Genomic DNA, 72,089 nt, shown 5'->3' on the forward strand with positions numbered 1-72,089 from the left:
CCTAAGTGCTGAGATGTCGTGAAAGAAAAGCGCCTTGAACCCTTCATAGTTATTTTTATTAACAAAAAAAAAATTGAGAGAGAGAAAGAAAAGTACCACCATGAAAGCAGGGACTAGCCTGTGAGCCCTGAGAAAGGCCAGATAATGAAACCTGGCACCTTCCTTTTACCTTTGTTGGGAAGAACAACGCTTCCCGGACATGCTGGGGGTGCTTGGAGAGCCGGGTTGGCTCATTCTTCCTGCCTCTGCACCTTCAGCCATGACCCCTGCCCCCTTCCCCACGCCTGGGTGCCCTCTGCCACCTACCCAAACTTCCGGAATCAGGTGCAATGACCTCTTCATGTGAGGACTGCTGTGGCCAGACACCCCAAGTGCTCGTTCCCTCCTCCCCAAAGCTCCTCATTTGGTGCTCAGCATTTGGTGACCTAATCTTTTGACATATTGACCCCAGCCACCCATCCAAAACTCACAGAGCAAGGATCCTGTCCAGGTCTGTTCCGTGTCCCTCAACTGAGTACAGCAGCCACCAGCTAAATGTAACTTGATGAGGACAATGACAGTGGTTTCTTCTTTCTTGGAAAGTGAGGCAATGAGGCTACAAATAACAATATTCTGGTGAAAAATTGACCCCCTCAACGTCCATTCATAAAGGAAGAACATTATCATCGAGCCCAGGGATGCCTCTGGGGCTACTCGAAACAGTGAAGCTGACCTACGAATGCTCACATGAATGGAGTTCACGGTATTTCATGGGGGGAAGGTTTAGTATGGCAGAGAGAGCACAGGAAAATGTGGGCAGCTTCTCCCCAAACCAGGAACCGGGGCACCTCCACAGACTCTGAATGTAGAGAAAGAAGGAGGGCGGAGGGATTTTCACTTTTTATTGTACACACTTGGGTATTCTTTATGTTTCACATTGTCAAGGTATTACTTTTGTAACTTAAGACAATTATTACTCCATGTGGTTCAGCCAGAGCTGAACCCTTCCCAGGTGGGGACTCCAAGGCATGTCTTTACTCAAAGAAGAAAGAAGTGTCAAAAGATGGCTGCCACTGCTCCATGACTCAAGGAAGGACAGCAGGGGGCGGGTCACCAGGGGCTGCCAGCATGCTTTCTGACCATAGTAAAAGCTTTGCCTGAAATCCTCAGGGAAAATAGATGCTTATGTCTCATTCACCAGAACAGGTCACGTGGTCACCTCAGCTGCAAGGGAGTCTGGGAAGATAGAGGCGGGGCTGCCAGGCAAAGCTTAGACCAAGAATGAATTTCATCTCAGGGGAGCAAGCCTTCCTCTAGCCCAACCAGCCTCCCCTCCATTTACTTTTCCTCTTGTTTTGAGTCGGTTGTGCCTTTTCTCTTCCTCTGAAACAAGGGGTTTCATGACAAAGGCCAAAGTTCATAGCTAATGCCTGGCCCTGCTCATGGAAACTTCCTCTCCAGCTACACCCTGCAAACAGGTTTCTGTTTATATGATTCAGCCATATTTCTTTTATTTTTTTTAATTCCCCACAAACACTTCAAACTTCTGCATTTCATTCTTGCAGAATTCTTTCCGCAAGGAAAGAGCCTGCCTGCCTGAGAATGTAGGCAACAGGGAAGAAACCAGAAGCCAAAGCTGGGGAAACTTGGAAGTCCTTTTGCCTTAGTAAAGCCCCCGAGATGGCCGTGCCTATGTCAGCGATCCCAGATGTTCGCTGAGGTCACCATTGGCCTTGGGAGCTCAGTCACATCACCAACTCTTCATCTGTGGTCTACTGAGTGTTCTCCCCAAGATTTCTGGGAGTCCTCCGGGGGTCCCTGCTCTCTTGACCATCTGAAACTCTTGTTCTCACTCATTCCTCCGTGTCTTGTGTCTTCCCTCATCTCCACACTGGAAATGAAACTGTGCCCTTTTCCTTAATCTTAATTAAGAATAGTTAATAAGATGGGTGCCTGGGTGGCTCCGTTGGTTAAGGGACTGACTCTTGGTTTTGGCTCAGATCATGATCTCTCGGTTTGTGGGTTCGAGCTCCACATAAGGCTCCATGCATAAAGATATTCTCTCTCTCTCTCATGTTTACTATTTTTGAGAGAGAGGGAGTGAGAACAGATATTTATTATCTGTCTCCTGGCCCTTGGTTTTCCCTCACAAGTGCCAGAGTGCATTCCGTGTTTGGGGATCAAGGGTAAAAGAACATGGTTCCTGAAACAAGAAGTAACCAATTGGATTGTGCAGGAGAAATCAAAGCCCATAAATGCTAATCTGAATCTCAGGGTCATGAGTTCAAGCGCCACGTTGGGCTCTGTGCTGGGCATGAAGCCTACTCAAAAAATAAATAAACAAACAAACAAATAAATCAATCAATAAAAAGAATGATCTCTGGCAGGTGGTAGGTGTCAACAAACTGATGTGGAAAGAATGTACAGTGTAGGAGAAGCCAGACACCATCTGACATCCGGCTGGCGGCTCCGTAGCTTTGCACAAAGGAAGCTGGGACCATGACCATGGGCCTCTAGCAATGGGGCCTGGCCTGAAAGGTCGAGAACCTCACCCTCAGGAGTGTCCAAGAATCCCTCCTTCCACTTCCCTGTGGGATCACAGGCATGGAGAAGGCCCTGGGAGGGAGGTCTGTGGGACGTCCAACCGTGAGCCTCTGAAGAACATTCTGGTGAGAAACCAGCCAAATGGGGTCTGTGAGGCAACCCCGAAGAGGTCGAAGGCCATTTTATCTAAGCTTTGCTTTCACAAAAAAAACCTTAAATTTAGACTATTTGATATTATATCCAAGTAAGGTTACACCTACAAAAGCCTTTTTCCTTAAAGGTATTAATCTGTGTGGTGGAAACACTTCTAAGATCCCTCAGTTGGCCACAGTGCTATTCTGTCTTGTCATCACTGTTTAATATTCTAGAAGGTTCTCTCACTTCTGGAGGAAGGGGCCGTGGACAGAGATCATAGGGGCCTAGGGGGACACTATCTTCTTTGGAGGTCTCTTCCCTCTGCTGAATGGAACATCCACTTCAGGGGACCCTTGGGCCTCAGTGCTGTGTCCCTGGGGCCTGATCTGGAGACCCTCTGAAAGCCGAGAGAGAACTAATTGCAAATAAAGTCAGGCCAAAGTCTCCTTTTTGGAGGAAGGCCATCCCCAAACCACTCTTCCTTCAAAAGCCACTAGGGCTGCCCTGGAGGTGAGGATGGGGTCCAGAATGCCCTCCGGGACCTGAGCTCCTGCCCCGCAGCTGTGCGGGAGCTGGAATGCCTCTTCCCTGGGCGACGGCTGCCCCCATCAGGGCAAAGATGGCAACCAGGCCTTTTCCTTTGCAGGGGAAGAGGAGGGGAGGAAGTCTGGGTGGGGAAGTTGAGCGTAGCCTACCAGGATGTGTGGGCCCCAGAGAGTCCCACCGCATTTATGAGGAAAGGCCCCAGCCAGACTGCTGTGTGAGGGGCAGCCTATGGTGGGAGGTGAGCCTTAGGGGGGCCCTGCACGGGGCTGGGGGGGACAGGGAAGGGGCCGATATGCTATGTGAGAAGCGCTATGGTTTTGGTATGTGCTGTTCATCATTTTGTTTTGTTAGCAAACACTTCAAGCTTTTACATAGTAAACAGACTGTTACAATGACCCCTCACATACCCATCAACCCAGGTCCAACAGGGCTGTGTTCTCCGTCACCTGCTGACTGCCTCATCCCCCTTCCAGATGTGCAGTGAGTTGCACGCATCATAGCTTTTCACTGATACATATTTCAGTGTCTTTCTCTGAAGGAAAAGGAGACTTTTAGAATAGAACCTTAATGCTATTAACATACCTTTTAAAAAATGAACATTATTTCCTCAATATTATCAAATATCTTTTTTTAATCAAGAAAAGATCAGAATGTAAAAAAAAAGGGGAGGGCCTGGGTGGCTTAACTCTTGATTTCAGCTCAGGTCATGATCTCGCACTTTGTGAGTTCTAACCCCATATTAGGCTCTGTGCCTGCATGGGGCCTGCTTGGGATTCTCTCTCTCTGCCCCCATCCCACTTGTGCACTCTCTATCTCTCTCTCAACAAGACATAAACATTAAAAAAAAAAAAAGATCAGAATGTGACCTTATTTAGAGACAGGGTCTGTATAGAGGTGATCCAGTTAAAATGAGGTCCTTAAGGTGGGTCCTGATCCAATTTGACTGGTGTCCTTATGAGAAGAGGGAACTCTGTCACAGAGACAGATCAGCATGGGAAAATATTACAGAAAGAGATTCAGGGAGAACGTCATGTGAAAACTGGAGTTATGTAGTCATGAGCCAAGGAATGTCAGGGGCTATAGGATCTGGATAAGGCAAGGAAGGACCATGCCCTATTGCCATCAGGAGGAGTGTGGCCCTGCTGATACCTTCATCTTAGACTTTTGGCCTCCGGAAATGTGAGACAGTGAATTCCTGTCATTAAGCCACCTAGTTTGCACTACTTTGTTAAGGCAGCCCTAGAAAATGAATCTTGTCAGGGTTCAACTTTCCAATGATCTCACAAATGTTACCATTTTTTTTTTTTAGTTTGTCGAAATCAAGATCCAAACAAGGATCACCAGTTGTGACCAGCTGAGAGGTCTCTGAAGACTTATCTCTTAAGAGGAGTTGACGATTCATTTGTCAAAGAAACCCGTGTTGTTTCTCCTGTGGCGTTCACCACGGTGTGGATTTTGCTGTTTGCATCTCCGTGGTGTCATCTAGACCTCACTTCTCATGGGGAGCACATCCATTGATCAGCAGCAGCTGCATTAGCTGGGTGCTTGTTGGAAATGAGGAGGATCCCAGACCCCCCCCTCCCCGCCAAGCCATGCTAGACCAGAACTTCATTTTCACAAGCTCCCTATGATTTATGCACACTCTGGGACCTTGGAAGCACACAAGTCACACTCTTCTCTCTGCCACACTTCCTAAAATTGGTTATTGGAGCTGGACATTTGATTAGAATCAGGTTCAATTTTTTTTCACCAAGACTCTCATAGGTGGTGGTTTTTCTTCCATCAGGAGGCATATCGTGCTTGGCTGTCTTTCTGTTATAACATTAGCAGAAGTTGACCATTGACACTTAAATCCATTCATTCATTAGGGTTGCAAAATGGTGGCATTCTGTTTCCATCATTCCTCTTCACTCATTAGTAGGAATGCATCCATAAGGGAAAAATTCCTCTCCCCTACTATTTGATTACCCAGGGTATGGAGATACAAGACAGGAAGGATAAATGTTCAGCTCTTTCCCTCTTGCATGCCATTTTGCAAAATGATGCGTAGATTCCCAATGGGCGACTGGGAGTTTTGTTACTTTGGTTCTGTGTTTAGCATCGAGCTCATGGATATAAGCATAAGTGTTTGCAATCCATTACCATTCTTTTTTAAAATTTTTTTAATGTTTTTATTTATTTTTGATACAGAGAGAGACAGAGCATGAGAGGGGGAGGGGCAGAGAGAGAAGGAGACACAGAACCGGAAGCAGGCTCCAGGCTCTGAGCTAGCCATCAGCACAGAACCTGACGCGGGGCTTGAACCCACGAACGTGAGATCTGACCTGAGCCGAAGCCGGAGACTTAACCGACTGAGCCACCCAGGCGCCCCAATCCATTACCATTCTTATTCTTATGATATTCACTCAGTTGTCCCATGTTTGGCTAGTGGGAATCATTTCACGTGGCTCCTGAGTCTTTTGAACAGAACCCTCATAGTCTTGGATAACATACCAATCTCATGTGACCAGACGTTCCAAACTCATCTGGTGCATCTCCTGCCCTAGAACTGGAATCAGCTATTTCTCCACCGACCTCTAGTTTCATTCAGTGAAGAGAGGTAGTCAGAGACCATAATTTGAAGGAAGAGGTGCTCACTGCTATGGGGTGGCCTTTCATTGAATAAAACACATTTAATATTTTAACGTAAAATACGTGAGTTCATACTTACAACCAAATTCAATACCAGGGGATTTTTTAGTTTCAGATAAGTATCTCCTTTCTCTTAAGCAGCAATCCAGGTTCATAGTGACACCAGGTATGACAGAGTTAGAGTACCCCGTATTTGCTCAGCCTTGCCCCCATGGCATGATCAGTGATGCCACCTGAAAGGATCTCCAGTCAGGGCAGTGCCGCAAGTGCTCCAGGAAAAAGCTCTGGAGTCTGGCTGGGAAGGGATGGCCACAGGATGACACCATTGGGTGAACTGGGACAAAGTGACATGAGACCTTGAGGGTCACAAAGAGGACAATAGAAGGGGAGGGCCATCTCAGGACTGCACAGAATGGGAGGCTTGGGTAGGAGACTACAGAGGGAGAAGAAAGGCCCAAGGGGTGAGACATCACCAGCCTCTGAAGGGGGCTGAGGGTGAGGCCCTTCATACTCGATTACCACCAGCACATAAAAATTTAAAGAAATGCCGGGGCACCGGGGTGGCTCAGTCGGTTAAGCATCCGACTTTGGCTCAGGTCACGATCTCGCAGTTCATGAGTTTGAGCCCCTCACTGGGTCTGTGCTGATTTGATTATCACCAAAGTCCACAGTTTACACGAGGGTTCATTCTATAGGTGGCGACAAAAGTACGAGGATATGTACCCACCATTACAGCATCGCACAGTAGTGTCATCGTCCCAAAATCTCCTAAGCCTCACATACTGATCTTTCCCTTCCCACAACCTTGGCTGCCACTGGTCTTTTGATTTCTCATTAGTTTTGCCTTTTCCGGATTGTCATACAGTTGAAATTATACAGTACGTAGGCTTTTCTGATTGGCTTCTTTCACTTCATAATGTGCGTCTAAGTTTCCTCCATGTCTTTTCAGGGCCTGCTGGCTCATGTCTTCTCAGCACTGGATAATATCCCATTGTCTGGATGAGACACTGCGTCTCCATTCACCTGCTGGGCCAACTTGGTTGCTTCCGAGTTTTGGCAGCCATGAATAAAGCTGCTATAAACATCTGTGTGTAGGTTTTTGGTAGGCATAAATTTTCAGCTCCTTTGGGTCAATACCAGGAAGCATGACTGTTGGGTCATATGGGAAGTATATGTTTAGCTTGTGAAAGACTGTCACACAGTCTTCAAAAGTGGCTGCATCGCTTTGCCTTCCCACCAGCAAGGGAGGAAAGTTATATTGCTCTACGTGTTTGCCAACACTTGGTGTTTTCAGTATTCTGGATGTGGGCCATTCTGAGAACTGTGGAGTAGAATCTCATTTTAGGGGCACCTGGGTAGCTCAATCAGTTAAGCATCCATCTCACACAATTTTGAATTCAAGTCCCACGTGCTTGTAGCACAGAGCCTGTTTGGGATTCTCTCTCTCCGTCTCTGTCTCTATCAAAATAAATAAATAAATTTTTTAAAAAAAGAATCTCAGTTTAATTTGCATTACCCTGATGACATAGGATGTCGAAGTTCTTCTCATATGCTGATTTGCCATCTGTACACCTTCTCTGGTACACAGAGAGTGGGGTCTTTTGCTCATTTTTTAATTGGATGGGTTTTTTTTTCATATCTTATTTATTTTTGAGAGAGAAAGAGAGATGCATGAGCAGGTGAGCAGCAGAGAGAGCAAGAGAGGGAGGTGCAGAATTGGAAGCAGGCTCCAGGCTCTGAGCTGTCAGCACAGAGCCCAACGTGGGGCTCGAACCAACCAACCGCAAGATCATGACCTGAGCCGAAGTCGGATGCTCAGCCGACTAAGCCACCAGGCACCCATGGGTGCTTTGTTTTCTTACTGTTGAGTCTTAAGAGTTCTTTGTGTGTTTTAGATAATAACCCTTTATCAGGTATGTCTTTTGCACATCTTTCCGCGGTTCGTCTTTTCATCCTCTTTCTATCGGCGTGTTTTAAGGAGAATGTTGAAGTCCTGAGTTGGAGACCTACCCACATGCAACAGCAGTGAGACCCCCCGTGGTCCCTGCTCAGAGAAGAAGGGCCCATGAAGGAAAGAACCAGACCTCACAAGGAGCGAGGAGGAGGAGGCTCGTGGTTGGCAGTGTCTGTGGGAGGCTCCTCTCCGGGAGGAGAGGAGGACGTAGATGAACCCTGGAGGGGAGCTGCGCATGAGGAGAGTCAGGGCCCCCTCTGAGAAATACTGAGGAAGAGGACGTTCAGAGGGTGTGGGAAGTGAGGAGACACTTGGAGGCAGCCCGTGCACAGGCAGGGAGGCCTGGTGGGAAACAGAGTTCAAGTGAAGCTATTGTCCCCAAAACTGGAGTGACAGCCCTGGGACCTCCTGGACACAGGTCCACGTGGACTTTCTTGTGCCAGGCGGACGGACCCTGGAGTCAGCCAGCCAGCAGGGCCGGGTGCAGAGACGGCACAGCCCCAACGCTGTCACCAGGGGTCCTTCTTGAGCCACCCCGAAAGCTTGTCCTCTGCCCTAGGCAGCCCATTCCTCCCACAGACACCAACCACCCCAGCCCTGCCTCACACTTTCAACAGTCAGATCCCAAAAGGGCCAGTAACCAAATTTAAACATCAGGCTTTGCTATCGTCACCTGGACATCCTGGAAAACCGAGACTTCCTAAAGCCCACAGTCCAAATCCCAACCCTTCCAGGGCCCCGCATCATCGGGGAGTTGCATTCCAGAGAGAACCTTCACTTACATATTCCCTGACTTGACAAAACGGGCTGCTTTAAGGCCATGTCCCTGACACTGCTGGCATTTGATTTCTTTTTTCAAAACCCACACCACCAAAAATAATCAAAGAGGTAAACATGACACGAGGCTGGAGCCCAGTTGGTCTCTTCAAGCCTGAGTTGTTGCCAAGTTCACACAGATTCATCAACTGTCAGAGCAGAACGACAGCTCTATCTCCACGGCTCCAAGAAGAACATAGGCTGTCACCATGCCCCTAATCCTAAGATCTCAAATCAAAAACCTTAGCCAAAGTTTCTCTGCCCCCGCCTACCTGGAAATAACCCCAATCAGGAACATACATGCTAATAGTCTGGCTCAGGATGACCTTTTCGAGTCACTAACGCCAGGAGGTCCCCGCAGGATCTCAGATTTGGTACCACTCAACGGGTAGGAGGGCATGAGGCAGGGAGACTGGCAAAAGTAAAAGGCAGAAAGGAAGTAAGATTGATATTGAACAGCCTACTGAATCACCAACCTGCAAATGTCACGGGTAGGAAATGCCCCGACACACACATCCCCGTGATGCCTAGGCACAGTGGCTCCCTGGGCCTCAAGGACACTTGACCTCTGGCGGTCACATATCTTCCAAAGAGCACCCGGGAACCCCTGCCCCCAAGTGCTTTTCCCATGCCTGTCACTGTACCGGACCTTTGCCTGTGAGAGCTCCTCATCTCCTACATTATACACAGAAAACGGCCAGAATCGGCCTGCATGGACATAAATAAGAGATGTGTAATAAGTTATAGCACACCCATTGCAATAGTGCAGAACCCATTTACTTTATTCAGCCATTAAAAAAAAAAGAAGAAGAAGAAGAAGAAGAAGGGATAAGGGGAAAACAGAGGTTCCCTTGGGGAGTCTGGAAAAACAAAGAGGCCTTGTGCTTTCCATTGTGTCTTCATCTGTTTGACCTTTTTAGCCAAACATGTATTAGTGTTTTAATAATAGTAATGGTAATGCTGTGGTTGAGGCAAAGGGAAGGTGCATGGACGTTACAGGGGCCTAAGCCAGGCCTGGTCCCACTGTCCCAGCAGTGTGACGGCGGCAAATCCACTCCACCGTGGGCCACACGCACAGACCTCCAGGGCTGCCAGAAGGCTCCAATAAGGAGCCCGGCACTGGGAAGTCTGCCACCTTTGAGAGCCTGTCCTTGAAACCTGCACGTGTAAGGGCACCGGGAGGAAGGACCACGCATCCTTACCAGTGTGACCACAGATTTCCATTTTTAAAAATGCACGTGCATCTTGCGGCTTCACAAACTTAGCCTTGATTGGAAGAGAGGCTCTGAGGGTCCAGGGCGCAGCCAAGAGGGCATCAAGGAGACGAGCCTCGGAAAGACACCAAGAGGACGACAATCTAGGCTTCGCCAGCCCTGCGGGCCGCACAGCGACCCCCAAGGAGGCAACAAAGGAGCCAAGGCGGTGCCCTCTCTCAGTGGCCCAGGGAGCCAGGACTGAGAAGCAGGCCTCGAGTCAGGGAGGCCTGATCCAGAGGAACCACCAAGGCTGGGGTGGAAATTTTGGGGTCTCCCAGCTTGAGCCCCAGCCACGCCTTCGCCCAGCGGCTTCTGCTCTCGGAGCCTCACCCCTCCTCACCTGTCAAATGGTGTCTGCACCAAGACCTTGGCAGCAGACAGGGGAGTCAATGACACGCAGGGCCAAATATTCTAACTCCTTCAGGCTGTGTGACCTTGGGCAAGGCCCTTAACCCACCTGTGCTTCTGTTTCCTCATCTCCCAGCTGGGGCCCAGGATGATTAAATGGAGATGATATAGATGAAAGGGGCTTGCATTTGCTATTATTATTATCAGTCCCTTTGGTTAAAGACTGTTATCTCCTGTCCACTCGCTGCCACCTGCACCCATGGACCGACGTCCCAAAGGATTCTATATGTAGGGGTGGTCACAGGGCAGCGTGCACCCTGTGAGTGCTGGCCATTGCCGCACAGAGGCAAGGCAGTGCTGTTTCAGCCTCCGGGGGAGCCAGTGATCTAACCACGCTGTGCTCTGTCAGGCCTAAGCCTTCAAGTGCACCTGAGTCAGCATATAAATACTGAAGGATCACACATTTTTAAAAATCCCAAATTTCGGGGGGTGCCTGGTTGGCTCAGTCGGTCAAGCGTCCAACTTCGGCTCAGGTCATGACCTGACGGTTCATGAGTTTGAGCTCCATGTCCAGCCACGCGTGTCTGTGTCTCCATCAAAAATTGGAAAATGGAAAGTAAATCAAAGAGCCATGGGTTTTACTTTATGGAAGTGAAGACAATCTGTACGGAGTCAAGCTGCCTGTTTAACACTCATGGGCACAACCAACTGGGCCACAACCACCTCTGAAGGTTGTCAGGGTTGTGCACTGCTCATTTCCAGGGGGCCTCACTGGGTCATAATCTGTGTGAATGGCACCTCCTGTGGTCACAGCCTGCACAGCCTGACATGGCCCTCCGCCCCTCTTCAATGGGGCCTTCAAACACTGTCTTCCTGTGTGTGTTGTACTCCCCCTCTCCATCCTCCCTCACGAGAAAGCCCAAGGGCAGGGCCTTCTGGGGCTGTGTCAGTCTCTCCCAGGCTTTTGCACTTCCTGAAAGTGCTTTTGATAATGCAGTGGAATGATGTCCACCAGCGATAATGATGCCTGGGCCCTCAGCACTTCCCATAAGCCTCTGAAAAGTGATCTAAGATACATCTTCTGATCTGTGAAACCCCCATATTCAGCCTCCACGAATGGGAACTCCTTGTTCAAGATTGGGTCTCACACCATAGTTACCACAAACCATTAAAAAACAAAAACAGAAGTATCCTTTTGCCCTGTGCATCTATTTCTGGAAATGTAGCCTCAGAAAGTCAGAAAACAAAAGCAACAGAGAAAAGGAGGGAAAGAGGGAAAGAGGAGGAGAGGAAAAGCTATACCCATGAAAATGCCTAGATGGAACATGCCCAGATGATCAGGGAGGGCATGTAGTTTCGTGGGGAAAGAGCTGGTTTGTTCCTTTTGTTTTCGTTATTTTGAAAACTTTCTGCAATGTTATATTAGTTTCAGGGGCACCGGGGCACCTGGGTGGCTCAATCGGTTAGGTATCTGACTTGGACTCAGGTAATGATCTCACCATTCCCAAGTTCAAGCTCCACATTGGGCTCTGTGCTGACAGCTCAGAGCCTGGAGCCTTCTTCCAATTCTGTGTCTCCCTCTCTCTCTGCCCCTCCCCTGCTTGTGCTCTGTCTCTCTCTCTCAAAAATAAACATTTAAAAAAATTCTAATTTTTAAAAGGTACTATAGTAGTATTTATTTAGTAAGGTTGTTGCAAAGACCAAATGAGTTAATAAATGTAAAACTGTGTAGAACAGTACCTAGCTCTTAGCAAGTCCTTCTAAGTTGCTATTAGTAGTGATAACAGTGGGTTGTGCTATCACTTCTTACCCATCAGCCAATCCCAAACCTCCACCACTCTCTAGTATCACCTTGCCCATCATTCACACTCAAATGTATCCCAAACCCAACTCTGCCCTGAACTACCTGCAGCTCCAGGTGACAGGCAGAGGAGGAAAGATTGGGAGCCAAAGGCCACCCCCACCCAGCCACCCTGCAGCACGCTGCCTCCTGCTGGACCCCGTGGCCCTCTCCACTCCCTCCAGCGCCACCTCCTCAGCTCCCCTATGCTCTGCCTTTGATGAGCCCTCTGTCCTCAGAGCCTCCTCTTCCTCATCCTGTCCTCAACTTTATGACCTTCGCCGCCTTTGTCAAAGGGACTGACACCGAACTCTGATCCAAACTTAAACAGAAGGAAACTTTAATTTTTAAATTTAAATTTTTAATTTATTTTTGAGAGAGAGCAAGTGTGAGTGGCTGAGAGAGATGGACAGAGGATCCAAAGCAGGCTTTGTGCTGACAGCACCGAGCCCCATATGGGGCTCAAACTCACAAACCATGAGATCGTGATCTGAGGCAAAATCGAACACTTAATCGACTGAACCACCCGGGTGCCGGAATTCATTTTCTTTTTTATGCAGATGGATTTCAAAGTAAATCACAGATCTCACATCCTCGCACCCTTGCGTGCTCCACGACATGTCTTGAAAGAATACCATCTTTTTGTACACAGTCGAAATACATTATCACTAGCAAAACAATATTTCATTGATTTGGAATCTTTAACAAGTTTCAGGAAAACTAAATGTGGTCCATGACCCTCTGCTGGGTCTGTCTGGAGGTAGAACCATCAACAATGGACATTATTGGGTCAACTAGCAGGATAAGATCACAGCTAGTAAATTAAAGAAAAGCACAGCCCTGAAACTAATACTTGTGTTGTGTTCTTGTAAATTCACATGGAAGTCTCTAAGGAATCATATGCATACAACATATTCTCCAGGGGTTCCCAGAAATGTGTATTATAATGTAAAATATACATAATACTGCATGCTTACATACTCATGGAGAGGGAGGAAGAGAGAAAGAAGGGGGAAGGGGAAAATGATAAAGCAAAATGCAAACAATGGAGTCGCTGGGATAAATGGTATACACTTTTTACACTACTCTTAACTCCTAACTTTTTTCGAAGTTTGAATATATTCTCTTCTTTAATATTCATTTATTTTTTTACAAAAAGAGCATGAGTGGGGAGGGGCAGAGAGAAGGAGACAGAGGATCCCAAGCAGGCTCAATGTTGTCTGCACAGAGCCCAACGTGGGGCTCAAACTCACAAACCACAAGATCCCAACCTGAGCTGAAGTCAGACGCTCAACCAATGGGGCCACCCGGGTGCCCCTGAATTTATTCCTAAAGGAAAGGTTGCAACACAAAAATAAGAGAACAGGCAGATGACAATAACCAATATTTACATCTCCGAAACTAAAGGTAAGAAGCCATGTGGCACGTACCCTCTGTTGCTGCTTACAGAATAGGAACGGCCGTGGATGTGAGCAGGCATGGTCACTTAGGGAAGCGCTCAGAAGGGCAGCAGTCAGGGGTGGGAAGGTCATCCCCATTTAAAGGACAAGGAAAAAGAAATGGGTGTGAGGACTCAGGTAGCCATCAGGGACTTGCTAGAGGACAGGAATCCTGGGTTTGCTGGGACCATCCTGACTCCAAATGTCCCCTCCATCATTGTTAGTGCCCTCAGTCATGGCCAGCTGGGAGTCCCAAGGTGGGGCTTGCAAACCATGTAGCCAGAGTTTGGGCATGTGGCCAGACGGCCCCTGCCAGCCCTGTCCTCCCCTCTGCCCTGAAAAGGAAGAACAGGACTAGTCTTCTGGACTCAGAACCTACAGCCCCTTTCTCATGGGCTGGGCCGCCACCGGGCTTGGTTTCAAGACCTTTGCAGCAACCCCTCCTCCCGGCTCCCAGTGCTCAGGCCTAGCCTAGCCAATGCTGCCTGGGGCCATCTTGGCGCGCAGATGGTGCAAATCCCGGACCCTTGTGGGAAAGATTTCCTGTGTCAGCCAAGTCAAGGCCCCACTATCACATCCCACCCAAGGCTGGGGAGGGTGGTGCTCCTCACTCGTGGTCAGCAGGAAGCCTGCAGGGGAGGAAACGTGATTGGCTTCTCCAATCCCTGCCCGGCTCGGGCCCTCCAAGAAGAGGGCTTCCTAGAGGAAGGGCCAAGACATTTCAGAGGATTTTAGGGACCGGGAAGCAGAGTGGGGATCCCCTGCCCTGCCAACTTACACCGCTCCCATCAGCTGAGGCCAGAATAAGAGAGAAGTGTCCGCTCACGGGCCTACTCTGGGCAGCCGATAGTACTTCCGGGCGCTGTGACGGGAAGGCTTCTGAGGCCCACACAAGCTTGAAGGAAAGAGTGCGTCAGGGACACATTGGCCGTATCTACATGGTGTGGACCGGGAGACTGGCAGGGTACTGACTGTCTAGTTGTCATCCCGGAGGGAGGGTCTTTCCTTTCTCAAAACTGTAGGGCGAGCCTCCACTAGAGTGAAGTGGGAGAGGTTATTAGCCAACGACTACTACCAGCGATAACTACTACTACCATTACTCTGCTCGTAGCTGACAATTATCGAGCACCTACTATTAGCCAGGCATTTCACAGATGCTGTCTTTGGAACATTCTGAAAAGTGTGGGGACAGTTAGGAAGGGCTGGAGTCTCCCTGACCTCTGACACTCGGGACCCGAAGGGTGGGTATCACAACCCCATTTTATAGCTGAAGCTCACCAAGGACTCACCAAGGTCCCCTGCTAGTAGGCGATATGTAGGTCCAAGACTGGACCCCAAACCCAGGGGATCTTGAGCACCCCTTCCACGTCCCCCCATCCACCCTTCCCATCCCAGGGCCTGGCCTCCTGCTGCTATTCCTGAACTGCCCCCCGCCCCCCGCCGCTAGTGCCCTGTAGACATGTGGGGCCTCTGCCTGCAGAGCTGTAGGTGCTGCCCGGAGGGGTGGCAAGGTGGGCCGGGGCTCGCCACCCCCACGGGCAGAGGACAGGGGCCTCCCTGCATCCGTTATTCACCCCCAGCCCAGGCTCTGCCCACCACACAGCAGTGATAGATAGTTTGTGAAATACCCCGAGCTTGCGGTTGACCAGAATTCTGAAATAATTCCATTGAGACCGGAATTCATGCAATGTTCTGTATCCTGATGTGGTAAAGAAGGCAGCCCGCAGGGGGGCGAGGGGATGTGAAGGCCCGAGGATGGTGAGGCGGCCTCCAGGCCCTGCAGCAGGGGCTCCTGCTAACCCCCCCTCACCCACGGGCTCCGGAAGGCCCATCTGACAGGAGCGGAACCCTGATAAGCACCACCTGACCGGGAGGCCCCAGGCAGAGAGATTAATGCACAAATTGTCAACAACCTCCCCACGACGCACCCCCCCACACAGAGGGAGCGAGGGCAGGTGGGGGGGGGGCACTGGGAAAGGAAGGACAGAGAGGCCTCAACCAGAGATAGGCAGTAGGGCAGCTCAGCCTGCCCCGTCCCTCGGCTTCGGCCTCACTCCCCAGCCCTGGGCACCCTGAGCTGGCTGAGGCTGAGACGGGAGGCCCAGAGAGCATCATGGCGGCCCTGGGGCCTGAGCAGGCCCTTGCCATGCAGGGAGATGCGTGGATGCCTGCAGAGGACCTCCCCCTTGGCCTGGAAGCTTCCCATAGTGGTGATTCTCAAGCACCCATGCCCACAACTCAGGCCTCAGGCGCCGGTGAGGGGCGGGGGGCTCCACCTGGCCCTGCCGGCCTCCTTGGCCAATGGGCTAGATAGATGGGGAGGTGGGCTTTTCTTTGGCCAGCCTCCTCATCATGCTGTAGGGTGCCCCTCTACTCCTGCAGCCAGACACTGAGATTATGAGACCCCGGCTTTTTAAGGAGAGAAGAGAGACAAAGCGAAACCTCTTCTCCGAAGACATGACGGAACGAGCCAATCAGACGCAGCCAAGTGAAGGCCCGTTGGCATATGGCGTTTGCTGGGTGACTGGGTTTCCATCTTCAAGGCCAGTCTTTCAAGTTGTATTTCCGGCTCTGTTTTAGAAGCTCTGAGCCACATGTGTCCCCATGTGCCCAGGCCCCAGCCCTCCCCTTCATTCCCTCCCTTACTCTTCCCTGCAGCAACCCTGAATTATGCTGGTTATTTATGATTCTCACTTTGTGTGACAGAGAGTTAGCCACGCGGCACGGCTGCCCCACACCATGTGGACCTGTGCTGGCCGGTGGGCCACAAGCCGGGGATCTTAGCCCACACCCATTCCTTGCCCTGGAACGCCTCCCTCGTGTGTCTGAATCCCTCCGTGGGCGAGGTGCAGTGGGGTCCACCTGTCCAGGGCCCCTGGTGTCCACAGCAGGACAGGCTGAATGCACTACCTGGGCTGTACCCTCTATGTGCCAAGGAGATCGCCACCCTCCAGAACAGGAAGGACCCAGACTGTAAACCCCGGTGCTATCCTGAGGGACACTGACCTGAAGAGTGGCTCCTGGGGAACCTGGGGACCATGGACAGGCATGGCCCTGGGCCAGGCAGGAGGTGCTCACACGTGTGTGGATGGAAGTGGGAGGTGGGAGCACAGTCGGTTGTGTGGACTGGGCACACAGGATCAGTCGCCACCCCAGCCCAGAGCCACCAGGTGGGAGCACGGGCCCCCACGGCCCGTCATCTGACTTCTTTCCAGAGACGTAAAAAAGTCAGATTTTTAGAGGCACCTGGGTGGCTCAGTCAGTGAAGCATCTGACTTCGGCTCAGGTCATGATCTCACAGTTTGTGGGTTTGAGCCTCACATCAGGCTCTGTTCCAACAGCTCAGAGTCTGGAGCCTGTTTCTGATTCTGTTGTCTCCCTCTCTCTCTGCCCCTTCCCTGCTGGTGCTCTGACTCTCTCTCAAAAATCAAAACTTTTTAAAATTAAAAAAAATGTTTTTTAAGTCAGATGTTTAGTATACATAGCCTGGCTTTTAGATGCTGAAAACCAATGCACTGCTTTGTAGTGATAATCCCCTTCTGCAGGACACGACGATACAAGTGCCGCCAGCCGTGCAAACTCTGGCCAGCAGCACGGGGACTCAGCAGGTCCCACACGGCATATGGCTGGTGTTGTGAGACCACAAGGCCAGCCTGGGCAACATCTTCTGGGTGTGTTTTCTGGGCCTCGCCCAGGGCTTGCTCCGGGCAGCTGCCTACAGCAAACCCCATCCCTGGCCTCATGGAGGAAGACGTGCAGATCATTAAAGTGCAGTGAAAGAGGGCGGGCATTCCTGTGCCAGCAGAGCTTTCTGGAAACTCACAAAGAATTGCCAACAAAGTTCTCCTCTGGGAGAGTGGGCAGGAAGGGGGGGTCTACTGTTCCGATCTGCCTGGATGTTTACCACAAGCATACACTGCTTTTACAGGGTTTTTAAGATTTTATTGATTTTTAGAGAAAGAGAGGACAAGAGAGAATCCCAAGCAGGCTCCACGCCGCCAGCGCAGAGCCCGATGCGGGGCTCAATCTCACAAACTGTGAGATTGTGACCTGAGCTGAGATCAAGAGTCAGATGCTTCACCGGCACCCCTACTTTCACAATTTTAAAAACACAGGGTGCATTTCTAATGCGTCTGTCTGTAAGCCAGTTCAATGATACCATGACACAAACTAACGCAAATTACAGAACACCCAGCAAGGCGTCATTGTCTTTATCCAGGAGAGAGGAGAAGAGTGGCGTTAAGCCTTCCCAGGGGTGATGCTGGCAGCTGCATTTTAGAGAATAAACAGGAGTTTCTTCCAGGCAGACGAAGGAAACTTCCTTGCAGACCAAGGGAATCCGTGGCTGCCAGCGTTGCCGGGGATGTTTTTGTGGATGGGGGCTTGAGACAGACAGGATCTGAATGGAAGAAAGGGTTAAGGTGGTGGGCGTGGCACAAGTGAAGGGAGAAATGAACCTGGCACATGTCAGGGACCTGGAGTTGAGCTGGGCCTCTGAGAATGTCTCTGGGTCCTCACCAGACCTGGCCCACACCACCTCTCAGAGGTCTGGGAGGACCTCGGCCCATCACTGGAGTTGCAAGGGCCTGAGCAGCATAGTGTGACTAACCACCAACTAGGAGCTGGTCACCAGGTCTGATTCTTGCTGGGACCTTTCCTCCCCACAGTGGGACCTTTAGCTGTCCCTTGCTAAGCCCTGGTTTCCTTCATAAAACTCCACCTGCGGGGTAACTGTGAGGCACTGGGGGTCTGAGGGTGTTCAGTTCTCACCACTGGCCCTGACACAGAGTGGAACTCTGTGACAGTTGCCAACACCTATCCGATGCCACCTTTCCTAAGTGCCCCACCACCATCCGCTTGTTCAGTCTGCGCAAGAGCCCTAGGGGGTAGTCCCAGTGATGATCCACGTGGCAGATGGGGAGACTGAGGCAGGCAGGGGTACACACAGCCAGGCAGCTGAGATCTGAACCCTGCGGCAGCTGGCTCTGGCATCCCAGCTGTTACTCGCCATACACTTTATGCTACTGCCATGTGTCTCCATCATTCCAAAGGAGGATCTGGCCACCGTCAACGGAGGTCCTCTGTGCCAGAGTACAGGCCCCCAGCTGGCAAAAGCAAGCCAGGGCAGAATGCCTGGGCCTCTGTCAGGGCAGGGGAGGTGTCAATTTCCCAGGCGGAGGGCGCCCTCTGGTGGCAAAGGGCTCAGAGTCCCTGTAGCCTTGGAGGGTCTTTAGAGCAAAGGGTCCAACTCTAACCCGAACCTGGCTCACACTCAGCGGTCAGGGCCCTGCTGCCCGGCCTTGCAAAGGGGAAACCAAAGCCCTGAAAATGGAGCAGTAGCTTTGCCCGGGGCCACAGAACAGTTCATGGAAGAACTGCAGGAAGAAGCCAGACTTCTGTCTAATGGCTGGCCTGGGGGATGAAGAGGGACATCCACCTTTACTGACTGCCTGCTGTATTCTCTGTGCACATGGACACCCATGACCCCTATTATAAAAAGTTTTTTTAGGGGCGCCTGGGTGGCTCAGTTGGCTAAGCGTCCGGCTTCAGCTCAGGTCATGATCTCACAGTTCGTGGGTTCAAGTCCCGCGTGGGGCTCTGTGCTGACAGCTCAGAGCCTGGAGCCTGCTTCAGATTCTGTGTGTCCCTCTCTCTGACCCTCCCTGTTCATGCTGTCTCTCTCTGTCTCTCAAAAATAAATAAAAACATTAAAAATTTTTTTTTAAGTTTTTTTAATGTTTATTAATTTTTGATTGATAGAAAGAGAGAGGCAGACAGAGAGGGGGTGACAGAATCCAAAGTCAGATGCTTGACTGACGAAGCCACCCAGGTTCCCCCAACTTCTATTATAGAAAAAATTATTTGTGGCATTCACAAAAAGACTTTAGGCAGGGCGGTCACTGCACAGTAAGTGGGAGAGAGTGATAGAACTTGACCCTGAATACAACCAAAAGGGGTAATTTATGGGGCAGGGGATGTCCGTGGGTGGAAAATAACAAAGGGGAACCATCAAGCAAACAGGGTGCTCTTGCTGAAGGCGGGCCAGGTAATTGGACATTGCCGAGGGGAGGCAGGGCAGAGGGGCCTGATCAGATACATGGCGTGGAGGGTTCTAGCTAAAACTGGATGTTGCAAAAGAACACAGAGGTTCCAAAGTCAGGGTCTCGTTGAGAAGAGACTTCAGGGGAGCTTGACCAAAGTTTGGTCAACCCTGGGCTGATCCCATTCTATGGACGTCTCGAGACCCAAGGCTCAATGTCAGGCTGATTCCAAAGCCACCCTACAGGCCAGCCTCCCAGAAAACTGCCTCTTACTGGCCCCGGTCTTCCAGTGGAGGGTCCGGTGGAGGGTGGCATAAGGCAAAAGGGACTCAGTTTCTCCTCTAAAATAGGAGCTGAATCAGATGGGAGCTTGCCAGCATTCAGGCCCCACCATCACACCCGGTGCCATACACTCTGGTCGTGTGGGCTCTGTTCCCACAGGGACAGCAGACCCCACCTCACGCCCACTGTGGCCTAGTGCCCAAGCCCCTGCCAGGGTCATTTGAGCCTCCACACACCAACAATGGCTCTCAGATTTGGGAATTAATATTGCCCCATTTCATGGTCAGGGAATTCGAGGCTCAGGGCACCCGAGTCCCTTGCTCAGTCCCACAGCTCAGAAGCAGCGAAGCCAGCAATCCAACCCCAAGGGCCTTCCCTGAGGCCACTTCTCCACTCAGGTTGGTCTCATGGTCTCATTTACTTTTAATGAAAATTCGTGACCTACTGTTTCACTGGCTTAAATAAAAGATACTAAAAAAAAAAAGACTTGATTATGCAGAATATTAAGTTGGAAGCCTGGCAAGTGGATACAGCTCTGATTTTGTGGGGAGGTGATGTGTTCGGGGCTGTGAGCCTCCACGCTGCCCCACCTGGCACTTTCTCCTAGGCCCGCCCCGTGTGGGTACGTCCCGCTTCACCCAGAGAACCGGACTCTCCATTCCCTCCTTTCCAACAGTGGGCACGGCTGCTCTCTGGGGATGCAGATACCTCAGAGCAGACTGGCGCTTTGGGCCAGGGCTCCCATCTTGCCCCGGGCTGGGCACAGCCCCAGTGTGCTTTGTGGGCTGCCCCAGGTAACCTCCATTCTGTGACCAGAATTGCCCAGTGGCTGTTTGGTCTCAGAAGAGTCACTTGTTTCTGGCTTCCAGTCCCCGATGTAAATGGAAATCAATCTGCCCGATCTGCTGTAGGGACTAAACAGAACCCTGGTCCAAGTAAGCAAAATGGGGTGACACCGGTGTGGGGGAGGGCAGTGCACACTGGCGGCCATCCTTGCCAAGCCTGTGACCCACCAGTCCTCCCACCCCAGCCCCTTTGGCCAGTTGTACAACCTGCAGCCTCCTTTGGGATAGAGGGAAGATGGGGGTGTGGGCATCCATCCCTGGGAGTTGGGGGCTAGGATACAAGGGAAGATGGAGGGTGGGCGCCCATCCCTGGGGATTCGGGGGTGGGACATGGAATGTGTGGCATCCATCACTGGAGGTAGATGGTTGAAAGGTGGGGGACACACAGGGAAATAATCTAGGCTAGAACACTGTGACACACACACATGGCAACATGGGTAGCCCCCCAAAATTGAGCCAAGTGAGAGCAGTAAGAATCAGAGGATGAACAAGAGCCAAGTGGACACACCTGCCTGAAAACACACTACATGCGTGCCCAGGACACACACCCACATCTGAGGACATGTGCTCCACACAGCGGGGCTGTCTATGGGGACAGAGGACAGCAAGAGGGGTCAGGATGAAGGTGAGGACAGAGGCAGTGTGTCCCAATCTAGACAAAGAAACCCGTAGAAAAGATTAATAATAGAAGGCCCAGCACAGAATCTAACCCATCAGACCCTGGTTAGGGACCAAGGTCCTGTGCCCATGTCTGTCGATGGGAGTCCAGCGGGCAGGACAGCAGGTAACCGTGAGTCCCGATAACAGGCGGGCAGCACCCCTAGAATCACAGGACAGCCACACTGGGAGGGCCTTCAAGACCAGCTCTGCTGGGACCTGCAATTCACAAGCCCTACAAGGGCCCCCGAATCCTCCCTCTGACACGTGTACACACGTGCCCATGCACGCGCACACACACATACACAGGTCAGCCTGACAGAACACTTTCCTGGAGCTGCCTCTTCCCCTCCTGTGCCTCGAGTGTGCACAGATAACCCATCGCAAGCCTCACACTCCCAGTGGCCCTCTCTAGCTCTCCCAAATTCAAACGAGTCTCCTCTGCAGGACACAGGCTCCGTCCCTGATGACATCCCCACCCCCACACTGCTGGGGTCCCTCACCTGGGTCTTCAGGGGCCCTGCTGGTCTCCTGCCCGGCTCCCTTCTGGCTCTGAGCATCTTGCTCTAGTGACCAGGCCTCATAAGCAGGGCTCTCTGGAAGGGCTCTGGGAACCAGTGGGTAAGAGGCTGTGGCTTTGTATAGTATCCCCACAACACTCTGTAAGTGCAAAGTCCTGCCCCTACTGTAGGCCTTGTGCTCGGCACAAAACCCAGCCTGGTAGAGGAGGTGGCCGGGCCTGGGGGCTTCTGTGGCAGGCCCTTAGGGGGATGGGTCAGAGCCACTGGAGCAGGCCAAGTAAACAGGTAGATGTCCTCTGAAGAGAAGCCCACGTAAGTCAGGCCAGAGCAGTGTGGAACAGCCGTGTGAGGGGACAGTGCACATGAGAGCCCCACACAGTGGGTCTGGGGGTGCAGCAAAGCATTTCTGCTCACAAGGGTGCCCTGGAGCAGCCTGCTTGCTCAGAGGAGAGAGTCTGTGGGTGAGAAAAGACCCAGAATGCCAGGCCTGCCTATGCCAGCCCCCAGGCTGCAAATCGAGGCATCATCTGCCGACAGGGTGGCCGAGTACACAGGTGGGTGCGTAAGGCAACGAGAGAAGCGGCAGCACCAGGTGCGCGCCCTGAATGTCAGTGCTCATTATGACAGCATCTGGCACCTTCTAACGTCCGTAAGGGCAGTGACTGTGCCCACCCCCCACCTAGCACATGACATGCGCATGCTGGTCAGCCCAGCAGCGGGTGTGCGTGTCCGCATGTCCCACTGTGCATGTCGGTCTGTGAGTCTCGATGAGAACTGTGGCTCCCAGGTGCGGGATGGCCACACGCCCGAGGGTACACAGGAAAGGGAGCTGGGACCCAGCCTCCCACGCCCTGGGACCCCCATCTGTACCAGAACCAATGAGTAATGGACGCTTATAAAGGTGCTTTGTAAATAGCTAAACTCATTGGACAAAAGAGTTACATGAATCATTCTAGCATCTGTTGAAGAAAGAGACTCCATTTCGTCAGCCACCGCTCAAGAAGGGTTTCACTCGTGCCACGTCACGTGGTCCTTGCAGACCTCCAACCATACAGTCCCCACTCTCCAGATGAGCAAGGTGAGGCTCAGAGGAGAAATCAAGCCCTGGGTCCCAAGTGAGCTGCGTGCCCAGTCAAGAGCCTGGCCTGGGTAACAACCACACCCTGGGCAGGGCACCCAGGCCTTAGGGACAGGGAGCAGGGAGCCAGGAGCTAAAGAGCCGGGCCACCCTGGAGAAAAGGGGTGCCATGAAACCTAACTCAGAAGCAGGAGGTTCTGCAAGCCACCAGGGCCCAGGTAGGACGGGGCAGGATGCGGAGGGGTGAGGTGGTGGGACTTAGGGAGTTCACTCAGCCTTCCAGCCAACGCTCTGCCATGTCACCCTCCAAATCTCCTCCCAGGGATGCCTCCTGGCCCTTCCGACTAAGTCCAGTTGTCACTGCACCTGATTTTGTCCTCAAAGCCTCTGTCACTACCTGCAAACATTTTTCTACTTTCTTTTTAAAAATTCTTTTATTAATATTTATATATTTTTGAGAAAAAGAGACAGAGCCTAAGAGGAGCAGGGGCAGGAGAGGAAGACACAGAATCCGAAGCAGGCTCCAGGCTCCAAGATGTCAGCACAGAGCCCAAGGTGGGGCTCAAACCCACGAACTGCAAGATCAGGACCTGAGCCGAAGTCGGATGCTTCACCGACTGACCCCCAGGGGCCCTTTCTAGTTTCTTTCTTTAAAAGTCACACAAGGGGCTCCTGGGTGACTCCGTCAGTGAAGCATCTGACTTTGGCTCAGGTCATGATCTCGTGGATCATGAGTTTGAGGCCCACATCAGGCTGTCTGCTGTCAGCACAGAGTTACTTCCGATCCTGTATCCTCCCCCACCCCCGGCCTTCCCCCAAAAATAAATATTAAAAAATAAATAAAAAATAAAAATCACACAAGACTGTGTCCTACGTACTATGTGCCTGGTGTCTTTCAGGCACAGTGTCTGACACATAGCAAAGATATTTGTTAAGTGAATCAGAGGCATTGGTGGGATACTTCGAATCCGCTCAGAATGAGCTCCCAGTCTAGGGAGGCAAAGCAAATGGCCCAGAGATCTCCCTGGGGTCTCTCCCTTCAGCCCTAAGTCCCATCCAGTTCTCCCCATGACCTCTTTCCTTCTCTCAGCATTTAAATGGGCTCCTTTCTCATCTTCCAACAAAGCTTTCCGGATTGTATCTCCTGAATGGAAGTCAAATATGGGGGCTGGAATCTGGGCTCTTTTCCATCACCCCCCACATGCCAATCCTTCAGGCTTTGTTATTACTCCTCTAAACTATAACCCCATTCTGCCTGTTTTTCCTGGTGCCCACGACCAGTACTGTTTTGTTCTGGGTCCCCTGCATTTCATTCTGGGCCTACCACAGAAAACATGGAACCAGTGACCTGAAGGAGACTGGGAATTTAGAGGGCTGGTTTGGAGGCACCATGGAAAGATTGGTCACAGTGGGAGAGAGGCTGTGGTTCAGGTCTAGTCCTGTTTGAAGGTTCCCTCTTTCCTCCCTGTCATCTTCCAAGCCCATCCAGGCAGGTGACAGACGAGTCCCCAGGTTTCAAGCCAGGGTCCGAGAGTCCAGCTCAGCTTCAAGATGGCGCCAGGGCCAGGTCCAAGGCAGCAGGCCCGTGCAAAGGCCATGGGCCCTGGGGGTACTCCTGGGGGCGTTTCCTGTCTGGGCCCGTGGCCCCCAACTGCTGGCAGCGCGGTTTCCGGCGGGGCTGCGGCCGGGGCCTGCACTATCAGCTCGGTACCAGATGCCCGGTCAGGATACTTGTGGTGAAACTGTGAGGGTGCACTTGGTCCTTTGGGGTTTTCTCCCATGTCAGCCTCCAAGACAAATGGACGAGGGAAAGTGACATCCAGCCCTTCTTCAGCCGTGTTTTCCCCTCTCTGCGCCAGGGGCCAGGCTGTGGGCAGCTGCCCAGGGCTGGGGGCCTGCCACCCAGCCACCTATGGTAGCAGGGGGCAGCTCAAAGCCCAGACAGGGGAGGAGGCCAAGGCCAGGTCACTGGAGTCAGGAGGCTTGGCCAGGGGTGGGGGTCTGGAGGAAGTGGGGGCTAGGCCTGTGCCACGGCTTCACATTAAGGACCCCACTTCACTGCCCATCCCAGGACTTACAAGGAGGAAACTGAGGCCGTAGGGAAATCAAGAAACAGAGAGCCACAGGGCTGTCCGTGGACTACGACGAGGCTATGCCCCGGAGCCACGAATATGAGGAGGGGCTGGGGGAGAGTGGGGGATGCCTCCCCTGTCGTCCCCGGCCCTGATGCTGGGTAAGCCATGGGCCAGCTGGCCCCTAAACCCTACAGGGCAGCTGGGAGCCCCAGTCCTCAGTGCCCTTGGGCAGCACCGCGGCCCACCTTGCACGCAGACCCCAGACCCAGTTCTAGCCCAAACCAGGGTGTGCTTCCTGACCCGCACCCCTAGATGGCGCCACAGCCGGAGCATTGGCTTTGGGGAACATCGGAGCTGCCCTGCCCTTCGATTGGCTGCAGCCCTGCACATGCGCCTGTGCATGCCGCCTCACTTCCGGGCGCCCCCAGTGACGTCCACAGCTTCCCCAGAGACCCGAGGGCGCAAGTCCAGCTCCTTCCCCTGGTCTGCGAGCAGCCCGTAGCCCAGCAGAGGGCACCCGGCGGCACGAACCCTTCGTTCCTACTAAATTTTTTCCTGCTCCCCAAAGTGAGAGAAGATTGGGCCAAATGCAAAAGGGTGGGGAGGGCTGAGAAAGAAACTAGCCAAAGGGGCTGAGATGGTACCCATCCAGGGCAACCAGGTCCCCGCCCTAAGACACACCGCTGCCCCTGGGGCTTCCTTACAGAAGCAGACGCAGCGCTGGGAGGCTTAGGAGAGGGTCAGCCAGTGCAAGGCTGCTAGAGGCTGCGGGGCAAGTGTGGGGCCAGACCCACAAGAACACAACTGTGAATACCAGTCAAGTGCCGCCTCCACAGTCTCCAACCCTTGAGGCCGGAACACCCCAAAGATGCACCCAATGTAAAGAAATTAAGTGATGGATGGAAATTGACAGTTAATGTTTACCGAGCAGCTACCCCACGACTCTTGGTGTTTACTACCTCATGTGATCCATCCTATGAAGCAGATAACAAAGCACTGTTCCGTTTTACACACGAGGATAAGGATGCCTCAAAGATTCGCCCAAGGTCACGATCAGTGGCCTTAATATGCAGTCGGTTTGGGGCGCCCGACTGGCTCAGTGGGTTGAGAGTCCAACTCTTGCTTTCGGTTCAGATCATGATCTCAGGGTTCATGAACTTGAGCCTCACATCGGACTCTTGGGTTCTCTCCTTCTCTGCCCCTCCCCAGCTCACACTCTCTCTCAAAATAAAGAAACTTTACAATAAAGATAGTGAATATGTTTAAAAAAAAAAAAATGCGGTGTGTCTGCGCGCCCCATGCCTGAGCCAACCATCTCGTGCGTCTCCTTGCACTGTCCTTGGGACTACGTCCTCATCCCGCCCAAGTGGTCTCTCCTCTGTACTCCTCGTTCTCCCCCGGACATTTCCCCCCGGGCACTGACCACATCTGACTCTCCCCTGCTGACCGCTTTCAGCGGCACATGCCCCATGGCCACCCGTCACCAGGCCCTCTTGAGGCCTCTCTGAGGCACTTCGTCAACACTTGAAGGCAGCATGGCCTGGGTGTCACCCCCATTCCCACTGCTCCACCCACACAGAGCTCAAGTCCCTGAAGGCCGACTTCAGTGGCCTGCTCCCAATACTGGCTGACCTTTGCTAGCCTTCCTCTCACAGGACCACTCAGCAGCACTCGCTCCAGCTCCTCCCAAATTCACCCCTTTCCTTAGTTTCCGTGACCCCACGTTCCCACTCTCTTCCTTCACAGCCTGTGTGCAGTGAATGGGGGGCTGCTAGTGGCCACTGAGCTTCGGAGCCCTATGCTGACTTCTAGGTCTCTTCTCGGAACCCTTCCTAGGCCCCCTCACCTACTACAACCTCCACCCCACAAGGTCTACAGCCAGCTGCACGTTGAACGACCCCCCACCTTCCTCATTTCCACACCAGGCCCCTTCTTTGAACTCTAGGCCTAAATATCCAACTGCCCAGACATGTCCATTTGGAAGTCTCCGGGACACCCACCTCACCGTGTCTGAAACACAGCCCCTCCTCCTCCTCCTCCAAACTGGTCTTCAGAGACGCCCCCATTACTACATGAATGGTACAACCATCCCTCAACCCATGCTGCTGGGATGTCACACACCGTATCACATGCTGATCTGAACATCCAGCTGATAACAGAAGAGGCCCTTATCAGGCCCATCCAAGCTAGTCCAGTAACTATACGCATCAGCTATGACATGCAGACGGAGAACAAGAAGGCCTGACTGGGTGTGGGAGGCCTCTTCCTCCTGGAAGGCCTCCCCGAGACAATAACCTGAAGCTGCCACCTGAAAACGAAGCAGGAAGTACCTGAATGAAGGCAAGGCACAGACCTCAGACAGAGAGGAGGGGAGAGAAAGCACGGCACTTGTTTCACACCGTCCACCCTCATCTAAATTGCTCGGCTGCACCCACATGGGCACATGACTACCCCTTGCCCAAGGTGTTCTCCCCGACCCATGGATGGCCTCCAGCAGTTTGTTCTCGGCCAAAAGGCAAATCTAATCACGTCTCCTACAGCAGCTGGTCTTCTCTTGGTTTTAGTGTAAAGCCAGAAGCCTGGCCAGACCTATGAAGCCTGATCTCATCGGGGCTCTCCCGCCTCTGCAGCCTATGCCCTACACTTCCGGGTTCCTTCAGGTCCTCAAGCCCCAGCCCGTCCCAAGGCCTCTGCACTTGGTATGGCTCCTGACATCTATGTAACTCCTACAGAGCCCAACTCCAAAGTCACTGCCTGAGGCAAACTGCCTAGTTCCCCTCTCTGCCCAGACAGCACACAGTACTCACCTGTACTCAGAGAACCCTGTCCCTTTTCTTTGTGGGGTTTTGTCACAGTTTGTGATTATAATTTGTATTTGATCATCTGTCCTCCATAAGAACCACCCCTACCTGGTCCCTCATTGTGTCCTTAGTGCCTAGTGGAACGTGTAATGCAAAATAGATTTTAAAAAATGAAAAGTTCAAGAAGAAAGTGCTCGCCCCACCACTCTGTTCGGTGATTACACAGTCCACTTTACCTTCATGGTCTCGAGGGTCCTACCATGTAAAATACAGCCAATACTTGTCATGTAAACTTGCTCTAAAGAGCAGATCCACCATTTTCAAATGAATAAAAAGCACTTGATAAAAGTCCTAGCCTCAGAGTTAAGAAATAAGTTATGAGATTGTGACCAGAATAAACAAAATGTTCACAGTCTCTGCTTTATTTTCATTTAGCCACACACACTTTTAAAAAACAAACATATACTTACAAAATACCCAAACATCAGGAATTAGAAGGGCAAAAACCAAGGGGCTGAAGGGCTGAAAGAATATCCCAGGCTTCAGAACAAAATAAAATCAACCAACTACTGAAAATTTCTTTGTACAAAACACAAAGATATTTTGTTTTTAATGGAATTTAAAGTGTTTTTGTTTTGTTTCATTTTTTAAAAAAGGAACCCTTTAAAGACAAAAACTAAGCTGCTTCTATTGCCTGCCGCAGGGCCTGGCTTCACTTCCTTGAAGGCTTTTTGTAAAATACCGAAGCCGATGTTCAGTGGCCTTGATGATCACCATTTGCCCCCAACCTGTCATCTGAAAGCGCAGCACCCAGGCCCACCCTGATGACGATGGTCAGGGGCTACAGAGCGTCTAGGATGTGGTCGATCTTGGTGACCAGCTCCTGCCGCTTTCCAGAGATGAGCTTCTCATTCTCAATGTACGTGTCTTTCTTGAGCTTGCCGGCCACCAGCCGCTCAGCCTCCACCGCCGACTTCAGCACGAGCTCCTTGACCTGCACATCCAGCTTCTGCATCTCGCTTACCTGGCCAAGGCAAGAGCAGGGCAGAGCTTGAGACAAGTCCTCCCAGCCACACTCAGCAGGGCCACAACCTCCCATGCCTACAGACCCTGGAGGCCCAGGGCAGAGGGGTTGGTCATGGAGGGAGACAGGCCTGGCTTCAAATGCCAACTCCACTCTCTGTCCCTTCAAGATCTGACCCTGGGCCTCAGCTATAGAGGAGGTTGAGAGGATCAAATGGCAACAAAAGGCCCATCCCCTGCCTGACATGGTACCAGGGACACAGGAGGTACTGGAGGCACGCTCCTCCTCTTCCCTCTGGCTGGACAAATCAGGTCCAGGGGTTCGGTTAGAATAGACAAAAGGCAGGGATGTAGCAGACAGACTGAATGACCCCCTCGCTGTCACCAGCTGGGTATGGAACTGAGGATTCACAGTCACAATCATTCAACATGATAGTTATTTAGTGAGCCACAGTCACGGGCACGCTTCCAAGCTCTGGAAAACAGCAGCAAAGACAGACTGGGCATCTCGCCCTGGGTACTCCTGGACACATAAAGAAAAGCTTCAGAGGGAGGCAGGTGCCGTGAGGCACACAGGGTAAGGAGAGGGAGTGCTGGGGAGGGGGGATCACTGGGGACTGTGAGGGCACCTCTGGGGGTGGGTCTCTCATCTTCATTTACAGCGCACAAGAACTTCTCACAAAGCATGTCCCAGGCATGGTTCTCAGCACTCGACGTGCACTAACTCATTTCACACTCACAACACTAAGAGATAAGTACGAAGACATGAAGAGGCCAAGGCACGGAAGGCAGGTAACAGGCCCAGACTACGAAGCCTGAATCAGAGCCCAAATTCAAACGCAGGATTCTAAGTCTAGGTTCTTCTCTGCACACATGGGCAGCGTGGAGCCTCAGTGGACAGACATGGCGTGCAGGCTGGCAGAGCTTTCCGAACCCAGCTCACTACTGCCATCCACAAACTGTTTGTTCCACCATAAGGACTGGCACCACCCTGGGACACGCCAGCAGCAAGCAAGAGCCACCCAGTGTGCGCTCTCCACGGAGTGGCCCCGTGGTGCAGGACAGTCCCGCAAAGTGTGACAAGGAGGGCAAAGAACCAAGTGACTCGGGCATGGCAGACACTTACTTTGTCGCACAGGTCAGAGCCCTCTGTCTTCAGCCTGGACTGCAGCGATGCGATCTCACTGGTCAGGGCCTTGTGCTCTGTCTCCAGGCCCTTCCTGCCACTGCTGAGGGTGGACACATCCCTGGACTGCTTGTACCTATTGATGGTCTCATCAAAGTGACGGTACAGACCTAGTCTCTTGTTGACCAGGGTCAAGACTTGCTCTGTGATGCAAGCCACCTTCATCCTGGCCTCTGCGGCCGGATCCTGTGGGGAAGACACTGTGCATGACAACAGCCAGGCCTGAGCCTGCCCCAACCTCTACCTCCCAAAAAGCACCCACCACCAGCTGTGCAGACAAGAAAAGCCATCTGATGCAACATTTGCGGACACTAACTCTGCGCCGGTTCCACGAAGGGCAGGACTAGGACACGAGGATGAAGGAGAGGTTCACTTCAAAGTCCGGCAGGGCATACAGAGGGATGTGAGGCAGGATACTAACGCCCGAATACAGCATGAAAGGCACAGGTGAGGTGAAGAAAGAGAAATCTCCACGCAGGTCAGGGAAGGCTTCCAGAACGTTTATTTTACGGTCTCTCCCCTTAAAACCTTCAAGAGTTTCCTAAGGCCCAAAGGACAAAGCCCAAGCTCCTTATCCTGCTATTCACAACCCTTAGATACAGCCCTACATACTTTCCAGAATTCTCTCTCACCATGGGTCTACTTCAAAACTCCTAACTTGGTAGCTCAAAGGCTGCATCGGGTCTACAAATGGTTGAGAAATTGGCCCACAATTCTTTTTTTTCTCAATTATCAAAGCTTTAAGACTGGGAGATGCCTACATAAGAAACTGATTGAATAAACTGACCCATTCATTCAATGAAGTACTCTGCAGCTACAGAAAAAATAAAAAATGAGGAAGCTCTGATATGGGTAATTCTCAGAATGTGTTTAGTGAAAAAAAGAAGTACAAAAAATATGTACCGGTGCTACTCTGTGCGCAATAAAGAAGAAATGAGAATCAAAATATCTGCTTATTTTTCCCAAATAAATCAGGGAGGATACCCAGAGACTGATGAAACTGGTTATCTCTAAGGCAGGATTTTACAAATTCATAACCAAAATCAAACCAAATTCGTGACCAAAATTAAATACTTAACAGTGACAGAGGGAGAAACTACAACAAAATTCAAACAGATAAATGAATGTAATTATATTTCAAAAAGTGAACACAGGAAAACTAAGCCAATTACCTTGAGAAACAGAGTGCTCTGATAAGACGCTCTCAGCCTAAAGCCAAGAAGAACTGCTAGCAGATCTCAGGACTGTACTTGGTAGGTCTGATGTCTGTGGTGGCACGAGTGCAGCAATTCTGAAACTATTTTGTGTCTTTATGCAATTCAGCAAATGAGTAAAACAGATTAATATTGGGATCCAGGAGAGAAGGGAAAATGGTGGAATGAGGGAGGATGGCAAGAACCCGGTGGAATCAGACTGGAGTGAGACACTGGTGTGAACTGCTATTTTAAATACGTTCCTCCCTGGCTCTGTCTGCTGAAAATCCCAGACCCTGTAACACTCCCAAAGCAATAATCACGCCTAGCTCCCAGCTCGTGGTCCCCAGGTACCGCTCCACATGAAAAGGAACCCGGCTGCCTGGAAAAAGTGCAGGCTATACCCGTAACATGCTATTGTGCCCGACAATAAGGAAGTGCTCCAAAAACGATGAGACATGAAAAAAGGCCAATCTGGAACAATCTGACCATCAAAACAAGTAGTGCCAGTGGACAGCAGCCCACAGAATAAGGTAAGAAGCCACGAGTCTACACAAGTAACAAGCAGCCAATCAGGAAGCAAAGCTTCTCCTTACAGCATAGTGCCAACAAAAGGAATCACAGTTTTTCAACCACCACATAACAGATTCAGACAAGACCCAATACTAAATGCTCTAGTATTAGGGTGAACATAGATGAGAGTATTTATATAGCCTCAAACAGATCACATTTTAATTGCAAAGAGAAAACCAGTACTTTTAACATGAAGAATTCAGGCAGATATCACTTAGCCAAAAGTTAGCACCCCCAGCACTGGGACCAGCTGACGCTGGGTACCCCTGATGTGACACACTGCAGACATGGCAGCCCTCTACAGCATTCCTACCGAAAATGCATACTCTGAATTTAATCAGGAAGAAACATACAATACACTTAAGGGACATTCTACCACACTGGTCTCTACACCGCAAATATGTCAAGGTCATTAAAGACAAAGAGAGGCTGTGGAGCTGTTCCAGGTTGACGGAGACTACGGAAATGTGACAACTAATTGCAATGTGTGATCCTCAGCCGGATTCCACAGAAAGAAAAACAATTGCTAAAAATGTCTCTGTCACCAGGACAATCAGCCAAATCTGAACAGAGCTTGCACGCTGGTTAATGGTGTTACGGCAACATAACGTTTCCTCCATTTGATCATTACACTGCGGTTTTGTTAAGAGAATACCCTGGTGTCTAAGCTACACACGTGCCTAAGTACTCAAGGAGGGGCAGGATATAAATGCCTGCAACTTACTCTCGAATGGCCCGGGAAAAAGAATTCTATACAGTAGAGAGAGGCTGGGAGCGCCCGAGTCCGTTAAGCGTCCGACTTCGGCTCAGGTCATGATCTCACAGTTCGTGGGTTCGGGCCCCACAGCAATCTCTGTGCTGACAACTAGCTCAGACTCTGGAGCCTGTCTTCTGGTTCTGTGTCTCCTTCTCTCTCTAACCCTCCCCTGCTCACACTGTCTCTCTCTCTCAAAATAAATAAAGCATTAAAATAATAATATAATAATAAATTATAATATAATAATATAATAATATATAATAATATTATAATAATGATATAATATATAATTATATATTATTATAATATAATAATATAATAATAAATTAAGGCCCTGATGAAGAGTACACAAATTATTTTTACTATTCTTACAAAGTTTCCGTAACAGTGGAATTATTTAAAAGCAAAGTTTAAAGAAACAAAAGCAGAGGGACCTGGCTGGCTTAGTCCATGGAACATGTGACTCAAGGCTGTGAGTTCAAACCCCATGTTGGGTGTGGAGCCTACTTAAAATAAAATTTTAAAAATATGTAAGAAAAATAAAATCAGCTTTTAAAACTTGAAAAACACAGGGGTATATTGTAATAAAACTGAGACTCAGCCCTTCTGTTTGACAAGATTTGCTAGTAGCTGCCTCACTGGGGCAGCCTCACTGGTCTACAGAACCAGCCAGATCAATGTCTTTGCTGCTCCCCAGGGGTTCCACTCAAGGCCGTCCTGCTGTGGCACAAACTGTTCCTTCCAGCTGAACGTCCTTCCCCGCCTTTCCTGTCCGTCACCTCCTCAGGGCAGCCCCACCACCGAAAGACACACTGCCACTGCCCTGCTTCCCCGGTGCTCACCCGCCAGTGGCACCCGTCTCACTTAACATGGTGCGCTCTGTGGTCACAGCTGCAAGAACCAGGTCTCTCTTTTTCTGGTAAGCTTAGCAGAGGCCACAGGCAGAGAAGAGGCTTCTGGGCGACAGGGTTCTGCCTTGAGCTTGTTCAGAGGACTGGTGTGCAGTAAAGCTAACGGAACACATTACCGAGGGTGCAAGAGGACTAACGAATGCGGGAGGTGGGGGTGCCTGGTACCTTTGTGATGGAGAAGTCCAGCCTGACATAGATGATGACGGTGAAGAACAAGATGTAGAACGCAGCCACCACCAGCAGCGGTTCCTGCAGCATCAGCACTTTGTTGAACGTGTAGTGGACCTAAGGGAGAGCAAGGAAGGTGCGCTCTGACCATCTGCACAAATGCTCAGATACCCAGGCACAACACAGGGGCCTCTGCAGGCGATGATTGTCCAGGCTGCCCCACCTACCCACAGAGAGGACTGTGCTCAACCCCCTACGGCCCAAGGAAAGGGCCCCCAGGACCCCACATCTGAGGAGGAAGGCACAGAAGGCAGAGCAGTGCAGCCACTGACCACAATGTCCTGAATGTGCTGTTCCACTAGGTTTCTCTTATAGGCAACAATCACAGGGCGGCCAAACGTGTCCAGGTAGGTGTAGTGCAGCTCGTCTGGGGCGCGACTGATTTCATAGGGACTGTCGACTTGGATGTTCCTGGGCGCAGGCAAGAATAAGATACAGCCTCAGACAAACTGCACTGATCTACGTAAGAGCTTTATTTAGGGTTGGAGGATTCTAAGGCTCAGGGAGCCTTGTAGGGTCCCTAAGTTCACACTCCACCAGACCTCTCGAGACAGCTGACCCACTGCCAGCAAACCCTGGGGACCAGACTCCTGCTGAGGCACCACCCAGCTCCCTGCATCTTGTACTCGCTAGGGCTCCCCAGCACTGGCCAGCCCCTCGCATCACACATGCCACATAACCCTCCTACGCATTCCACCCAACAAGAGCCTCTTGGGGACCTGAAGAGGCCCCTGAGAAGTGACTTTGAAAGTACTTTCTCCTCATGTGACTGAGAACTTCTTATAAGTTATCATGGGACATGCCCTGTTTTTGTCTGCCTGGATCCATTCTCCCTCCTCTGCGCTCTCACACTCTACTTTTGCTAGAACTCTCCATCCCCCATGGAATGTCTTCCGCAGGAGGAACAATCAAGGTGCCTCTCTTTTGTGATTGGAGCGGACACATGACCTGAGAAGCCAAACAGATGTTCCCCTTTAAAGTGAACCCAGAGCGAAGTGACACAAAGATGCACACAGGTGTTTGTCATTCATACCAAGGCAGGTCCCCTGTGACCATCCGTCCGTTTCCACCAACTGGACTCCCAGAGATGCTCTGGATCTGCAACTTATGCTGCCACTTTATAAGAGATGCCTTACCCTTCCAAATGCATTCTTTTCTGCATCAGTTGGTCAAAGACAGCTCCTACTGTTTTAAGCACAGAATCCTAATACACCTAGAGGACCCCCATTTCTGAACCTGGTCTGACAGGCCCGGGATAAACAGAGCCATTACTCCATTGCTCTTCTTTATATACAGCACAGCACTAGCACTACCAGGCTGTCTGCCACTGTCCTACTACAGATCATCCCATCCCCTCTGGATGCTGTACCTGTCACGTGGAGGCACTCTGTTTGGGGAAAAGATTTCATAAACAAGGGACCTGGGCGGCTCAGTCGATTACCTGTCGACTCTGATTTCAGCTCGTGTCATGATCTCACGGTTTATCAGATCATGTCAGTCTCTATGAGGACACTGCAGAGCCTGCTTGGGATTCTCTCTCCCACTCTCTGCCCCACCCCCTTCTCTCTCTCTCTCAAAATAAGTAAATAAAAACTAATTAAATAAATAAGTCTCGTGCCCTCGTTTGAGTCTAACTTTTCTGTTTAAACGTCAGTCGAAAGTCCCTACCAGAGGCACCTTCAACTTCAACTTCAGCTCAGCTAAGCTCAGGTTCCTGAGTTCGAGCCCCACATCAGGCTTACTGCTGTCAACACAGAGCTCGCTTCGTATCTTCTGTTCCCTTTTCTCTCTGCCCCTTCCTTGCATACTCCCTACAGGGGGGCCCTTAGTCAAAGCTATGTACTGAGCACCTTTCCTGCGCCCCTCGAACACAGCTTCCCCTTGAGGTGCCACTAGGTCACCACCAGAGAACTGGGAAGCCAAGGAAAGGAACAGTCACACTCACTTGGCCCCTTCAGGCAAGATGATCTTCACTGTTAGAGAATCTATCACTTGCTCATCAAACACATGGTCCACAAACCTCATCTTCAGTGCGTACTGGTCACCTTAAGAAAGAACAAACACACGCAATAACATGAAAACCGGAAAAAACGGCACCGGAGCTAGAGGGACGCACAGGGTATGAATGCTCTTGTCTTACACAGAGAGGAGTGAAGAGATACCATCTAGAATTACGGACTAGGAGACCGGGAGACAGAGGCGGTGGTGGCAGGATGGTTCTGGGTCTTCACTGAAAACCCCCAGAACATATTCACAACAGAACTCGATAAACAGAGATCTCCACAAACCCCAAAACACAGAGGGGTCACAAAACACCAACAGTCACACAACCTGCACATTATTAGTGTCTGTGAAGGAGGAAGGAGGAAGGAGGAGGAGGCAACAGGGCAAGTGACAGATCTGAAAAGAGAAGAGCCCCAAACAAGACATCGTATTCACTAGAGTGAGGCAGGCCAACAGCAGAAGAGGGGCTGGCACTCTGAAGCGTCCTCCCCCGGCCCCACATAGCAGGCCAGCAAAATGGGCCCAAAGACCTGCCAGTCTAGTTCCTGAGAGCCTGGAAAAGCCATCAGTGCTCCCCTCCCAGGACAGCACTGTTGCAGAGGAAAAACAAAACCATGCCTAACAGGAACAGAGATTTGGGACACAGAGCGCGGGCAGGCTCCAGAAGCAAGCCACCATATTTACTACTGCACTAAATCCAAATGTGCAGTTATGAGACTTCTTCCTAATCGCTCACATTAAAAATGAGCAACAGGGCCTCCTGCCTGGCTCAGTCAGAAGAACACACAACTCCTGATCCCGAGGTCATGAGTCCGAGCCCCATACTGGGTACAGAGATTACTTAAATGAATAAATAAGTAAAATAAAAACTTTAAGGGAAAAAAATGAGCAACAGAAAAGGATAAGGGTATCCCTCACTCTTAGTATTTTTAAAAGTTACTAAAAAAGAGAACATCTAGAGAAAATGAAAACATGCCAGAAATTCATGCCATAAAACTAATCAAAACTGTTCCTGCTATTTCAAAACAAGTTATATAAATGACACAAGTCATGAAAGAGTAATATAAACAAGAATTATAGAAACTCAGAAAAGTGACAGAACCCAGAAAAAATTCAGGAAATAACTTTTAGAAATTTAAAAAACTGTCTTAAAAATGAAGACTAAGCTAGAAAGAATAGGAGTAAATAAACACAACAGGTAATCTGTCATAAGAAGTTGAAAGTAAAAAGAAGCAAAGTTTCCAATGAAGGAAAGATTCAAGAGAAACGACCAAATATTAGAAACAGGTGAAGACTCAACATAAAAATAACAGGAGAGCCAGAGGGAAAAACTTACAAAAAGGTTTAAAATCTAAGTTGAGAAAATATAATGCAGACCCAAGAATATCAACCCAGTACAAACAATGCCAAGCAATGTTCTAGTAAAAGTATTAGATTTTCTTTTATTTAATGTTTATTTTCGAGAGATAGAGACAGACAAAGCACGAGCAGGGGAGGGGCAGAGAGAGGGAGACATAGAATCTGAAGCAGGCTCCAGCCTCAGCTGTCAGCACAGAGCCCGACACAAGGCTTGAACCCATGAACCATTAGATCATGGCCTGACCTGAAGTCAAGACACTTAACCGACTGAGCCAGCCAGGCGCCCCAAAAGTCTTGGATTTTAAAGAAAGAATCCCTTTCAATATTTAAGACTTAGAAAGGAATTGACTCATAAAGGGGAAAAACTAAATCATCAGACTCTGACAGCACCACTTATACAGACTGTACTGTAACATATTTAAGATACTCAAGGAAAGATGTGTAAGCTGAGCATTTTATATTCATCAAAGTGACTCATATGCACAAAAGGCACAACCTGTTATTGAAATATAAGTCCTTCCTAAGGAATCTACTAGAGAATGAGCTTTAGATCACTAAAATGACTGAAGAGCTATCAGTGTGAAAACTGACACGGTGAGCATTAACTAGTTACTGCAGAGCTAAGACCAGAGTTAAAAGAGGGGAGAAATGCTATGTAACAGCTATTGGTTCTGATGATATATACATAGTTTACACGCAGCACACCAAAAAACAGGGCAGAAGGGCAACCAAGTAGCTCAGTCGGTTAAGCATCCAACTTCGGCTCAGGTCATGATCTCATGGTTCGGGAGTTCGAGGCCCATATTGAGCTGGCTACTGTTAGCACAGAACCTGCTTTGGATCCTCTGTCCCCCTGTCTCTCTGTCCCTCCCCAACTTGCATTCTCTCTCTCTCTCTCTCTCTCTCTCTCTCAAGAATAATAAACATTTTTTAAAAACTTTTTAAAAATGGGGTAGAATGGGAGAGGATATGCCAAAAAAATAAATTAACTCTTTTCAGTAATCATATTGGAAGTGGTAGTTTGATCATTTTTATTCTGAGACTGCTGTGTAGCAGATGTGGGATAAAACAATTGTGGAATGCTCTGTCACCTTATCTATCTTTCAGAACAAGAATTCTCAGTATGGAATTAGGTAGAGATATAAGAGCAAAATCCCTATAGCTCATACTATAAGTAACTATATAAATTCACAATTTTTATACAGACATAATACATACCTAACTCCATTCACTGAAAAGGCCTAGAAATGTTATTTTTTTATTGTTTTAATTTATTGAGAGAGAAAGAGAAACAGAGTGAGAGCAGGGAAGGGGTAGAGAGAGGGAGACACAGAATCCAAAGCAGGCTCCAGGTTCCGAGCTGACAGCACACAGCCTGACATGGGGATCAAACCCACAAACTGCAAGACCATGACCTGGGCTAAAGTCAGACACTTAACTGACTGAGCCACCCAGGCACCCTGGCCTAGGAATTTTTTTAAAGATTATTTATTTTTGAGAGAGAGCAACCAACCATGCATGCGAGTGAGGGAGGGGCAGAGAGAGAGGGGGAAAGAAAGGATCCTAAGCAGGCTCCACACTGTCAGCATGGAGCCAATGTGGGGCTTGAACTCATGAACCGTTAGAGCAAGACCTGAGCTGAAATCAGAAGTCAGATGCTTAACTGACTAAACCACTCAGCTGGCCCGAAAAGGCCTAGAAATTTACCAAACTAAAAGCAAAAAGCATTCCTAGTTCTCAGGTTGTAGTCTTAAAAACACCCTTTTCCACAAGAAGAAACCAGGACTTTGAGGAGAAATGGCTGATTCCAGGTCTGGGCCAGAAAATTAAAAAACTAATGAGTGCCTGGCTGGCTCAGTCAGAAGAGCATGCGACTCTTGGAAGTTGTGAGTTTGAGCCCCACACTGGGTGTAGTAGAGATTACTTAAATAAATAAAACTTGAAAGAAAAAAAAAGGAAATGAAAATATACAAGTTGAACCAAAAACGTCTTTTCATAAGACAGCAAGGAAGGGACTAGCTGTCAATTTGCAAAAAATACAGAAGATACAGGAATACACTGAATAATATAGGCATAATACAGGAATAGCATTTTGAGTAAGCTGTCAGAAAAATCCAGACTGGAGATTACACTCCAAGTGGCTCAAGTTCTTCAACAGATAAACTGTGTATACACACACACACACACACACACACACACGGAGGAGGGACTGTGGATTAGTAGAGATTGATAAGACATTGAATTTTTTGAAAAGGTCAAGACCAAAGTCGAGAATCTAGAGAAGTACATTTGGTGATAAAACTGTAAAGAAAGTCAAGAAAGTGGACAACAGTCAGTATGGTAACTACTGTTATGGGGAAGGAGGAGGTACACGGAGAACCTTCTGGCTGGCTGGCAAAGTTGAAAGTTCAATTTCTTGACCTAAGTGGTGTTTACAAGGTGTTCTAGTCATTTACTGAGCTATACATTTGTTTTGTATGGTTTTCTATATTTAATTTTGTATTTAAAAAAATTTTAAATGACTTGAAGAAAATATGGCAAAATGATTATAATACTTAGCTGTGGGTGCTTGTATAAAAGTGCTTATTATTCTGAGCGTAAGTTTTTAAATACCTGAAATTAAAAAAACATAAGCAGAGCTCTGTCTTTTGACAGAACTGGGGGTAGGAAGAGGATTTTTACTATAATGTCTGAATTATTATAGGCAGCTATTACTTCATCTCTACCCATGAAAAGTTGTTCCTGATATCCCAACCTTCCAAAAATGACAATTCTCTCTTCCTATCAAAAACAGTTGGTAATTCTCAAAACAACCAACCGACTGGCAGTAGAAACAAAAATGCAGGAAACAAAAGATAATGATGGTTTCTCCCCTTTCTATTCCCTACGTACTAAAGACTGACCTAAACTGTAGAGGTACTCGTAGCTTGGCAGGTTGTAGCCAACGATGTAATGGGTCTTCCATCCACCAAACAGAGGGAAGCGAGGCCGGATTTCCATCTCTACAGAGTCGTCCAAAATAAGGAGGTGGCTGGTGGAAACGTTGCCAATCTCGTCCCGGTAGTAAACATCCTGGGCAGCAGCAGGGAGGATGGTCTGCAAGAGAGGGGACACTCCTTCTAAAGCCTCCAGAAACTTACTCACAGGAGATGATCCTAAAGACAGAAAAGATCCTCTGCACCAAAAGTCTCCTCATAGCAATATTTAATTAAAACAGTCCTCAAATTGGAAACCTAAAAAGAAGTCTAACACCCAAGGCTTCAAAACGTCTAAATCTTGTATCTATTTCTTAATCATGGTAAATAGCCAAACTGTCCTGAAGAATAAATAATGAAGAGAACTGTAAGTACCTTTAGGGATACTGAAGGACTAATACAAAGGTAAAGATAATCTCTAAGTTACTCTGCAGAGAAAGAAACTACAAATGGAAGAAATTCCATCGAATTGCTAGGCAGTAGGGTTACGGAGGGTTTCTCCAGCTCACAGTCTTTACTGTGGCTTCCAAATCTGTGAGCATATTTTCATAATCAGGAAGAAACAATGCCAACACTTCCACTCACATCATGGACACTTCTATAAAACAAAAGTACAGCTAACCCTCGAACAACACAAGTTTACACTGCATGAGTCCACTTATAGGTGGATTTTTTTCAGTAAATACAGTACTTAAATGTCATGTTCTCTTATGATTTTCTTAATTTTTTTTCTCTAGCTTACTTTGTCATAAGAATATAGTATATAATTAATATATACAACATAACAAGCATGTCACAATGGACTATTTACATTATCAGGAAGGCTTCCAGAAAACAGGAGGCTATAATGTAGTAGTTAAATTTTCAGAGTCAAAAGTTATACACAGATTTCAACTGTGAGGGGGGCTGGTACCCTAACTTCTGTGTTTTTCAAGTGGGTTTTCAACTGCACATATTTTCAGTTTTCAACTGTTTTAAGACAAAAAATATATAAAACTTCATAGGCAATACAATCAAATATCTTTTAAAGAGAGCATTAGAAAAGAAAAAGGAAATTAAAAAGAATTTTTTTTATGTTTTTATTTTTGAGAGAGAGACAGAGACAGCACGAGCAGGGGAGGGTCAGAGAGAGAGGGAGACACAGAATCCAAAGCAGGCTCCAGGCTCTGAGCTAGCTGTCAGCACAAAGCCTGAGGCAGGGCTCAAACCCACGAACCGTGAGATCATGACCTGAGCCAAAGCCGGAAGCCAGACGCTTAACCGACTGAGACACCCAGGCACCCTGAAAAAGGAAATATTAAAATACGAGCAATAACAATGTCTAAGTGATGGTTTGGTCTTCCTTTTTCTATTATTCAAATTTTTTTTTTTTTTTAAATGGCCTAACTGTAGGCCTGGCTGGCTCAGTCGTTGGGAGTATGCGACTCTTGGTTTTTCGGGCTGTGAGTGGGTGAGTGGTTCTACACCCATGCTAGGTGCAGAGATTACTTAAAAATAAAATTACTTTTTAAAACGGCCTACATATACAAATGGGGGCATTTTTTTTTAAAGATTCTTTCTGTTGGTTCTAACACTGTGTGCTCAACTATTTGATCACCAATCCATCCCAAACAACGATCAATATTTAGATACTTTAAAAAAAGCAAACGAAAGGGCAGATATGATAAAATGATACGTTCTCCCAATGTCCAAGTTGAAGACCCCATACCTTAAATGAGCGGATGGAGGCTATTCCACTATCTGGCTGTCTCTGGTAATCATAGCGCGAAAAGGGCCCCTTCAGCACAGCCCCTGTGTGCTTCAAGTCCACGTTTTCTTCCACAGCAATGTTACCCCAGTGAGAGACTTCAATGACTCGGGTCATACTGGTGATGGTCAGGAAAGGGCTGTTGTTCTCATAATGTACTTTCAAAGTATCCTATAAAGGAAGGAAAGAAGTAGTTCCAAGTTTGGGTGGCAGATGAATCGATAGTAGTTTCAAATAAACTGGAGATAATCCATGTATCAGCAACAGAATGGTTAAATTATGGGGTATATAATGTGCACCATATTCTAAAATGATGCTTACTAGCACTTTTTAATGGCATATGGAAATAAATGTTCATAATATACTATTAAGTGGAAAAACAAGATATGCAAAGTTGCTTTAGGTTCCAACATAAGTATCATTTATTTTTTAAAAACAAAAACTTCTATGCTCCACTCAGCTTACAGCCACCATATAAGTAAAAGAACAAAAAGAACCTGAAATGAAATACGTGAGAATCCCAATGGAGGTAAGAAACAGTTACAGATCATTACTTTCTATTTGCAAAATTTCTACAATGAGCTTTTCAAATTGCCTTTTAAGTAATTTATGCAGTTTTAACATAAAATGGAACCTTAAACTCCCATAAAGAAAAATCTGACTAGCTAATAATATACATGATCTAATAAAGACATAATCTCTACTCAATGAGCTAGCAAATAACCACAAAACTGAGGATGATTCATAACAATACTGAATTATTCTAACACAGAGAAGACTAATACAGAAAAGTTCATAGAAGAGAAACTTTTTTAGCTAATATGTATGGAGCTAATATATAAATATGTCAGTAACTCTTTTATGAGCTCTCAACAAATGCATGATCATTTAATCCTCAAAACAACAGTGAGGTACTGCCCATCTCGTTTTACAAATTAAAAAAACCGAGCCCCAGCAGTTTTAACATGTTCAAGGTCATAAATGAATCTAAGTGGCAATATTAAGTCTTTGGCTCTTCACCTTTATAGTTCTAGCTCCACACTCCTCCATTGTAAATACCACCTCCCAAGGACAGCTCAGAGAATTAAAAGAGATAATTCTGGCAATTTCTCCACTTAGCCAATTTCACCACAAAAATTAGTATTAATTCCTCCCAGTCACTAACTAAAGTATGTGCCCTTCTATGAATAAACACCTGGAACCTTAGAAATGGGATGTAAAAGGAGAGAAGGACCAGAAAAGCATACTTCTTCCCCACAAGACCATGAGAAGGACATTGTATTCATTCTCAAATATCCTACTACTTTATTCATTCATTCTAGGACTGGATTTTTTTTAAAGTTCATGGGGCACCTGGGTGGCTCAGTAGGCTAAGTGTCTGACTTTGGCCCAGGTCATGATCTCGCAGTTTGTGAGTTCGAGCCTAGAGCCTGGAGCCTGCTTCAGATTCTGTTTCCCTCTCTCTCTCTGCCCCTCCCCTACTCATGCTCTGTTTCTCTTTGTCTCAATAAACATTAAAAAAAATTTTTTTCCTGGTATATAAGTTCTACTCCTACCCTGGGACTTGAACTCATGACCCTGAGATCAGGAGTTGGATGCTCCACCAACTGTGCCAGCGGGAGGCCCCCCCCAAAAAAATTTTTTTTAATTTCTTTTTTTAATGTTTTATTTATTTTTGATAGAGAGAGAAAGAGCATGAGAGGGGGAGGGGCAGAGAGAGAAGGAGACACAGAACCAGAAGCAGGCTCCAGGCCCTGAGCTAGCTGTCAGCACAGAGCCTGATGAGGAGCTCAAACCCACGAGTGTGAGATCTGACCTGAGCCAAAGTCGGAGGCTTAACCGACTGAGCCACCCAGGCCAAAAAAAATTTTTTTAAATAAATAAAGTTCAGCTTCATCCATATCCATTTAATGCCAATAGTGACCAGGGTGCAAAGCAGCTGGCAGTTTCCAACTGCTGGTGCCATGATACATCGGCTAATAAATCTTTGGAAAAACCACTTGGCAATATACATCAAAAGATTTTTGATTGCCAAGTAATACTCTACGATATATATGTACCACATCTTCTTTATCCATTTATACATCAACAGATATTTGGGCTCTTTCCATACTTTGGCTGTTGTTGATCATGCTACTATAAGCACTGGGGTGCATGTGCCCCTTAGAAACAGCACGCTTGTATCCCTTGGATAAATACCTAGTAGTGCAATTACTGGGCCACAGGGTAGTTCTATTTTTAATTTTTTGAGGAACCTGTTTTCCATACTGTTTTCCAGAGCAGCGGCCCCAATTTACATTCTCACCGGCAGTGCAAACGAGATCCTCTTTCTCCGTACCCTCACTACCATCTGTCGTTGCCTGAGTTTTTCATGTTAGCCATTCTGACAGGTGTGGGGTGGTATCTCATTGTGGTTTTGATTTGTATTTCCCTGATGATGAGTGATGTTGAGCATTTTTTCATGTCTGTTGGCCATCTGGATGACTTCTTTGGAGAAGTGTCTATTCGTGTCTTTTGACCATTTCTTCACTGGATTGTGTTTTTTGGGTGTTGAGTTTGTAAGTTCGTTATAGGTTTTGGATACTAACCCTTTATCTGGTATGTCATTTGTGAATATCTTTTCCCATTCCGTCTGTTGCCTTTTAGTTTTGCTGATTGTGTCCTTCACTGTGCAGAAGCTTTTTATTTTGATGAGGTCCCAGTAGTTCATCTCTGTCTTTGTTTCCCTTGCCTCTGGAGACGTGTTGAGTAAGCTGCTGCTACAGCCAAGGTCAAAGAGGTTTTTGCCTGCTTTCTCCTCTAGGACTTTGATGGCCTCTTGTCTTATGTTCAGACCTTTCATCCATTTTGAGTTTATTTTTGTGTAGGGTGTAAGAAAGTGGTCCAGGTTCATTTTTCTGCATGTCACTGTCCAGTTTTCCCAGTACCACCTGAAGAGAATATCTTGATTCCACTGGATATTCTTTACTGCTTTGCTGAAGATTTGTCGGCCATACATTTGTGGGTCCATTTCTGGGTTCTCTATTCTGTTCCCCTGATCTGAGTGGCTGTTTTTGTGCCATAGTATTAAACTTTTATTTTATTTTTTTAAATGTTTTATTTATTTTTGATAGACAGAGAGAGAGAGAGACAGCATGAGCAGGAGAGGGGCAGAGAGAGAGGGAGACATAGAATTCCCCCCCAGTATTAAACTTTTAAAAAGCTAAGTCTACCATATAGGAAACTTGGCAAATACACTATAAACACCAAATCATAGGATCTTAAGTGGCAGTTAAAAATGGTTTACAGGGGCACCTGGGTGGCCGAGATGGTTAAGCGGCTGACTTCAGCTCAGGTCATGATCTCACAGTTTGTGGGTTTGAGCCCTGTGTCAGACTCTGTGCTGACAGCTCAGAGCCTGGAGCCTGCTTCGAATTCTGTGTCTCCTTCTCTCTCTGACCATCCCCCGCTCACGGTCTGTATCTCTCTCCCTCAAAAATAAATAAACGTTAAAAAAATTAAAAAATAAAGTAAAATAAAAAATAAATAAAAATGGTTTACAAAGGTAATGTAAAATTCTTAGAGAATATCCTAGGAGATAAAATTATCACGCAATTCTTTATACACATTATGATTCCCACATTAAAAAGCCCCTATGCTTAGAAAGGACTCAGAAACAACATCAAGTGGATGTCAACTGGTGTCAAATTTTTCTTTATATTTGCCAAAGGAGCATTATATTAATTTAAAATAAAGTAAGAGGGGTGCCTAGGTGGCTCAGTCAGTTAAACATCTGACTTCAGTGCAGGTGATACTCTCTAAGTTGGTGAGTTTGAGCCCTGCATCAGGCTCTATACTGACAGCTCAAGAACCTGGAGCCTGCTTCGGATTCTGTATGTCTCTCTCTCCTCCCCTCCTTGTGCTGCACAGGTGCACTCTCACTCTCTTTCTCACAAATAATAAATGAATAAACTTTTTTTAAAAATATAAAAATTTTTAAATAAATAAAATGAAGTCAGTCCAAAATTCCAAAATATCCAAAATTTAAAAGCTTATATAGGAGATAAATAAATCTCTGTCCTCAACATGAAAATGAATCACTGTTTTTAGGAAAAGAAATAAATATACAGTAGAGGAAACACAGCTCAGAGAAGGGCCAGTCCCTCAGCTCCAGAGGTATGAGCTCCCAGGGCTCTCTATCCACATGGTAACTATACCGGGAATCACACAGAGCCACTCACTCGCCCCAAAACCCATGGGGCCACAGAATACACAGGTGCTACTTTTAGAGAAATGAGGGAATATAAATACATTTACTATAACCTACATATGTTCATAGAAAGAAAAATTAGAGGAGTGCCTGGGTGACCAGTCCATTAAACGTTCGACTTGATTTCCATTCAGGTCATGATCTCACAGTTGTGGGATCAAACCCAACATCAGGGTCAGCACTGAGCATGGAGCCTACTTGTGATTCTCTCTCTCCCTCTCTGCCCCTCCCCTGCTCACACTCTCTCAAAAATAAATTTATAAACTTTAAAAAAAAATAGAAAAAAAATTTTAAATGATAAACCAAACACTAGTGTGTTTTATTATTTTAAGTGACATTAGAACTATTTTGACTGTATATCCTCACTGACATATGTTCTAAACACAGAGATGAAAAGAAGTCTTAAATATCCATGTTTTTAACGGTTATTTTTGAGAGAGTAAGCAGGCAGGGGAGAGGCAGAGAGGGACAGAAGATCTGAAGCAGGCCTGTGCCGACAGCAGAGAGCCCGATGTAGGGCTTGAACTCATGAACCATGAGATCTTTACCTGAGCCAGTCAGGATGCTCAACCAACTAAGCTACCCAGGCACCCCTCCATGTATTTTAGACATGATAATCAAGTACATAGGCTGAAATGACAGGATTCCTCCTAAGATTTGCTTTAAAATATTACAGCAGAGAAAAAAAGAGAGTGAAGTATGGTAACACTGTGAAAACCACGACATCTAAGTGATCAGTGTATGGGAGCTTATTACACTATTTTCTATATTCCTGGATATGTTTGAACTTTCCATAACAACAAAGTCTTTTTTAAGCCTTGACTGCTTCCTCTATATTTAAGGCTCATGCCTAGGCTCAGTGAGGCAGCCACCCCAGCCAGCACAGCGCCCAGTCTCCATCTCTAGGCCTCTACCCACAATGCCTCATCCTTCTCCCCCAACCCCCACTTCAGCTCTCCAAATGCTACCTCCTTAGTTTGTATTACTATTATTCTCTCATCTGAGTATATTTGGTAGAACACACAACTGCCCACCCTCCCTGGAAGCTAATTTGTTAATCTAGTTTTGGAGGAGTCACTTAGCTTCACCGAGTCTGTCTCCTCATCTATTGCTAGAGAGTAAAAACAATTATTTTAACTATGTTTTTAAACTATGATTCAATGAAATGAATGATCGTACCGAATGCACTAACTACAGAGCCTAGGAAATAAGATGGTCAGCAAGTTGTTCTCCCCTTCCCGAACCCCCTTCTTCTCCACCCCCTGCATGCATTTAGAAAGTTAATGCCTCTGAGCTCAAATTTTATTTCATGTGATAAGAGTTCTGTTAGTAGAAGACTCTGGGCCTTTTTGTCCAGAGGACCCGTACACGCTAAGTATAAATAAATGGTAAATTTGAGAAGAACGGACAGGACATGCTCTGTCCAGCTCCTCTTCTCCATCCGGCACACCCGCCCACAGACAGGTTGAGATCTCATTTCATCTGCTGACAAGACTTCCATGTGGAGAGGCCTGCCTTGGCCCATCTTATTTGTATGAACACTACTATCTAAATTTGGGGTTCAGTATTAGGAAACCTCCTGCAGTACTTGCAGATAAACTCAATCTCCTTCAACCTCTGCAATCTCCAGTTATCATTGTCATTAGTTCATATTAGGCTTTGACAGGTCCTCAATGCTCATGCAGTAATTCTTTTAAAAAATTTTTTAATGTTTTATTTATTTTTGAGAGAGAGAGAGAGAGTGTGTGTGAGCAGGGGAGGGCCAGAGAGAGGGAGACACAGAATCTGAAGACAGGCTCCAGGATCTGAGCTAGCTGTCAGCACAGAGCCCAATGGGGGGCTCGAACCCACGAACTGCAAGATTATGACCTGAGCTGAACACTCACCCAGCTAAGCCACCCAGGCTCATGCAGTAATTCAACACAGCTCACATGTCACTGCCTGAAAATCCCCAAGTCGTGAAGTTTATGAGGTTCATTTGCCATGTTTTTCATTATTAGAGCCTTTAAAAAAAATTTTTCCTAAACCTCCGAGCCTCTATCTGTACTCCCAAGATGAGAAAGATGACCCCCATGGAGTCATTTCACAAAAGGTGAAAATACGTGGGGATGATCTTAAAAATGACTTCAGGCCTACCCCCATCTCACACCACTAACCCTGTCTACTAGCAGTCACCCCAGAAGACATTCTCTGAAGGACACGAGACAGAATGGACTCCACACAAGCCTACCTGACTATAAGCAGGAATATCTCTGAAAGGCCCATAATCCAGGACATCCTCGGAGCGCGTGGGATTCCCCAACTTGGTGTAACTCTCCACATTTCGGGAGGCAAGCTTCACACGCATCGTCTGTGTCTTCGTTGGATACGGAGAGTAGAAATAATGGTTTCCCTCAAACACTACAAATTGTTTCTCTGACTGGGTGATCTGGGTTGGATACGGCTGAAGCACGTGGGTATAGACTGTTTCCACAATGACCGAAACCTTGGCCCCAGGATCCAGAGCAACCGGGAGCTTGACTGTGAAGAATCTCCCACTGGAGGAAGAACAAGGCAAGAGAATGAAGAGATGAAGCCTCTCTGAAAACAGGGCTAGGAACTCAAGGTCACAGCGACACTTTATAGCCAAGACAAAAGCAGTTATCTTTAAGAGATCAACTATGGGGCACCTGGGTGGCTCAGTCGGTTAAACACCTGGCTTCGGCTCAGGTCAGGATCTCACAGTTCATGGGTTCAAGCCCCACGTCAGGCTCTGTGCTGACAGTTCAGAGCCTGGAGCCTGCTTCAGATTCTGTGTCTCCCTCTCTCTCTGCCCCTCCCCTGCTCCTGCTGTCTCCCTCTCTCTCTCAAAAATAAATAAAACATTTTATTAAAAAAAAGATCACTTTTTTTTTTTTAAAAGATCACCTTTAACCAATTAATGTAAATCTTTTAAGACAAATGTCTGGATACTCATTTCAAAGTTGTTTATAAAAATAACAGAGAATAAAATGTAAAGGTCCAACAAGGATAATGGTTAGAAGAATTACAGCAGAGCCACAGCAGAATACTGGCAGCCATAAAAAAGACGTTTGGATCTATAGAGATAGTAACCATTTCTATGGACGATGTGAATAACAGAAATCAGTTTACAAATGGCACAGCATTATCCCATCCTAAACTACAAACATACACAAATATACATGAAGAAAAATATTACAACAAATGTTGCCAAAATGTTAACAGTAATTGTCTCATGGGGGTTAAGCTCTATTTTGTTATTTTTTCCAATTTGTTTTATTAGCTTGTATCACTCTCATGACTAAAACAAAAATTAAGCTACTAGCATTTTAAACAAAAAGAGCTGCCTTGGAAACGACAAAACTCCAGAGGACATTAACTCAAAAATGAATCTGAGTTTTTCTAAGCCAGGAGACCATTTTTGGTGGGCTCTGAAACCATCAGTGGAAAATTCAAAACATTTAACATGCTTCCACAGAATATGTGTCCTCCAAGGTCAAAACGGGGATCACTTTTCCTGACGCTCCTTAAAGAACTTACATGTCTTCATCAGTCACCTGTCACACAGCCTATCCCTACTCAGTTCTCACTCAAAACATAATAAGCCCTACAGCTTTGCCCAGGACTGTCTTAACCAATTCTTGGCTTCAAGGTGCTTCTCGTCCCACACTCTATCCCGAGAGCTAAGTTGCTATTCTCACCAGACAGCTCCACCGACCACACCCGTATCATTCATGATGCTGATTCTTTCCTCTGTTAATACAACTACCGTCTGAGCAAACCCTATAAACCAAACCCTCCAGCATGTTCAGATGCCTCACTCTACTCCATCCTCAGTATCTGGTTAATCCTGCCTTAGACTGTCTCTCAGGTTCATCCCTTCCTGGCTTTCCACTGCTGCCCCTCCTCAGTTCAAAGGACCCTCGCTTGACTAGATTACTGCATCTCTCCCGAATTAACCCCCGAACTCCTCCTCCCTCTAGACACAATCTGACACAACCCTACCTTTTCACATGAAATGTCCCAGCATAACTGAATCTCACTTTAACAACCTTTCAGTGCTCCAGGGTCATCACTAGAAACATCAATTCTTACTGCAACTCAGAAGCACCAGCTACTAAAGATTTCTGATTGATAAAAGGCTGGGAAGACAACACACAGTTGACTATACTGGTGTATAAGGAGTCGATTTTTTTCATGGATCAGAACAAAGATATTTCAGTTGTCAGGTCAGAGTTGCAGGATAAATGACCTGTTTACTGTTGCCATTAATCTTTATAAAGCCAGATTAACAAATTTAAAATTATTCCACTTTGAGTCACAGAACCTCCCCCAGGAATCACAGATCCCAATAACGGCTTTCTGCCTCTGTCTCTGCCTCCGTCTATTAAATCTTACATTTTCCATTGTAGCCATTCAGCAGTGAACAAAATTAATAAAACCTTGTCTTTGGAGGCTACTTTCTAGTGGGTGAAAGTGAGCAGGAGATAAAACATAATAGTATGGTAAATACGGGCTAGGAGGAAAAAATGTTTAAAACAGAGAAAGAGAAGTAAAAAACATGAAGAAAGTGAGGGAGGTAAGCATGTGGGAAGGAGGAATTGGCAAAAGTTACAGCAAGTGCAAAGGCTCTAGGGTGAGAACAAGTCTCTTTTGGGGAGCCTTGCATCTTTGTTGAACTTCTGATAATCATGGGTGTTGCTACTGGCACACGGAGCTAAGGCTTATTAATCTCTAAGGCATACTTCTTCAGGGGCACCTGGGTGTCTCAGTTGGTTAAGCCTCAGATTTTGTCCCAGGTCATGATCTCAGGGTTCCTGAGTTCAAGCCCCGTATCTGGCACTGGGCTAACAGCTCAGATCTGGAGCCTGCTTCAGATTCTGTGTTTCCCTCCCCAACTTGTACTCTGTCTCTGTCTCTGCCTCTCTCTCTCAAAAATAAATAGTTTAAAAAATAAAAATAAAAATAAAATAAAATTATTCCACTTTTACACTTACATAAAATTTTGTATGAATGGGCAAATGCACAAGAAAACAATAATTACTGGGTTGCCTGGGTGGCTCAGTCAGTTAAGTGTCCGGCTCTGGCTCAGGTCATGATCTCATGTTCGTGGGTTCGAGCCGTGCGCCAGGCTCTATGCTGACAGCTCAGAGCCTGGAGCCTGCTTCAGATTCTGTGTCTCCCTCGCTCTGCCCCTCCCTTGCTGTGTCTCAAAATAAATCAAAACTAAAAAAAAAAAAAAAGAAAAGAAAACAATTATGTCATTCTCATTTTTATTTCTGAGAGAAAGAGAGAGACAGTGTGAGCAGGGGAGGGTCAGAGAAAGAGGGAGACACAGAATCTGAAGACAGGCTCCAGGTTCTGAGCTGTCGGCACAGAGCCCAACGTGGGGCTTGAACCCACGTACTATTAGATCATGGCCTGAGCCAAAGCTGGACGCCTCACCGACTGAGCCACCCAGACGCCCCTCTCATTTTTAAAAAATTCAAAATTAATAAGAAAAGTTTTTAAAACACTGCCAAGCAAAAAAATTTAAAAAAGGAGGGGTGGGCAAAAACAAACAAAAAACCCTCTGCCAAGCAAGGAGACCAAATTTAATTTAACACTTTCTGAATTGCATGGGGACCAACAGCTGTAAGGCTCAATGGTCTGCTAGCAAGGAATTAAACATTTTCCTTCTTTTTATGATAAACTATAGCACAAGCTAAAACTGTCTGAGCAAACAGGATTTTTTAACCTAAGCACTACTGACGTTTTTAAGTGGATAATTCTTTGCTTGAGGAGGGACCTGTCTGGGCATTGTAGATGTTTAGCAGCATCCCTGGTATCCACTAGATGCCAGGAGCACCCCTCAGCTATAACTAAAACTGTCTCCAGACATTGCCAAATGTCCTGGGCGGGGCGGGGGCAGGACATGACTACTCCCTCTCCAATTAAGAATCACTTATCTAAAAAATTTCTTTGGGGGCGACTGGGTAGTTCAATTGGTTAAGCATCTGACCTGAGCTCAGGTCACGATCTCACGGTGTGTGGGTTCGAGCCCCATGTCAGGCTGTGCTGACAGCTCAGAGCCTGGAGCCTGCTTTGGATTCTGTGTCTCCCTCTCTCTCTGCCTCTCCCCAGCTTGCACTCTGACTCTCTCTCTTAAAAATAAACACTTAAAAAAATCCAAAAAAACAAAAAAATATTTTCTTCCCATATCACATACTCAACAAATATTTCAGTGTCCAATAAACACCATGTGACATATTGATAACTGCTGAAGCTGGGAGATGAGATCTATGGGGGTTCCTTATTCAATTCTTCCTGCTTTATATATGTTTTGTAAAATATCCTTAACGAAGTGTTTTACAGTAACTAAGAAGTGCCAGGCCCCTGGCTAGGTGCTGAGGCTAAAACAGAGAACAAGGCATGCCCAACCCCAGCCTTCAAAGAGCTTAGTCTCCCTCATGCAAAGAGACATCACTTTCAGCACCCTGAAGCCTCAAGAGGAGGTAAGGGGGACAGAGCTGTCTGCCCTTTGGAAAGAGACTGGTAGCCAACAAAAACGGGTGGCTATTTGCTGAGGTGGACAGCCTGAAGTTCTCAAGGGCCAGTTCTCCACCCACTGGTTGGGGATCCCCATCCCGAGATTAGCAGACCCAGTCCAGTATGAAAAGTAGCTACCTTCTTGTTGTAAAACAAACTGCCCCCGTTCGGGCACCTTTAGCAGGAGTAGTCAGAAAGGACATAAATGGGTCCAGAACACGTCACAGCCCCTTCTCACTACCACACACTGTATTAATTGAAACAGCTTCTAAAATACCAGGTTTTTTCCTAAGCAACTCACCTACCTTCTGATTCCCACCATGATCTGATAACCTATAACAAGAAGATATGTAGATAATCTGACTGTTTGGTAGCTTACCTTTTACCCTTAATTTTGGTTTCTCGTACTTCCAGATTGTTCTCTTCCTCATCTTCTCCCTTCACCTGTAACAGGACAGAAAAGGTTATACTTTTTTTCTTTATGTCCTTTGCCTCTAAATTTGAGTCAACAATTAACTAACTGCCACAGAATGTCCACAGTGAAGTGTTCAAGCTACCAGAAATTTTTAAAGACTGAATTCTGGTTTCAGTAACAATTTTTTCATCCGCAACATAAGAATATTGCCAAAGACTACTTTTGCACTGAAGATGCTGTATAATAAGCTCTATTAGTGTAATTCTCCTGAATGAGCAAATACAAACATATAAATAAAAATTATGTGTGTGCGCATGCACTCTCTCTCTCAAATAAACTTTAAAAAAATGTACTCACACTTTACATTTCCAAATGTAAACATGTTTTCTTCATTGACACTCACATACACATTTGCATACAAAATAACTAGGATTATTTGCTGTTATAGTAGAAAAGTCTCCCACGTGGCCAAAACTGGTTCTACTTGCATATAAGAAGTTAACAGTGGCCTGAGTGCTTGGGGAGAAGGAGCCAACAGCCACTGCTTATCACACTCCCTTATTCGTACCCTTCCCTGCAACAAGATATGTAACCAGGAAGAGAATATGAACTCCAGCAGGCTGCAGGGTCTGTCTCAGAGAGAGGAGACACCCGAAATCATGACACCGTAGAACAGACTATAAGGAAAAAACTTATATGCACTGATCTCTCTGCCAACCCAACCTCTATTAAGAAAATATTGTTTTTAAAACTACCTTTTGGGTTGAAGAACTTTTTCACAGTAGAGTACACAGAACTATAGCAACAAAGACACGATTTTTGACATTTTTAAACTTTTTTTAATATTTATTTTTGAGAAGGAGAGAGAGCGCAAATAGGGGAGGGGCAGAGAGAGGAAGACACAATCTGAAGCAGGCTCCAGGCTCTGAGCTGTCAGCACAGAACCCAATGTGGGGCTCAAACTCAGCAACTGTGAGATCATGACCTGAGCCGAAGTCAGATGCTTAACTGAGTCACCCAGGAGTCCCTATTTTTAATATTTTTAAATGCCTGGGGCACTGGGCTACCTCAGTCAGTTAAGCATCTGACCCTTGATTTTGGCTCAGGTCATGATCTCATCATTTGTGGGTTCAAGCCCCATGTCAGGCTCTGTGCTGACAGCTCAGGGCCTGCAGCCTACCTGGAATTCTGTGTCTCCCTCTCTGTCTGCCCCTCCCCCGCTTGCACTCTTGCTTGCTCTCTCTCAACCATTAATGTTAAAGAAACTTAAAATAATAATAATGAAAGACCTACACAACACAAGGCAGACTGCGGTGAGACGTGTGTAGAGTAATCTAGCTTGCACATGCTTTCTCCAGCATGATGGCAGTCTTGTGCTGTGCTCTTGTGGCAATAAATCAATAAATCAGGACTCGTTTTAATAAAATGGGATTTAACTTTCAAAACAGTCAAAGGTGGCAGCACCGATTTAAATGAAGTTTTGACCCATCTTTACAGAAACCTTTACAGCACGAAAAGGAACAGGAGTCGTTTCAGAAGTATAGTCTCCACAAACCCAGCTTTATAGCTCCGGATTGGGTCAGAGGTGTACTTAGAACATGACACTGTAATAACTATTCTCTCTACAAATAACTGGGTAACCACTTAACGGATGTTGTTTAATGAAAATAGTAATAAAAAAGCAAAACCTATAAACATGTAAGCCAACGTTTTCTTTCCTTGAGTGGTAAACGCGTTCAGTGAAAAGCCAGGAAGTACACAGCAAACTTTCAAGCCGTATACTGCAAAGGGCAACAACGCGGCCCGGTGGGGGGAAGGGAGTGAACTGGACTTTACCTTTCTGTACAGCTCAAAACCTATACGGACTTTCTAAACTAACTTTAAGGAGACAGGCAGTATTTAAAAAGCGTTCATTAGCCATCTTCAATATATTACAACTGCCAATGGGTTCAAATTACAAACGGGAAAACTCGCAACGTTACATTTCTGACGGCTAGAAAGAAGCACCTACAACGGGCCAGGCACCGAATCAAGGGAGTGATACCCATCTGGGCTCCTGTCTTGGTCCTCCAATTGGGGTCGTGCATCAGGGGACACGACAGGTTTGGTGCGCTCTTGAGTCGCGCTAGGCCCCCTCCCTGGCTTCCCCGCCCAGGGGGGCCCGCGGTGAGGACCGGGAGGCCGCGGCTGCCCACGTGGGCGCGGCCGCTCTCCAGCAGGCTTACGCTGACGTGTCCCAGGCGGCGCGACGAGCGCGCGCAGACACCCCCGGCTCCGCGTTTCCGCCGAGGCCGAGAGGGGCGCGACGCCCCGGCCTGCCCGCACTCACCTGGACCCCGAGGTGCGCCAGCCGCGCCTCGAGCTCGGGCTCCAGCGCCAGAAGGAAGGAGGCGGCGCGAGTCGTGGAGCCGCCGCCCGGGTGCGCCAGGACCACCTCGGCCGTCACCTTGGCCAGGTGGCTGCTGAGGTCCACCGTGCGCTTCACGTCCTCGTTGACCAGCGGCGACGCCTCCGGGGAGGCGCTGCCCAGCGCCGGGGCCCAGGCCCCGAGCAGCAGGAGCAGGAGCAGGCGGGTGGTGGGCGCCTCCATGACCGGGACGAGCTGAGCCGCAGGCCGCGCGGAGCGCCGCCACCGCCCCGCCCCCGGCCACCGCGCAGCCGCTCATTGGGTCCGGGCTGTCGCCACAAGATGGCGGCCCCCCGGAGGAAGGACCCCCGTCTCCAGGGCAACGGGAGGCCCGCAGCGCGCCAGACTGCACACGCCTTCAGCGTCCCTCTCCTGGGATAACACAATGACTTTCGGCTCCAGAGAGAAACAGCAACAAAGGCAGAAGCCAAGGTGTCTTCTGCAAACGGAGAAAGTAAACCCTAGGCAAAAGCTTAAGCGGAAACGGGCTAACTTCACAGTCTCAAAGTATCTCCCATAAAATATTTAGTAATTAGAAAAAGGGAAACCATAAGTTCATAGTGGAGAATCCTAGTAACCACCACCTTAAGCAAATGATCAAGGTTAACATCACCAATTATAAGACTTAGTGACAACACTCCTATGATACACCCAGACGGGCACCTCTTTTCTGTGGTATCACAGAATTGCTGGAAAGGTGCATTAGAACCTCAATGCAACCATAAGAAACATCAGACAAACCAAAAGCCCCATCTCAGACTTCTGTCCTCCAGAGCTGTCGAAATAATAAATTTGTATTGTTGTAAGCCACCAAGTTTGTGGTAATCTGTTACAGCAGCAATACGAAACTACAACAGAAGATTAAATCTCTCTGAGAGCAGAAAGTTATCTAGTTCATACCAGGCTCCCAGGGTGTCAATAAATATTGATTGAATGAATACATGCACTTATTATAAATATTATTACCTCATGGGGCTCCTGCGTGGCTCAGTTGGTTGAGTGCTCTACTCTTGGTTTCTGTCTGCTCAGGTCATGATCTCATGGTTCATGTTTGAGCCCCACATCAGGCTCTGTGCTGATCGTGCAGAGCCTGCTTGGAATTCTCTCTCTCTCCCTCTCTCTCTCTCTCTCTCTCTCGCCCTGCTCTGCTCGCTCTCTCACTCTCTCTCAAAATAAATAAATTGAAAAATGTTTTAATAATTATTACCCCTATTTTATAGATGATTAAACTCTAGTATCAAAGCCAGTAAATGGCAAGCTGTTTGGAAACCAGGACTGTTTCTGAACTGGAGCTCTTTCCACTACCCCCACACCCTTGAATAAAATCCCAGATTGTCATAGACAAAAAGAAACATTAGGGACTCTAATTCTTTTTTCACAGATTGAAATACAGTTCCAGAGAAGGTAGCTTATCCAAAGTCACATAGCTAGCTAAGAGCAGAACTCAAACTAGGAAGCCCATCTCCTAATTCTCCATCAAAAATGCCAGAATGGATAGCATTAAATATGGTAACACAGTCGTTATTAAAATACAATACAGGGGAGTTGCCTTGGCAGAGTCTCTTGCCACTCTAGGGCTATCCACTAGGTCCCAAATGAAAAAAACCAATTTGATTTCTTTTTTTCCAACGAAGTGACAGGGCAAAAATCCCTGAATGATCCTGGAGGTTCAGACGTCCCATTGTCCCTGGGTATCTTCTACCTTGGTCACAGTCTCCTCCTCCCTCACTCTAATTTCTGTCACCAACACCACTTAAGTGAGCTTAGGGCAGATCCTCCTGCCCCAATCAAGTCTTCAGAGGCTGTAGCCCAGCTAACAGCTCACTCTCATGCCTATTGGCAGGAGGTGTCAGAGAGTGACGGTAACCAGAGCGTCTTCTGCAGTGTATTGACGCAAAATGAGCAAACCTTTTAGAATCTCTAAAAGACAGAGAGTTTTATTAGAGCCCAAGTTAGGACAGCTGCCCAAGAAACACTCTTCACAGGGAAGACAATGTTCCAGAGAATGAACAGTTTTCACAGGGTTATATACTTTTTTACATCTTGTAAAAGATCGGAAGATTATAGATTCACATATAGGTAAGAATCACAAGTTTGAACATCAAGGAATGCAGGGAGTAGGAGCACTGAAAGATACCTAAGGACAAGATGGTTTCCCCTAAGGCTACTCATGTACAAAGCAGGTGCATGATGCAATGTATGTGTGGTGGGCCATCAATCGGCCATTTGGTTTAAACAAAGTTTATGTACAGTCAGGCTGACATACAAATCTAAAATGGCTTCCCTTGTATATAAGGCCTGTAGAGTATTTTCTCTCATCAAATGTAATCTCAGAAACGACATACCATCATTTCTTCCATATTCTATTGGTGACATACCAATCCCAGTGCAATGTAGGAAGGGCTTATGCAAGGCCATGGTGAGCACCAGGAGGCAGAGATAGTTGGGGACCATTTTGGAGGCAGGCAACCACGAAAGGTATAGAGTAGCAACTCAGTCTGCATCTTCTGTCCTCCCAGTCCTACTCCTAGGGGGGAACCGCTGCTGCCATTTCTTTGGTTTCCTTGCAAAGATAGTCACAAAGATAATCACGTGACCAGTATAGGTCATGATCTCATGGTCTGTGGGTCCAAGCCCCGCATCAGGTTCTGTGCTGACAGCCCAGAGCCTGGAGCTTGCTTCTGTGTTTCCTTCTCTTTCTGTCCCTCGTCCACTTGCATTCTCTCTCTCTCTCTCTCTCTCTCTCTCTCAAAAATTAAAAAAGAAATTAAAATCATCTGAGAACTCATGAATCTTACACACACACACACACACACACACACACACACGCACAAACGCACCCGTGCACTAATCCCTCTTACCTCTGTATCCCTAGTAGGTAATCTATATACCTATCTCTCTTTACAGGAAAGGGGAACACCAAACTATAATTCATCCTTTCACATGACTCCCAGAGTGCATGAGGGGTTGCAGATGCTCACTACAAAGTAACAGAAAAGTGTCTCCATTCAGTCAAGTGAGTTTGAGAAATAACACTCTACATATTAGTGAGATCAGGGAACCCTCCTTACTATTCCCCTATTTTGGAATGACAGAACTATCCAGATATTATATAAAACAAGATCAAACACTGAGCCCATCAATTACCAATAGAAGAATGTTCAGAACAATTCTTTTCTTTAGATCCCAAATTCCTATTTTCATTTGTATTAGTCAAAACTCTTTTGGTGGCTAGAGACAGAAACCCCACTCAAACTGGGCATAGTAGTATGCAGTACAAACTGCTCTTAGAAAATTCCAAAACAACAATAGATTAAACAAGAAGAATGTTTATGTCTCACGTAATAATCCCATGGAACTCAGGCACACAACTTCCTTCAATAAGATTACTCACCCATCCTTAACACACGGCTTCCATTTCACGAGCCAAGATGGCTGCCCCTGCTTTCTCATAATGTCTATCTTCTACCGAATGGGAAGAAAGAAGAGGGAAGAGAGCATGTTCCTTCATATAGAGCAAGAATCTAAAAACTATGGCCTATAGGCCAATCACCTGTTTCTGCAAATGAAGTTTTATTGGAACACAGTCACACCCACTCATTTTCATATGGTTTATGACCACTTTCACACTACAAAACAGAGTTGTGTAGTCGCAACAGAGACTGTGTGGCCCACAAAGCCTAAACCGCTTACTCTCAGAGATCTTTACAAAAAATGATGCCCTGAGCACCTGGGTAGCTCAGGCGGCCAATGTCAGCTCAGGTAATGATCTCATGGTTCGTGAGTTTGAGCTCCACGTCGGGTTCTGTGCTGACAGCTCAGAGCCTGGAGCCTGCTTCAGATTCTGTGTCTCCTTCTCTCTCTGCCCTTCCCCTGCTCACTCTCTGTCTCTCTTTCGCTCAAAACTAAACAAACGTTAAAAATAATGATGCCCTATCATTTGATGCAAGAGGTTCACACAAGGGAAAGCTGGGTGAAGGATGAGAGGGTCAAACTAGGAGCTGTGCAGACAGTCTAAGATCAGACCAGAACCCTCTCTATTGTTCTTTCCAGCTTTCCTACAAATCCAAAACTCAAACCAAAGATGAAAGATTTTTCAATAGATGCCATTAAGTGAAACACAAGCCATAGAGTGGGTGATGGTCACTGGAACACACCTGACAGAGAATTCATATCCAAAATATATACAAAAATATAGATTAAGAAGAAAAAGATAAGACAGTAGAAAAAGAAGCAGAAGCAGGCACTTCCAAAAGAAGAATTATTCAAATGAACAGTAAGGATGAAAGGCAGGGGCACCTGGATGGCTCAGTCAGTTAAGTGTCTGACTTTGGCTCGGGTCATAATCTCTCTGTTCATGAGTTTGAGCTCTGCATCGGGTCATGATCTCTCTGTTCATGAGTTTGAGCTCTGCATCAGGCTCTGTGCTGACAGCGCTTGGGATTCTCTCTTGCTCATTCTCACTCTCTGTCCCTCCCCCACTTGCGTGTGCATGTATGTGTGTGTGCACTCACTCTCTCTCAGTCTAAAAATAAATTTAAAAAACTTAAAAAAAATAAGGATGAAAGGCATACAGTATCATTAATAATCAGGGAAACGTTAGTAAACCCACAAGATGCCACTCACCAATTGGCAAAACTTCAAGTTTCAGAATGGCAGCTCTTAGTGAGTGTGTGGATCAAGGGGAACTCTGATTCCCTGCTCTAATTTTGTATTACCACTTAAGAAAACAGTTTGGCATCATCTACCAAAGATGTGCATACCCAAGGCCTAGCAATTGCATTTCCAGATATATGTGCTAGAGATGTGTGAACACATGGGGCCAGATAGATAGACAAAAATGTTCATAGAGCTCTGTTTGCAGTGACAAAAAATCGAAAACATCCTAATGGTCATCTGTCAAGAGGTGAAAAGTAAAGACTTTTGAAAATACTACATGGATAAGATGACATCAGCAGGAATGGCGAAGTGAGGACCTCCAAAACACCTCATAAATACAATGAGAACTGGTGGGAAATGGTCACAATCAATGTTTTGAACTGAGGAATAAGATGTCCCATCTTCTTGGGATCCAGAAGGATGTGTAGGGTTGCACACATGTCCAAAAAAAATACCTTAGAAGACTCTTAACTCTCACTTCTGGCTATGTGAGCCTGTGTGGAAACAATAAGTAAAGGATAAAGTGGAGTTGCAAACTGCCTTCATGAGCATTGAAGGCTGGGGAGATTTAATGGTTCCAGGCATTTAATGAAATCTCTGTTTAATTTTTTTTAATTTTTTTAATGTTTTTTATTTATTTTTGAGACACAGAGAGAGAGAGCACAAGCAGGGGAGGGTCAGAGAGAGAGGGAGATACAGAATCGGAAGCAGGCTCCAGGCTCCGAGCTGTCAGCACAGAGCCCGATGCAGGGCTCAAACCCCACGAACCGTGAGATCATGACCTGAGCCAAAGCCGGACGCTTAACCGACTGAGCTACCAGGCACCCCTGAAATCTCTGTTTAAGCATTAGCTGACCACTAAGCTAACTGATCAGACTTCACTGGCCGAACATGACAAAAAACACAGACTTCATAGATTTCCTTCATGGAAGTCACTAAACAAACAAACTATTACAACAATAACAAATATCAAAAAACAACAAGTCTTAGGGAAGTGGGGTTCTGAACTCCAGAGTTACTATATTACATGATTTCAAGTGTCTAGTTTTCAACACACATTGTGAGGCATGTAAAGAAATAACAAAGTATGGTCCACACACATAGCGGGGCACGTAAATAGAAACTACTTAAAGAAGTCAGGCATTGGACTTATGGACAAAGACTGTGAATCACTTATTTTAAATATGTTCAGGGGCACCTGGGTGGCTCAGTCAGTTAAGCGTCCAACTTCAGCTCAGGTCATGATCTCACTGTTGGTGAGTTTGAACCCCACATCAGGCTCTATGCTGACAGCTCAGAACCTGGAGCCTGCTTCGGATTCTGTGTCTCCCTCTCTGTTTCTCTCTGCCCCTCTCCTGCTCATGCTCTGTCTCTCTCTCTCTCAAAAATAAATAGTTTAAATTTTTTTTAATTTAAATATGTTCAAAGAACTAAAGCCAAGTATGAGAACAACTGTCCAAGCAGGACAAATTCAAAGCAGTCCTTACCTAGACACATCATAATCAAGCAGACAAAAGGCAAACACAGAAAGACAGTCTTGAAAGTAGCAAGGCAGAGATGACTCACCATGCACAAGGAATCCTTCATAAGCTGAACAGCAGATTTCTCTTCAGAAATCATGGAGGCCAGAAAGCATTGGGAGGCCCTCAAAAGGCTAAAAAGAAAAAACACCGTCAACCAGAAATCCACTAGGAACAAAATACCTTTCAAAAATGAAGAACACAGGTGAGGGACTGACTTCCAGCAGGACACGAGGAGCTCGCCTGACCTCTGTGGTAAAGCTGGTGAAGGCTATAAACGTGCAAACACTCACAGTCTCTGGACGTGGCCATGAAGGCAAGGAACAAATGAAGAAAACACCTAGTCAACAAAACTGATGAAAATTCAGTAAGAGAAGCAAGAGTCTGAGGTATTCGAACCAAGACTGCTGCCCTCCCAGCTGGGCCATCCCAGCTCAGGAACATGGAGACTCTGCTCCGGCCACTGCAGCTGAGGGCACAGGGCTCTCTTTCCCTCGAGCTCCTGGTCAGAGAGTTTTCTTTGCAGGAGAAGCAGGGCAACGCTCCTCATCTCGTACCAGGTTGCCTGGTGTTCAATCTGAAACCTGGAGGGGACGTTACTGTGGAACTTACAGAAATAAGAGGGGATTCTAAAGGAATACTATGGCTATTTGTGCACTAACAAAATATATAACCTAGATAAAATGAATAAATTCCAGGAAGGACTCAAATTACCAAAGCTGACTCAAGATGAAATAGACAATCTGGATAGACCTATATAATAAGTTATTAAATTAGTAGTTTGGAAAACTACTCACAATGAAGAGCCCAGGGGCAGATGCCTTCACTGATGAATTCTACCATACACCAAAAGAGTTTTTCACAAACTCATTTCAAAAATAGAAGAGGAAGGAACACTTCTGAACTCATTTCATGAGGCCAGTATTATCCTAATAACAAAACCACAGACATCACAAGAGAAGAAAACTACAGACCAATATTTTTATAAATACATATGCAAGTGTTCTCAGCAACATATTAGCAAACAAAATCAAGCAATGTATAAAAAGAGTTATATGTCATGATCAAATGGACTTTTCTCCAAGAATGAAAGGTTGGCTTAATATCCAAAAAATCAATGAATACTATAATAGAATTAAAATGAAAGAGAAATTAAGAGTTTTCTAGATAAACAAAAACTAAGAAATATTATCTCTAATAGGGGTGTCTGTGTGGCTCAGTCGATTAAGGCATCTGGCTCTTTATCTAGGTTCAGGTCATTGTCTCTTGGTCATGAGATTAAGCCCCATGTCAGGCTCTGAGCCGATGGCACTGAGCCTGCTTGCAGTTCTTTGTCTCCCTCTCTCTCTGCCCCTTCCCGCTCTCAAATTAATAAATAAACATTTTTTTTAAAAAAGAAAATTTGGGGGTGCCTGGGTGGCTCGGTCGTTTAAGCCTCCAACTTCAGCTCAGGTCATGATCTCACATTCGTGGGTTCAAGCCCCGCATCCGGCTCTGTGCTGGCAGCTCAGAACCTGGAGCCTGCTTCGGATTCTGTATCTCCCTCTCTCTTTGCCCCTCCCTGCTCATGCTCTCTGTCTCAAAAATAAATAAAACATTAAAAAAAAAAAAAGAAAATTTGTTACTAGCAGACCTGCACTACAAGAAATGCTAAAGGGAGGGGTGCCTGGGTGGCTTAGTCGGTTAAGCATCCAACTTCAGCTCAGGGCATGATCTCCCAGTTCATGAGTTTGAGCCCCAGGTCAGGCTCTTTGCTGACAGCTTGGAGCCTGGAGCCTGCATTGAATTCTTTGTCTCTCTCTCTCTCTGTCTGCTCCTCCTCTGCTCGTGCTCTTGCTCTCTCACACACAAAAATAAAATAAACATTTAAAAAATTTAAAAAAAAGAAATGCTAAAGGGAATCTTTCAGGCTAAAATGAAATGACACTAGTCAGTAATTCCAAATGAAATTTCCAAATGAAAAAATAAAGAACATCAATAAAGGTAACCACTTGGGTAAATATAAAAGACAACATAAATGTCCTTTTTGTTTGTAGTTCTGCTTTTTCCTTCTTCTGATTTACTTTTTTTTTTTTTTAAAGAGAGACAGAGGCAGAGAGAATCCCAAGCAGGATCCATATCCCACACAGAACCCAAGAGGCTTGATCCAATGACCCTGGGATCCTGACCTGAGCCAAAATCTAGAGTCAGATGCCAAAGCAACTGAGCCACCCAGGCACCCCTGTTTCCTCTGACTTAAAAGCAATAATTGTGCATCTTATGTGCACAAAAGTGCAAAGGTCTGACATTCCTGGTTTGGTTTGTGTTGTCCTGCATGAATGTTATTTGTAAGTTTAAGGAGGATATTGTGAAATTTCAATCTGTTAGTTGAAAAAAATAGGAAATATTGTCTTCTACAACAAGACAATAACCTCGGTGAATTTGCACACCTGCACGAACAAACCTTACTTCCCATGGACAGAAACAGAACCTTCTCTAGGTACTGGATTCTCACCCAGTGGTAGCATGATGATGATTATGATGACAACAACGATGACGTCAATGATCTGATGATGAAGTAGAAAACTGTGGCTCATACTTGCTTTTAAGTATTAAATACACCCCCTGAGGTGCCCTCAGCCCACAGCCTCCCTCCAATGACCCTCAGCTGCTTCTCAGAAACATCACAGCCCTGGCTCCGTCTATTGGCTTTGTTTTCCCTGACACAGATGAGGTGTCCCCATTGGGTCTGCCAAGGTTAGGTCCAGTGTTGAAGGCACCAGCACTTGAGGAAATGACTTTATCCCTGTGTCCTATTTCTTGACTTTTAACATTTCTGACCGGTTGGGTCACAACCCCATGACTGTGTGCACCTGGCCAGGGAGGGCCAGTTCAGCACTGGCCTGGTGTTCCTGCCACGGATCTTGCTGTGTACCCTGTGTACACAGCAAGCACACCTATTGGGGATCTGCCAGCACGGGGTAAAGAGGCCCGACAGGGAGTTTCTGGGATGCAGGCAGCATCATCTTTCTTAACTGAGGTAGTAATTACGTAGACATTCATGTTACAATAATTTACTAAATTGCACATTTATGATTTATGCACTTTCTTATATACGATTCATAGTCCAGGAACTTTTTTGCATTAAAAAAAGAAGAGTCTGGGGCGCCTGGATGGCTCCGTCGGTTAAGCCTCCGACTTCGGCTCAGGTCAGATCTCACACTCGTGGGTTCCAGCCCCGCGTCAGGCTCTGTGCTGACAGCTAGCTCAGAGCCTGGAGCCTGCTTCTGGTTCTGTGTCTCCTTCTCTCTCTGACCCTCCCCTTCTCGTGCTCTGTCTCTCTCTGTATCAAAAAACTAAATAAAACATTAAAAAAATTAAAAAAAAAGAAGAGTCTGAATCCCTGAATGCACATCAGACCCATACAAGCTTCAGATCTAACAATACTTGAATTACTTATTACATGCGATAGACGTTTAAGCTGCAACAGAAGAATGTTCTATTATTTGCAGCCAAATGCCTTCATAATTACATGTAATAAATATAATCTTGGGGCTTATCCCATAACAGCACCACTTTGCTCTTTTTAAGAGCAGCATAGTACTCTGTCACGTAGTGACGTCATATTTTTTAAATCTAACCAATCCCCTAGTGATGAACAACTAGGTTGTTCCCAAGCTTCTTCAAACAATGCTAGATTGTTATCTCTTTATACATATGTCTGTGCGCATAGGGAGTACACCTGTAAAATAATTTCCTAGATCTTTATGTGGCTGATCGAAAGATTCATGGAAAAAATTAGTCCTATGTTAACAGACATTGCCAGCTTGGCTTCTAAAGACGCTGTAAAAATGTCCATTTCCTCCACCAGTAGGAGGAACCACACAGTGTCCACTTCCCCCAGCCTTGCCAACACAGGGTCTCACTGAAACTCACATTAAACGATAGTGTCGGACACCAAAACTCTCTCAAAACAATCTGGCTGAGTGGCTATTCCTCCAGTTTTATAGGTGACTAAACATTGCCAACTATAAGGGACCTATTTTTCCAACTTCAACCTCCATTTCTGGGGCTGAATTAACACCTTCTAGGAGTATACATGGCAACTACTAAATGTGTCATAGCAATTTTTATTACTATCATCCTGCCTTCTCATTCTGCACGCTTGGAAGCCCTTTCTTCACTTCTGGCGCAGACAAGACAAAAATGGCCCATTCTCCCTCATCCATTCCCTCTTGTTCAGTCCTCCGACCCTCTTCTCTTCCCTCTCCTTAAGGTTGTCCTTTGAAGCCCCGCTCCTCTGTCAAAACAAGGCTACCAGAATGGTGATTGGTCCCTGTTTCTTTACTGCCCTTTTGGCACATAACTCCAACAATGTCCTGTTGACAGAAGAGTTGGTATAGCAGTTAGGATCAGTCTCCCACCCCAATCTGGGCATTGCTACTAGCTATTTCGCGAACTTGGCAAATTACTTTTGCTTTTCTCACTGTTCTCATTTGCAATATGGTAATGCTGACACTACTTACCTCATAGAGTTGCAGCCTAAGTTAACAGTGTGCCTGGCAATAAGGTGGTGGATATTATGTCATTACTACTGTCAATGAAAAAGTATTAATTAAGAACCAGACACTAAATCTGGACACTCAGTCTTCGCAACAATCTCACAAATTGGATATCTATCCCACTTACAGAAATGGGTGAGATAAATGCCTAATCCTGTCTTTATGGGGACTTGGCAGAGCGGCCAAGGGTGATGCGTGTGTCTCCTCATCTGGAAATGGTACCAACACACGTCTCACAGCATCGTAGTGGATTAACATAACACGCAAGAACTCTAAATAAACGTGGACGTCTTCCTCGGATTTCCCCCGCCACGTCGTCACGTCACGCCACGCCACGCCACGCCAATCACGTCACGCCCCGAACGCTCAGAGCGCAGGCTCAGATTCCACCAGTGTCGCCCGTGCTCGGTGTTCACATGGGGCCAGAAGACGTCAGGGCCCCGCCCAACAGACCCGGAAGCAAAATCCCCAACAGGCCAAAGCTGGAGTCGCTGCGAGGCCATCAGCACTAGAGGGCGCGAGCCTCTCCAGTCGCGTCGGAGAGCGGGTCCGGAAATGGAGGGGGGGGGGGTTGCCGTACAAGATGGCTGCTTCCTTTGTGGTTGTACGGACTGCTGAGAGTTACACCGTCTCTGAGAAACGCGGTGATCTTAGCGCAGTGATTGCAGCACAGGCTTCTCGTAAAGGATGGCTTCCGGGGAGTTTTCAAATGAAGAGTCCGTTTTGACGGGGTAGGTGACCCAAGGTCCAAGATGGCGGCTCCCACTGCGGGCGCGGATACAGCAGGGAAAATGGTAGCGTGCGTGCGTGCGTGCCTGCCTGCCTGCGTGGGGATGGCCGGGCTGGGCGCCGACCCCACCCACCGCAGGTGGAACCAGGCGAGCTGGCTGAGTCTTTGTGTGCCTTGGCTTTGTGGGCGGGTGGGCGTCGCTTTCAGGGCTTCCCCACCCGGGGACTGCATTGCAGCTTAATGATACCCCGTCGAGGCGCTTTAAGGGATTGTCCCTCCCTGTGACTAAAAGAGGTGGGTGGAACGGGGACTCCTAATAATCTCAACTTGGTTCATGTGGACAAAGACTTGCTTTCTGTTCTCTCGAGCCAAGAAAACTAGGTGAAATTAAATTAGAGCCCATTTTTTTTCCGGAGGAATAATTTACCATCGCTAGGGAGAGCAAAGCAGCAGTTTACCTACTCTATATAAGGATCTATGCTAAATATAGATGGAAGGAACTCCAAGAATCATTAAGTGAGAAAAAAAAAAAAGCAAAGCACAGAAAAATATGTATTGTCAGACCATTGTTTGCGTTTTTGTTTTTGTTTTTTTAAGACCCGTTTGGATATCCTGGGGCACCTGGCTGTCTCAGTCAGTGGAGCCTGTCTTGATCTCTGGGTGGTGAGGTGAAGCCTGTCGTTGGGTGTAAAGGTTATTTAAAAATAGACTATTAAATAAAAGACGTTGATAAAGATTCAAAGGAGCTTGTGAGGGGGAGCAGAATATGCCGCCCTGAAATGTGCCTGCCTGCCTCTTTGGCCTGTGGATTGTTTGGGGCTGAAGTCAATCTAGACCCAGCAGATTCCAGAGAAACTTGTCTCTCTTAACTACCTGAAATAATTAAGTAGGGGGACCTGGCCCAGAAAAGGAGCTATTACCGGGGTTAGCTTTAATCTGAAGAACTTAATCTGCGTGACAGGATAGACTTCTGGATAGCCCTCCTCCCCATTGAACTCTCAAGCTCCTATTCCATTCTTCAGCTCAGAATGGCCGATAAACCTCAATTGCCTGAGTCCTTTGGGTTGCCCCTCTTTAGGAGGCTTCTGTATGTACAAAATTAACTTTTCCCCCTGTTAATGTGTTTTACATCAATTAAATTATTAGACAAAGAACCTTTAGAAGGGTAGGGGAAAAATGCTTGCATAAGCATAAAATATCTCCACAGAGAAACAGGAATGTTTGCCAAGTCTAATAAAAGGAATAGATATGAAGAGACAAGAAACAGGAGTAGAAGGAAACAGACGTTTTGTTAATATTTAAACATGATTTAATCACACGAAGATCGTTTTAAGGCCATCATATCATCAAAAGAGAATAGCAAAGGGGCACCTGGGTGGCTCAGTCAGTTAAGCGTCCTGCTTCAGCTCTGGTCATGATCTCACGGTTAGTGGGTTCGAGCCCCATGTTGGGCTCTGTACTGACAGCTAGCTCAGAGCCTGGAGCCTGTTTCAGATTCTGTATCTCCCTCTCTCTCTTACACTCCCCTGCTTGCACTGTCCCTCTCTGTCTCTCAAAAATGAATAAAAAACATTAAAAAAATTTAAAAAAAAGAATAGCAAAAAATAAAAGTGCCATTTTTCAGCTTTAACCATGAATTTTTTTAAAGTTTGTTTATTTATTGCGTGAGAGCACACAGGCACAGGCGAGCTTGAACAAACAGGGGAGGGGCAGAAAAATCCTAAGCAGGCTCTGCACTAGACTCGTGTGTTGAGGGGAGAGGAGGACTTGAACTTACTAACCCTGAGAGCATGACCTGAGCTGAAATCAAGAGTCAGACGCTTCACTGCCTGAGCCACCCAGAGGCCCCTTTAACCATGAATTTAATAAAGATCCATGAGATTTAATTTCTTAAGTATAAAATTTTCAAAGTCAGTACTGCAGTTTTTTCTGGAAAGGATCTATTCTGTATGCATGTGACAACCTGAGCCCTTCTGAAAGCTAGATGTACGTGGGAGAGATGGTTGCTTTTTTTGTTTGGGTTTTTTGTTGTTTGGAGGATTTTCCTTATTGTTTGTTTGATTTTTGAGGGGAGGAGGCAGAACAGGAAGTTTGGCCTAGCCAAATGGAAGACACTGGAGACCTGAATGAATGAGTGAAAAATGAGTGAATGTCCTTCTACTATAAACACACATATTCTCCGTGCCATCTTCTGGTGTACCTTCCTGTTTTTAGGGTTACCATCATGGAAAACACTGGCAGCATTGAACTAGTTAGAACCAAGAGTTCTGCCTTAAAATCATCCAGTACTGTGTTTCCAGTGCTCAAAAACTACAGTACAGTAGTAGCAGTTTCAGACTTGGCATTGATCATGGGACTCACATATTTCAGTGTGAAAGAAGTATCCATCCTCTGTCCTGAGGATAATTGACCATTACTGAGCAATGTGCCAGGCATTGGATAAGTGGGCACTCCTACACATACTATTATTGAATGTATTGAATATGGTAATGTACTCAAGAGTTTCACCAAATTCCTAACCTGTGCTAACTGCTTAATAAATATTAGCAATCACTAGTTTGTGGCAATCCTGAGTTGCTTACGTACATTTTTGCCTCTGAGACATTATAGGGGCTTTAAAAATACCCTAGTTGCTGTAGGGACTTCATTATCATCATCATCATTATCATTATCAACATGATAGAGGCCACATGGTAGAATGAAAGCAATTTCACTCCTATGTTAGTATTTCATATACTAATGAACTACTGATGTAACTAATGACTGCCTATGTTTTAATTTTTTTTTTTTAGTTTTTAATTGTGGAAAAGTATACATCAAATTTACCATCTTAACTGTTTTGTGGGGCGCCTGGGTGACTCAGTCAGTTAAGCATCTAACTTTGGCTCAGGTCATGATCTCACGGTTCATGGGTTCGAGCCCCGCGTCGGGCTCTGTGCTGACCGCTCCGTTCCTGGAGCCTGCTTCGGGTTCTGTCTCTCTCTGCCCCTACCCATCTTGCGCACGCTCGCTCGCTCGCTCGCTCTCTCTCTCTCTCTCTCTCTCTCCCTCTCAAAAATAAAAAATATATAAGCATTAACAAAAATTAAAAAGATAAATAAATAAATAAATAAATAAATAAATAGGATATCCTCCCTGAACTCTATGACATCGTGTTTTCTAGCCTGGATCTTTTTTCCAAGCTCCAGGCCTGCACACCTCCTAGCTCCTGGTTCTCCATATTTGACTGTCCCCATGTATCTCAGATTCAGCACATCCAAAGCACGACTATTCCTTACTCCTTCCTTAGCCAGAACCCAAGCACAGTACATGTTGCTATTTGTCTCTGGTACAAGTAACAATCAAATTAAGGCTTTCTCTGTCTCTTTTCTGAAAGAAGTTTGGATTTAGGCAAGTGCAGCTACCCCAAGGTGCCATCAATGAGCCAGACTCCTGTGTTTTGACGGAGAGCCCACAGTGCCTTAGCCAAATAGAGATTTCCTTTGACTCATGGATTGAGAAGTTCTGAGAAGGGGCGCCTGGGTGGCTCAGTCAGTTAAATGTCTGACTTCAGCTCAGGTCATGATCTCGAAGTTTGTGAGTTTGAGGCCCACGTTGGGCCCTGTGCTGACAGCTCAGAGCCTGGAGCCTGCTTCCGATTCTGTGTCTCCCTCTCTCTGCCCCTCCCCTGCTCATGCTCTTCTCTCAATAATAAATAAAAACAAAAGTTCTGAGAAATACGGTCAACCTATGAAGGCATTAGAGGCTGTAACTACTTTTATACCTTGGGTCAGTCATCTTTATCCTGTGACTTTTGTCTTCATGTTTGTCTCCTCTGTCACATCCACGTTTTAGCCAGGGTGAACAGGAAGGGAAAATAGCAACCATACTTGCTAGCAACCATACTGATCAGTTAGTCGTTCTTTTATGAGGAAGCTTCGGGGCACGTAGGTAACTCAGCCGGTTAAGCGTCCAACTTGGGCACAGGTCATGCTCTCAGTTTGTGAGTTCGAGCCCCACATCAGGCTCTGAGCTGACAGCTCAGAACCTGGAGCCTGCTTTGGATTCTGTGTCTTCCTCTCTCTGCGCTTCCTCCCCTTCTTGCACTCTCTCTCTCTCTCTCTCTCTCTCTCAAAGAAAAATAAACATTTTTAAGAAAATGTTTAATAAAAAGATAATTAAAAAACATAGGAGGGCATACTCAAAGTACTTTTTTAAAAATTTGCATCCAAGTTAATTAACATATAGTATAATAATGATTTCAGGAATAGAATTTAGTGCTTCATCACTTAAAAATAACACCCAGTGCTCATCCCAACAAATGTCCTCCTTAATGCCTCTTGCCCATTTAGCCCATCCCTCCACCCAGAACCCCTCTAGGAACCCTCAGTGTGTTCTGTGTATCTAAGTCTCTCATGGTTTGTCTCTCTTCTTGTTTTTATATTACTTTCACTTCCTTTGAATTCATCTGTTTTGTATCTTAAATTCCACATATGAGCAAAGTCATGATATTTATCTTTCTCTGACTGACTTATTTCGCTTAGCATAATACCCTCTGGTGCCATCCACCTTGTTGTAAATGGCAAGATTTCATTCTTTTTGATTGCCCAGTAATATTCCTGTGTGTGTGTGTGTGTGTGTGTGTGTGTGTGTGTGTGTGTATACATCTTCTATATTCATTCTTCAGTTGATGGACATGTGGGCTTTTTTTCCATACTTTGGCTATTGTTAATCGTGCTGCCATAAACATTGAGGTACATGCCCCGAATCAGCATTTTTGTATCTTTTGGATAAATACCTAAAGTGCAGTTACTGGGTTGTACAGTAGTTCTATTTTTACTTTTTTGAGGAACCTCCATACTGTTCCAGAGCAACTGCGCCAGTTTGCATTCCCACCAGCTGTGCAAAAGAGATAATCTTTCTCCGCATCCTCTCCAACATCTGTTGTTGCCTGAGTTGTTAATGTTAGCCATTCTGACGGGTGTGAAGTGGTATCTCATTCTGGTTGTGATTTGTATTTCCCTGACGATGAGTGATGTTAAGCATTTCTTCATGTGTCTGTTAGCCATCTAGATGTCTTCTTTGGAACAGTGTCTATTACTGTCTTTTGCCCATTTCTTCACTGGATTATTTGTTTTTTGGGTGTTGAGTTTGATAAGTTCTTTATAGATTTTGGATACTAACCATTTATCTGATATGTCATTTGCAGATATCTTCTCTCGTTCTGTCAGTTGCCTTTTAGTTTTGCTGATGGTTTTCTTTGCTGTGCAGAAGTCTTTTGTTTTGATGAGGTCCCGATAGTTCAGTTATGCTTTTG

General features: G+C 46.7%; 1 protein-coding gene across 1 annotated transcript; it reads right to left on the reverse strand.

Moving 5' to 3' along the window:
• Window positions 1-28,187: 28,187 nt before the first annotated feature.
• Window positions 28,188-55,589, reverse strand: RPN1 (ribophorin I). The gene is made up of 10 exons (XM_029917116.1): window positions 55,266-55,589; window positions 52,901-52,965; window positions 48,224-48,530; window positions 41,706-41,915; window positions 39,926-40,118; window positions 35,605-35,704; window positions 33,932-34,070; window positions 33,597-33,716; window positions 29,938-30,183; window positions 28,188-28,812 (listed from the first exon to the last, which is right to left on the reverse strand). The coding sequence occupies exons 1-10, from the start codon at window positions 55,524-55,526 to the stop codon at window positions 28,630-28,632; spliced, it is 1,824 nt and encodes a 607-aa protein (XP_029772976.1). The 5' UTR covers window positions 55,527-55,589; the 3' UTR covers window positions 28,188-28,629.
• Window positions 55,590-72,089: the final 16,500 nt, after the last annotated feature.

The sequence above is a fragment of the Suricata suricatta genome, chromosome 12 (genome assembly GCF_006229205.1).
Source record: "Suricata suricatta isolate VVHF042 chromosome 12, meerkat_22Aug2017_6uvM2_HiC, whole genome shotgun sequence".
In the NCBI taxonomy this organism is placed as follows: domain Eukaryota; kingdom Metazoa; phylum Chordata; class Mammalia; order Carnivora; family Herpestidae; genus Suricata; species Suricata suricatta.

Coding starts and splice junctions, on each gene's coding strand:
- RPN1 (XM_029917116.1), bottom strand. CDS start 55,526: ATGGAGGCGCCCACCACCCGCCTGCTCCTGCTCCTGCTGCTCGGGGCC. Junction 40,119..41,705: donor CCTCCATCCGCTCATTTAAG/GTATGGGGTCTT, acceptor CCTCTCTTGCAG/ACCATCCTCCCTGCTGCTGC. Junction 28,813..29,937: donor GCTCTGACCTGTGCGACAAA/GTAAGTGTCTGC, acceptor TGCCTTGGCCAG/GTAAGCGAGATGCAGAAGCT.